We start from the raw sequence: 72,089 nt of genomic DNA on the forward strand, positions 1-72,089 counted from the left end.
ATTTCTAACGCCATTTTTTTATAAACAGAGGATGTACTTTGTATGATTGAAGTCTTATAATTTACTGTTCCATATAATCTTCTGGTGCTGTTCTGTCCCTAAGCACGTGGGGCCCAGGGGCGTGGCAGGCTCTGTTTTGGCTGCACAGTGCAGTGTATGGGGATCTTCTGTCATCTGGGCCCTGGGTTATATCTTCAGTCTGGGTTCACATCTGAGGGGTTAACTCCGAAAGTGAGTGAAGTTGTTCAGTCGTGTCCAACTCTTTGCAACCCCATGGACTGTAGCCTACCAGGCTCCTCTGTCCATAGGATTCTCCAGGCAAGAATACTGGAGAGGGTTGCCATTTCCTTCACTAATGAGGTTAATTCTAGTTGGGTTTATTTCGATCATCTTGCTCTTTATCTTCAGTTTGTCCCATGTTCTTTCTTTCTATGTCTCTTTTTATCCCTGACTTCTTTGTGACTGAGTAGTTTTTATGATTCCCTTTTATATCCTTTGTCACTTTATTAAGTGTAACTGTTTTTAAATAGTTTTAAGATCCATAGTATTCATCTTTAATTTGCCAGTATACCATTATTATGATAATTATTAAATCATTATTTATTTATCATTTCTTTGTCTGTACTGGGTCCTAGTGTGGCATGCAGAATCTACCTTGTGGTAAGGACTCTCTATTTGAGGAGGGAAAGCTCAGTACTTGCAGCATGTAAACTCTATTTGAGACATGCAGGCTTAGTTGTTCAGTGGCATGTGGGATCTTAGTTCTCTGGCAAAGGAACAAACCTTTGCCATTTGAAAATGCTTTGCATTGCAGAGCAGATTCTTAACCACTGATCCACCAAGGAAGTCCATGTATTTACCTTTTAATACATATTACATGTTTATCATTTTGAGTACTGTTCATTCCCCCTGTAGATCCAGATTTTCACTTTGTTTTAAATTCCTTCTGACTTGAACCTTTTATAAAAAGTCTGTTGGTGGTGATGCAGTCTTGTAGTTGTTGTATGTCTGAGAAAGTATTTTATCTTGTTTTTGATATGTACTTTTCTTGGGTATAGAATTCTGAGTCAATTATATTTCTCTCAGCATTTAAGATGAGGTGCCAGTGTCTTTTTCAGAAGATTCTTTTATTAAAACTGGGTGACATCGATAAGGGGGCAGTACAAAAAAAAATTTTGGTCCATGAAAAAAACATAATAATTCAGTTAATAAAAACAGTTATCTTCAACAGGGACACTGTAGGAGTGCTGAGCTTCCTTCTCATGGTTCCAGCCTCAGGGACAGAGGTTGTCCAGTGTCACTGTGGGGAGGTGCCAGTGTCCTTTGGCTAACATTGTTTCATTTGCCTAATCTGCTCTCATCCCCATTTTTTGTTTTACTGTGTCTGTTTCTCCTTCTTGTTACATTTCTCCTGCCATTCACTTCCTGTGGGATTCCATTTACACATATTTTAACACTCTTAAAATTACTTCAAATCTCTCCGATACACAATTAACTTTTCCCACAGTCTTTGCATGTCTATCTTACATGTCTCTATTTAACATACTCAATATTCTTCAGCTTCATGAATATAAGGATTATTGATGTAGTAAGCATTTTAATGTCCTTCCCTGCTAATTATGTCATATATATTTTACTTGTATTTTTACTAATTAATTTTTCCCTCATTATGGATATTTTCTTTCTTCTTTACACATCTGGAATTTTTTTTTCTTTTTAAATTTAATTGTTTGTCTTAATCAGAATATAATTACCTTACAACATTGAGATGAAACTAGGACAAATACTTTCACAATTTATATGGAAATTTTAAACTGGATTGTGGATGTGGTCACTTTACCTTTGGATGCTGGATTTTTTTTTTTTTTTTAATTTTTAAAGTATTCCTTTCACTGTTTGCAAACACTGTTAATTTCTTGGAAACAACTGCATTATTTGAAGGCTTGCTGTAAAGTTCTTTAAGCTGAGATGAAACCAGCCTTTAGACCATGTTTACTATTCCCCACTAGGAAGGCAATATTGTCTTCAGGGCCCTATTGATCTCATGGGAAATAGGAGTAATTTTGAGGGCACTCCTAAGATGGCAGAGGAATAAGACAGGGAGACCAGTTTTTCCCCAAAAAAATTCATCAAAAGAACATTTGAACGCTGAGTAAATGCCACAGAAGAACTTCTGAATGCAGGCAGAGGACATCAGGCACCCAGAAAAGCAGCCCATTATATTCAAGAGAAGGTAGGAAAAATTGTAAAAGATAAAAAGAGAGACAAAAGAGATAGGGATAAAGATCCTTACTGGTAAGGGAGTCTTAAAAAAGACAGAAGATTTCACACGCCAGGAAACACTCTCACTGGCGAGTCTGTGGTGAGCCTTGGAACCTCAGAGGGCAACATAACTGGGAGGAAAAATAAATAAATAATTTAAACCCACAGATTACATGCCCCATGGTAACTCCCAGTGGAGAAGCAGTGCAGACACCTGCATCCGCCACTAGCAAGCGGGGACTTGGCAGGGAGGTGCAGGCTGCATTGCTTAAAATAAGGACCGGGCCTGAATGCCCCGAGGGAAATCTGAGGGAATTAACTTGAAATAGCAGACCAGACCCTGGGATAGTTACCCCAGCGAAAAGCCATAAACTAAGACACCGCCAGGCCTTCTCACAGAGCAAAGGACTGAGCAGAGCTAGCCAACTGCAGACAGGCCCATCCCCTGCCAGAAACAGGGAGGTGAGGGCAGCCAGAGCATAAGGGGGAGATTGCAGCCCCAGAGAGGCATCATCTACCAAACTGCAAGCAGAGTTTGTTGCTAACCAAGACTTCTTGGGATTCTGGACAGTCAACATCCACCTGAGAAGGTGCGCCAGTTGTACACCCAGAAAAATGAGTGGCAGGGATGGGAGAGGCAATAAGTCTCAGTGACTGCGCTCTCCAAACACCTAGTCAACTGAGCGACTCGGACCTGGGAAGAGCATAAAACGCAGGCCCAACCAAGTCTGTGCCTTTGAGGAGTACCCGAGTACCTGAACCTGAGCAGCTTAGACCTGGGAAGTGCATGCAACCCAGGGCTCGCCTCAGACAGTTCCTGACAGAGCAACCTAGAATCTGAGCAGTGTAGACTGTGAAAGCACACACACCGTGAGTGAGGGCAAACCTAGTTTGCCCGTGACACTGGGAGCACTCCCCACACACACCAGGGATATTTGTTTGCAGCATTCCTCCCTCCCCACAGCATGACTGAACAAATGAGCCTAAAATTTCTCCACCACCACCCCCCTGGATTAGGGCGGAAATTAGACACTGAAAGGACCAGTAAACAGAAGAAGCTAAAACTGAGGGAACCGCCCTGGAAGTGACAGGTGCAATAGATTAAAACCCTGCAGTTAGCACTGACTACATAGGGAGGAGACTATAGATCTTGAGAAGTATAAGCTGGATGAAGGAACTATCTGAAAGCGAACTGACCCCACACTGTTCACAACAACACCAGAGAAAGTCCTAGGTGTGTGTGTATATATATATATATATATATATATATATATTTTTTTTTTTTTTTTACTATTTTCATTATTTAAATTTTTTTAAAATTTTTACATCCTCTACAACTCCTTTGATTTTCATTTTTATAACCTACTATTACTTTGGGGAAAAAAAGACCCTATTTCTTAAAGCAAACTTCAGACATCCTGGAATGTGAAGTCAAGTGGGCCTTAGAAAGCATCACTACTAACAAAGCTAGTGGAGGGGATGGAATTCCAGTTGAGCTATTCCAATCCTGAAAGATGATGCTGTGAAAGTGCTGCACTCAATATGCCAGCAAATTTGGAAAACTCAGCAGTGGCCACAGGACTGGAAAAGGTCAGTTTTCATTCCAATCCCAAAGAAAGGAAATGCCAAAGAATGTTCAAACTACCGCACAATTGCACTCATCTCACATGCTAGTAAAGTAATGCTCAAAATTATCCAAGCCAGGCATCAGCAATATGTGAACCATGAACTTCCTGATGTTCAAGCTGGTTTTAGAAAAGGCAGAGGAACAAGAGATCAAATTGCCAACATCCACTGGATCATAGAAAAAGCAAGACAGTACCAGAAAAACATCTATTTCTGCTTTATTGACTATGCCAAAACCTTTGACTCTGTGGATCACAATAAACTGTGGAAAATTCTGAAAGAGATGGGAATACCAGACCACCTGATCTGCCTCTTGAGAAATTTGTATGCAGGTCAGGAAGTAACAGTTAGAACTGGACATGAAACAACAGACTGGTTCCAAATAGGAAAAGGAGTTTGTTAAGGTTGTATATTGTCACCCTGCTTATTTAACTTATATGCAGAGTACATCATGAGAAACTCTGGACTGGAAGAAACACAAGCTGTAATTAAGATTGCGGGGAGAAATATCAATTACCTCATATATGTAGATGACACCACCCTTATGGCAGAAAGTGAAGAGTAACTCAAAAGCCTCTTGATGAAAGTGAAAGCAGAGAGTGAAAGAGTTGGCTTAAAGCTCAATATTCAGAAAACGAAGATCATGGCATCTGGTCCCATCACTTCATGGGAAATAGATGGGGAAACAGTGGAAACCGTGTCAGACTTTATTTTTCTGGGCTCCAAAATTTCTACAGATGGTGACAGCAGCCATGAAATTAAAAACACTTACTCCTTGGAAGGAAAGTTATGACCAACCTAGATAGCATATTCAAAAGCAGAGACATTACTTTGCCAACAAAGGTTCATCTAGTCAAGGCTATGGTTTTTCTTGTGGTCATGTATGGATGTGAGAGTTGGACTGTGAAAAAGGCTGAGAGCCGAAGAATTGATGCTTTTAAACTGTGGTGTTGGAGAAGACTCTTGAGAGTCCCTTGGACAGCAAGGAGATCCAACCAGTCCATTCTGAAGGATATCAGCCCTGGGATTTCTTTGGAAGGAATGATGCTGAAGCTGAAACTCTAGTACTTTGGCCACCTCATGCGAAGAGTTGACTCATTGGAAAAGACTCTGATGCTGGGAGGGATTGGGGGCAGGAGGAGAAGGGGACGACAGAGGATGAGATGGCTGGATGGCATCATTGACTCGATGGACGTGAGTCTCAGTGAACTCTGGGAGTTGGTGATGGACAGGGAGGCCTGGTGTGCTGTGATTCATGGGGTCGCAAAGAGTCGGACACGACTGAGCGACTGATCTGATATATAATTTTTGTGACTTTGTTTTTTCCCTTAAATATTGTATTTTTGAGAATCCAAATTCTACTTTAGATTTTCAAATTTTGCTTTTTAGTATTTGGTATCAATTTTGTTCCTTTAAGAATCCAATCATCAGTAACCATTTTTACTTGGGAGAGAGATCACTGGCCTGATTGCTCTCTTCCAATTTGGATCTCCTTTTTCTCCACCAGGTGGCCTCTATCTCCTCCCTGCCCCTTTCTCTTCTCTACCCAACTCTGCAAATCTCTTTGTGTGTTCCAGACTGTGGAGAACACTTAGGGAACTGATTACTGGCTGGATCTGTCTCTCTCTTTTGATTCCAACCTTTATCCCCCTGGCCACCTCTGTCTCCTTTCTTCCTCTTCTCTTCTCTGTGTAACTCTGTGAACATCTCTGAGGGATCCAGACTATGAACAGCACATTAGTTCAGTTCATTCAGTCACTTAGCTGTGTCCAACTCTTTGCGACCCAATGAATTGCAGCACACCAGGCTTCCCTGTCAATCACCAACTCCCGGAAATCGCTCAAACCCATGTCCATCGAGTCAGTAATGCTATCCAGCCACCTCATCCTCTGTCTTCCCCTTCTCCTCCTGCCCCAAATCTCTCCCAGCATGAGAGTCTTTTCCAGTGAGTCAACTCTTCGCATGAGGTGGCCAAAGTACTGGAGTTTCAGCTTTAGCATCATTCCTTCCAAAGAACACCCAGGACTGATCTACTTTAAAATGGACTGGTTATATTTCCTTGCAGTCCAAGGGACTCTCGTCTTCTCCAACATTACTGTTCAAAAGCATCAATTCTTCAGCACTCAGCTTTCCTCACAGTCCAACTCTCACATCCATACATGACCACTGGAAAAACCATAGCCTTGATAGATGGATCTTTGTTGGCCAAGTAATATCTCTGCTTTTCAATATGTTATCTATTTTGGTCATAACTTTCCTTCCAAGGAGTAAACATCTTTTAATGTCATGACTGCAATAACCATCTACAGGGATTTTGGAGCCTGAATAAATAAACTCTGACACTGTTTCTACTGTTTCCCCATCTATTTCCCATGAAGTTATGGGACCAGATACCATGATTTTAGTTTTCTGAATGTTGAACTTTAAGCCAACTTTTTCACTCTCCTCTATCACTTTCATCAAGAGGCTTTTTAGTTCCTCTTCACTTTCTGCCATAAGGGTGGTGTCATCTGCATATCTGAGGTTATTGATATTTCTCCCAGCAATGTTATTTCCAGATTATGCTTCTTACAGCCCAGTGTTTCTCATGATGTACTCTGCATGTAAGTTAAATAAGCAGGGTGACAATGTACAGCCTTGGCATTGGCATGGTCCTTTTTTAGGGAAGTGATTACTGGCTAGCTTCTCTCTCCCCTTTTGATTCCCCATCTTCTCCTCCTGCTCACCTCTATCTCCATCTTCCCTCTTCTCTTCTCTGTATAACTCTGTGAACATCTCTGAGGGATCCAGACTGTGGAGAGCTCATAAGGAATGATTACTGGCTAGCTTGCTCTCTCCTCTTTTGATTTTTCCTCTTCTGCTCCTGGTCACCTCTGTCTCTCTACTCCCTCTTCTCTTCTCCATGTAACTCTGTGAACCTCTCTGGGTGTCCCTCACTGTGGAGAAATTTTCCATCTTTAACCTAGATGTTTTATCATCGGTGCTCTATAGATGGAAAAGTCTTGAGACTACTGTAAGAATAATACTGAAAACCAGAGGCAGGAGGCTTAAGTCCAAATCCTGAGAACAACAGAGAACTCCTGACTTCAGGGAACATTAATCAATAGGAGCTCATCAAATGCCTCCATACCTACACTTAAACCAAGTACCACCCAAGGGCCAACAAGTTCCAGAGCAAGACATACCACACAAATTCTCCAACAACACAGAAGCATAGCCCTGAGCTTCAATATACAGGCTGTCCAAAGTCACTCCAAACCCATTGACATCTCATAACTCATTACTGGACACTTCATTGCACTTCAGAGAGAAGAAATACAGCTCCGCCCCCCAGAACACCGACACAAGTTTCCCTAACCAGGAAACCTTGACAAGCCACCCGTCCAACACCACCCACAGAGAGGAAACACCACAATAAAGAGAACTCTACAAACTGCCAGAATACGGAAAGACAACCCCAAACACAGCAATATAAACAAGAAGAGGCAGAAAAATACACAGAAGGCAAAGGAACAGGACAAATGTCCACCAAACAAAACAAAAGAAGAGATAGGGAATCTACCTAATAAAGACTTCCAAATAATGATAGTGAAAATGATCCAAAAATTTGAAAACAAAAAGGAATTACAGATAAATAGCCTGGAGACAAGGATTGAGAAGATGCAAGAAAGGTTTAACAAGGACCTAGAAGAAATAAAAAGAATCAATATATAACAAATAAGGCAATAAATAAGATAAAAAAAAAAAAAACATGCTGGAGGGAACCAAGAGTAGGATAAAAGAGGCAGAAGATAGGATAAGTGAGGTAAATGATAGAATGGTAGAAATCAATGAAACAGAGAGTGAAAACAAACAAACAAAAAATTAAAAGATATGAGGACAATCTCAGAAGACATCTGGGACAATATTAAATTCCCAAACATTCGAATCATAGGAGTCTCAAAAGAAGAAGACAAAAAGAAAGACCATGAGAAAATACTTGAGATAATAGTTGAAAACGTCCTTAAATTGGGGAAGGAAATAATCACACAAGTCCAAGAAACCCAGAGAGTCTCAAACAGGATAAACCCAAGGTGAAACACCCAAAACACATAGTAATCAAATTAACAAAGATCAAATACAAAGAAGAAATATTAAAAGCAGCAAGGGGAAAACAGCAAATAGCACACAAGCGGATTCCCATAAGGATAACAGCTGATCTTTCAATAGAAACTCTTCAGGCCAGGAGGGAATGTCAGGGCATACTTAAAGTGATGTAATTAAAAAAAAAAAAAAATACAGCCCAGATTACTGTACCCAGCAAGGATCTCATTCAAATATGTAGGAGAAATCAAAAGGTTTACAGAAAAGCAAAAGCTGAGAGAATTCAGCACCACCAAACCAGATCTCCAACAAATACTAAAGGATATTCTCTAGAGAGGAAACAGAGAAAGGTTGTATAATCTCAAACCCAAGACAATAAAGTAAATGGCAATGAAATCATACTTATCAATAATGACCTTAAATGTAGATGGGTTGAACTCCCCAAACAGGAGACAAAGACTGGTGGAATGGATACAAAAACAAGACTCCTATATATGTTGTCTACAAGAGACTGACCTCAAAAAAAAAGGGAAACATTCAGACTGAAAGTAAAGAGCTGGAAAAAGATATCTCATGCAAATAGAAACCAAAAGAAAGCAGGAGTAGCAATACTCATATCAAATAAAATAGACTTTAAAACAAAGTCTGTGAATGGAGACAAAGAAGGATACTACATAATGATCAAAATATCAATCCAAGAGGAAGATATGACAATTATAAATATAAATGCACCCAACATAGGAGCACCACAATATGTAAGACAAATACTAACAGGTATGAAAGGGGAAATTAACAATAACACAATAATAGTGGGAGACTTTAATACCCCACTCACACCTATGGGTAGATCAACTAAACAGAAAATTAACTAGGAAACACAAACTTTAAATGATATAATAGACCAGTTAGACCTAGTTGATATCTATAGGACATTTCATCCTAAAACAATGAATTTCACCTTTTTATCCAGTGCACATGGAAACTTCTCCAGGATAGAACACATCCTGGGCCATAAATCTAGCCTTTGTAAATGCAAAAATATTGAAATCATTCCAAGCATCTTTTCTTTTTTTCTTTTCTTTTTTAATTTTATTTTATTTCTGACCACAATGCAGTAAGATTAGATCTCAATTACAAGAGAAAAACTATTAAAAATTCCAACATATGGAGGCTGAACAACACGATGCTGAATAACCACAAATCACAGAAGAAATCAAAAAAGAAATCAAAATATGCACAGAAACAAATGAAATGAAAACACAAGAACCCAAAACCTGTGGGACACTATAAAAGCAGTGCTAAGGGGAAAGTTCATCGCAATACAGGCACACCTCAAGAAACAAGAAAAAGGTCAAATAAATAACCTAACTCTACACCTAAAGCAACTAGAAAAGGAAGAAATGAAGAACCCTAGGGTTAGTAGAAGGATAGAAATCTTCAAAATTCTGGTAGAAATAAATGCAAAAGAAACAAAAGAGACCACATAGCAAAAATGAACTAAGCCAAAAGCTGTTTCTTTGAAAGGATAAATAAAATTGATAAACCATTAGCCAGACTGATCAAGAAACAAAGGGAGAAAAATCAAATCAATAAAATTAGAAATGAAAATGGAGAGATCACAACAGACAACACAGAAATACAAAGGATCATAAGAGACTGCCATCAGCAATTATATGCCAAGAAAATGGACAACATGGAAGAAATGGACAAATTCTTAGAAAAGTACAACTTTCCAAAGCTGAACCAGGAAGAAATAGAAAATCTTAACAGACCCATCACAAGCAAAGAAATTGAAACTGTAATCAGAAATCTTCCAGCAAAAAAAAAAAAAAGCCCAAGTCCAGACGGCTTCACAGCTGAATTCTATCAAAAATTTAGAGAAGAGCTAACACCTATCCTACTTAAACTCTTCCAGAAAATTGCAGAGGCAGGTAAACCTCCAAACAAACTTTGTGAGGCCACCATCACCCTAATACCAAAACCTGACAATGATCCCACAAAAAAAGAAAACTACAGGCCAATATCACTGATGAACATAGATGCAAAAATCTTTAACAAAAATATACCAATAAGAATCCAACAACACATTAAAAAGTTCATACACCATGACCAAGTGGGCTTTATCCTAGTTATGCAATGATTCTTCAATATCCAAAAATCAATCAATGTAATACACCACATTAACAATTTGAAAAATAAAAGCCATATGATTATCTCAATAGATGCAGAGAAAGCCTTTGACAAAATTCAACATCCATTTATGATAAAACTCTCCAGAAAGCAGGAATAGAAGGAACATACCTCAATATAATAAAAGCTATATATGACAAACCCACAGCAAACATTATCCTCAATGGTGAAAAACTGAAAGCATTTCCCCTAAGGTCAGGAACAAGACAAAGGTGCCCACTCTCACCACTACTATTCAACATAGTTTTGGAAGTTTTGGCCACAGCAATCAGAGCAGAAAAATAAATAAAAGGAATCCATATTGGAAAAGAAGACGTAAAACTCTCACTGTTTGCAGATGACATGATCCTCTACATAGAAAACCCTAAAGACTCCACCAGAAAATTACTAGAGCTAATCAATGAATATAGTAAAGTGGCAGGATATAAAATCAACACACAGAAATCCCTTGCATTCCTATACACTAATAATGAGAAAACCGAAAGGGAAATTAAGGAAACAATTCCATTCACCATTGCAATGAAAAGAATAAAATACTTAGGAATATATCTGCCTAAAGAAACTAAAGAGCTATATATAGAAAACTATAAAACACTGGTGAAAGAAATCAAAGAGGACACTAATAGATGGGGAAATATACCATGTTCATGGATTGGAATAATCCATATAGTGAAAATGAATATACTAAACAGAGCAATCTACAGATTTAATGCAATCCCTATGAAGCTACCAACAGTATTTTCCAAAGAGCTACAACAAATAGTTTCAGAATGTGTATGGAAATACAAAAAACCTCAAAACCAAAGCAATCTTGAGAAAGAAGAATGGAACTGGAGGAATCAACCTGCCTGACTTCAGGATCTACTACAAAGCCACAGTCATCAAGACAGTATGGTACTGGCACAAAGGCAGAAATATAGATCAATGAAAAAATAGAAAGCCCAGATATAAATCCACACACCTTTGGGCACCTTATCTTTGACAAAGGAGGCAAGAATATACAATGGAGAAAAGACAATCTCTTTAACAAATGGTGCTGGGAAAAATGGTCACCACTTGTAAAAGAATGAAAATAGAACACTTTCTAATGCCATACACAAAAATAAACTCAAAATGCATTAAAGACCTAAATGTAAGACCAGAAACCATAAAACTCCTAGAGGAGAACATAGGGAAAACACTCTCCGACATAAATCACAACAGGATCATCTATGACCCACCTCTGAGAATACTGGAAATAAAAGCAAAAATAAACAAATGCAATCTAATTAAAATTAACGCTTCTGCACAACAAAGGAAACTATAAGCAAGGTGAAAAGACAGCCTTTGGAATGGGAGATAATAATAGCAAATGAAGCAGCTGACAAACAACTAATCTCAAAAATATACAAGCAACTCATGCAGCTCAATTCCAGAAAAATAAACAACCCAATCAAAAAATGGGCCGAAGAACTAAACAGACATTTCTCCAAACATACAGATGGCTAACAAACACATGAAAAGATGCTCAACATTACTCATTATCAGAGAAATGCAAATCAAAACCACAATGAGGTACCATTTCACACCAGGCAGAATGGCTGTGATCCAAAAGTCTACAAGCAATAAATGCTGGACAGGATGTGGAGAAAAGTGTACCCTCTTTACTGTTTGTAGGAAAGCAGACAAATACAGTCACTCTGGAGAACAGTGTGGAGATTCCTTAAAAAACTGGAAATAGAACTGCCTTACGACCCAGCAATCCCACTGCTGGGCATACACACCAAGGAAACCAGATTTGAAAGAGACACGTGTACCCCAATGTTCATCACAGGACTGTTTATTATAGCCAGGAGATGGAAGCAACCTAGATGTCCATCAGCAGATGAATGGATAAGAAAGGTGTGGTACATATACACAATGGAGTATTACTCAGCCATTAAAAAGAATACATTTGAATCAGTTCTAATGAGGTGGATGGAACTGGAGCCTATTATACAGAGTGAAGTAAGCCAGAAAGAAAAACACCAATGCAGTATACTAACGCATATATATGGAATTTAGAAAGATGGTAACGATAACCCTGTATGTGAGACAGCAAAAGAGACACAGATATATAGAATGGTCTTTTGGACTCTGAGGGAGAGGGCAAGGGTGGGATGATTTGGGAGAATGGCATTGAAACATGTATAATATCATATAAGAAACTAATCACCAGTCCAGGTTTGATGCAGGATACAGAATGCTTGGAGCTGGTGCACTGGGATGACCCAGAGGGATGGTACAGGGAGGGAGGTGGGAGGGGGATTCAGGATGGGGAACACATGTACACCGATGGCAGGTTCTTGTTGATGTATGGCAAAACCAATACAATATTGTAAAGTAGTTAGCCTCCAATTAAAATAAATAAATTTAAATTTAAAAAAAGAAAAAAAGGAAAGAAATCTGAAACTATATTCAACAATTTCAGTTCAGTTCAGTTGCTCAGTCATGTCCGACTATTTGTGAGCCCTTGAACGGCAGCACACAAGGCCTCCTTGTCCATCACCAATTCCCAAAGTCCACACATTCTCAGGTCCATTGAGTTGGTGATGCCATCCAACCATCTCATCCTCTGTCATCCCCTTCTCCTCTTGTCCTCCATCTTTCCCAACATCAGGGTCTTTTCAAATGAGTCAGCTCTTTGCAACAGGTGGCCAAAGCATTGGAGTTTCAGCTTCAGCATCAGTCTTTCCAGTGAACATTCAGGACTGATTTCCTTTAGGATGGACAGGTTGGATCTCCTTGTAGTCCAAGGGACAATCAAGAGTCTTCTCCAACACCACAGTTCAAAAGCATCAATTCTTTGGGGTTCAGCTTTCTTTATAGTCCAATTCTCACATCCATCCATGACCACTGGAAAAACCATAGCCTTGACTACATGGACCTTTGTTGACATAGTAAAGTCTCTGCTTTTCAATATGCTGTCTAGATTGGTGTCAACTTTCCTTTCAAGATGTAAGCGTCTTTTAATTCCATGGCTGCAATCACCATCTGTGGTGATTTTGATACCCAGAAAGATGAAATCAACCACTGTCATCACTATTTACCCATCTACTGGGCATGAAGTGATGGGACCAGATGCCATGATCTTAGTTTTCTGAATTTTGAGCTTTAAGCCAACTTTTTCACTCTCCTCTTTAACCTTTATCAAGAGGTTCGTTATTCTTCTTAATTTTCTGCAATAGAGTGGTGTCATCTGCATATCTGAGGCTATGGATATTTCTCCTGGCAATCTTGATTCCAGCCTGTGCTTCCTCCAGCCCAGAGTCTTCATGATGTACTCTACATATAAGTTAAATAAGCAGGGTGACAATATACACCCTTGACGTTCTCCTTTCCTATTTGGAACCAGTCTGCTGTTTCATGTCCGGTTCTAACAGTTGCTTGCTGATCCGCGTACACGTTTCTCAAGAGGCAAGTTAGGTGGTCTGGTACTCCCATCTCTTTAAGAAATTTCCACATTTTATTGTGATCCACACAATCAAAGGCTTTGGCACAGTCAGTAAAGGAGAAGGAGGTGTTTTTCTGGAATTTCTTGCTTTTTTGATAATGCTCTAGATGTTGGCAATACGATCTATGGTTCCTCTGTCTTTTCTAAAACCAGCTTAATCATATAGAAGTTCATGGTTCACTTATTGCTGAAGCCTGGCTTGAGGAATTTTAAGCATTACTTTACTAGTGTGTGAGATGAGTGCAATTGTGCTGTAGTTTGAGCATTTTTTGGCACTGCCTTTCTTTGGAATTGGAATGAAAACTGACCTTTTCCAGTCCTGTGGGCACTGCTGAGTTTTTGAAATTTTCTGCCATATTGAGTATAGCACTTTCACAGCAGCATCTTTCAGGATTTGAAATAACTCAACTGGAATTCCATCACCTCCAGTAGCTTTGTTCGTAGTGATGCTTCCTAAGGCCCATTTGACTTCATACTCCAGGATGTCTAGTTCTAGGTCAGTGATCACACCATCGTGATTATCTGGGTCGTGAAGATCCTTTTTGTACAGTTCCTCTGTGTATTCTTGCCACCTCTTCTTAATATCTTCTGCTTCTGTTAGGTCCATACCATTTTTGTCCTTTATTGAGCTCATCTTTGCATGGAATATTCCCTTCGTATCTCTATTTTTCCGGAAGAGATCTGTAGTCTTTCCCGTTCTGTTGTTTCCCTCTATTTCTTTGCATTGATTGCTGAGAAAGGCTTTCTTATCTCTCCTTGCTATTCGTGGGAACTCTGCATTCAAATCGGTATATCTTTGCTTTTCTCCTTTGCTTTTTGCTTCCCTTCTTTTCACAGCTCTTTGTAAGGCCTCCTCAGACAGCCATTTTCCTTTTTGGAATTTCTTTTTCTTGGGAATGTTCTTGATTCCTGTCTCCTGTACAATGTCATGAACCTCTGTCCATAGTTCATCAGGCACTCTGTCTATTAGATCTAGTCTCTTAAATCTATGTCTCACTTCCACTGTGTAGTCCTAAGAGATTTGATTTAGGTCATACCTGAATGGTCTAGTGCTTTCCTCTACTTTCTTCAATTTCAGTCTGAATTAGGCAATAAGGATTTCATGATCCGATCCATTGTCAGCTCCCAGTCTTGTTTTTGCTGACTGTATAGAACTTCTCCATCTTTGGCTGAAAAGAATATAATCAATCTGATTTTGGTGTAGATCATCTGGTGATGTCCATGTGTAGAGTCTTCTCTTGTGTTGTTGGAAGAGGGTGTTTGCTATGACCAGTGCGTTCTCTTGGCAGAACTATTAGCCATTACCCTGCTTCATTCTGTACCCCAAGTCCAAATTTGTGTGTACTCCTGGTGTTTCTTGACTCCTACTTTTGCATTCCAGTCCCCTATAATGAAAATGACACGTTTTTGGGGTGTTGTCTAGAAGGTCTTGTAGGTCTTCATAGAACTGTTCAACTTCAGCTTCTTCAGTATTACTGATCATGGAATAGACTTGGATTACCGTGATATTGAATGGTTTGCCTTGGAAACGAATAGAGATCATACTCTCATTTTTGAGATTGCATCCAAGTACTGCATTTCAGACTCTTTTGTTGACTATGATGTCTACTCCATTTCTTCTAAGGGATTCCTGCACACAGAAGTAAATATTATGGTCATCTGAGTTAAATTCACCCATTCCAGTCCATTTTAGTTCGCTGATTCCTAGAATGTCTATGTTCACTCTTGTCATCTCCTGTTTGACCACTTCCAATTTGCCTTGATTCATGGACCTAACAATCCAGGTTCCTATGCAATACTGCTCTCTACAGCATCTTATCTTGCTTCTATCACCAGTCCCATACACAACTGGGTGTTGTCTTTGCTTTGGCTCCATCCTTTCATTCTTTCTGGAGTTATTTCTCCACTGATCTCCAGTAGCATATTGGGTGCCTACCTACCTGGGCAGTTCATCTTTCATTGTCATATCTTTTTGCCTTATCATACGGTTCATGGGGTTCTCAAGGCAAGAATACTGAAGCAGTTTGCCATTCCCTTCTCCAGTGGATCAAATTCTGTAAGATCTCTCCAACATGACCTGTCCTTCTTGGGTGGGCCTACATGATATGGCTTAGTTCCATTGAGTTAGACAAGGCTGTGGTCCATGTGATAGATTGGCTGGTTGTCTGTGATTGTGGTTTCAGTCTGTCTGCCCTCTGATGCCCTCTCTCAGTGCCTACAGTCTTACTTGGGTTTCTCTTACGTTGGACGTAGGGTATCTCTTCACGGCTGCTCCAGCAAAGTACAGCTGCTGCTCCTTACCTTGGAAGTAGGGTAGCTCCTCTCGGCTGCTGCCCCTGATGTGGACGTGGGGTAGTTCCTCTCTGCCATGTGTCTGTGCTCCTGTTGCAGCTGCCATGCATCTGCACCACCATTGCAGCTGTGGCAAGCAATAATTCAACAACTTATTGTTCCTTATATTGTTTCTATTATTGTGACAGAATCGTATGTATGTTAACAGGTAAAAGCAAGACAACAATTAAAATTAATGTTCTGAAGTAAGCCTTTCAGTGGCTATAAAAAGAGGTTCATACATAACATATATAAGTTTAATTCAAACCCTCCTGTCTTACATATTGAACTGAAAGTGTAATTTTGTACCAAGTAATTATATTCCTTTTTATTTTAATTTTTAAGGAAAATGTGTACTTCCTCCTCTGACCACTGTAAAGCCTAAAAGGAATGACAACTTGATAACAGGGACTATTCTGAGGTCTAACATCTAGCTTCTAAATACATTTCTCATCAGACGATCTTAAAGAGATGGCTGATTTCAGGACTGGGTATAGAAATGCACAAAGTAATCTTGGGAATCGTGAAGGAACAGAAAGCTAAGGGACTTCAAAGACCAATGCGGAATGGACAGAAAGTTTAGGTCCCCAAATGAAAAGCCAAACATCTACCAGTTTGTTGGGCAGAATGATGTTTCTGCTTCTCAACACACTGTTTATGTTTCTCATAACTTTCCTGCCAGGAAGCAAATGCCTTCTGATTTCATGGCTGCAGTCACCATCCACAGTGGTTTTAGAGGCTAAGATGAAGAAAGCTGTCACTGCTTCCACCCTTTCTCCTTCTAATGCCATGAAGGATGGGGCTGAATCCCATGATCTTAGTTTTTTTAATATTCAATTTTAATCTGGCCAAATGTGTCAAATATTAACAGGCAACATCCAATTTGTCACTGTGATAGATTGCTAGGGCACCAACTCACCATTCTGAGCACTGAGAAAGGAAAATAATCATAAATATTTAAGCTATTTTTGTTTATTAAGCATAGGTTATGTAACTACAAACAGTTCCAGGAAAACAAGCTAGACTGTCTCTTCTGGGGGTGATGAGAGAGTGATGGGGAGCAGCTATAATATAGATGAAGCCTCACTCACTGCCCTGCAGCTCACCTCCTGCTGTGCAGGTCTGGTTCCTAATAGACCAAGGACTGGTACTGGTCCTGACCCACTGTGCTGGTATTGTGAACTCCTGCTCTAAACCCAATAGTGGGACATTCTATAAGATAAACCACCCTGCTTCCTCCCAGTTTCTGAACAAATGAATGGCATTAAAATTGTGAGAGGAACAGTTGTTTCATCTTAAACGAGAACAACCAAGTGCAACATATGAGTACATTCTTTCAATAAACTGTGAAAAGACATCTGCTTTTTGAGAATCAGGAAAATTTGCAAATGGACTGCATATTAAATGTTAATTTTTTGGGAACAAACAGCATTTTTTAAATATCCTATTAGTTTACCCCAAATACTCATTATGTACATTTTGTGAATTATTCATCTTGTCCCTAAAATACTTCAGGAAAAATGAATAAGAAGTAAAAGAGAGAATGAAATGAGTGTCTGTCTTGGTTTAAAAACAGATCTGCATAGCTGCTGTGGATTGAATTGTGTCCACCCTTGACTCCCAATGTGATGGTATTAGGAAGTAGGGCCTTTGGGAGGTATCCAGGTTGACATGGGGTTTTGATGGTGGTCCCTCATGATGGGGTTAGCCTCTCCCTATTTTTCTCTCTTATTCTCCTTCTTCTTGTTCTCTTCAACCACCACATGTGAGAAGATAGCAAGAAGAGAAAGACTGATTCAAGTCAAGGATGTCTTCACTGGGATATCAATTGGCCATCACCTTGATGTTGCACAGTCTCATCTAAGAGGTTAGTTTTGTAGTTACTGATGCCAAATGATAAAATATAAGGTTTATGATACTCTTCTTTATTATATTTGTTATGTTTGAAACCGTTTTGTAGTAAGAAGTTTAGAGAAAGTCTTTTTTTAAATTTCTGTCTTAGAGATACCCTAAGGAGCCCAAGATAGCAGATTCAGGCAGGTCCCCAATGAATGAGTGTTTGGAGGACAACATGTTCCTTACTCCAACTCATCTCTTGTCATCTGAACACTGTCCCACACACCTGACAACTTTACCATCCCCCACCATCTGCATTACATTACCCTGCTAAGCTGAGTCATCTAGATGGAGATGTTAATGATTCAGGACAGGGTCTGGAAGCAGAAGGAATGCAGACATTTTTAGAAAGAATGAACTGGGCAGACCCATTTTGGTTTTCCCTTCTTTAGTGCCATCTGCATGTGAGGGATTGGGTCTGGGTAGAGAGGAAGCCACAAGTGGGACTGCATGGATATTTGCAAGAGAAGGGAGGAGGAATTCAGAACCCAATAACCAGGAGGTGGGCAGCTTTCACAGGACCCAGGAGGGAAGGAAGAAGCACTGGGAAAAGAATAGCACCTACCTGAGGGCCATACCTACCTAAGTCTTCTTGTTAAACTTAGAGGTCATGTCCTTCCTGCTGAAATTCCTGCACCAGATATGGAGGGGAGAGAGCTGCACTCACTCCTACTGAGTCACAGGGAGAGGGACCACATCCCCCAGAGCCCGTTGATTCCACTCTAACTGTGGGTATCATCCCAAGCCAGAGAGCAAATGGCAGGTCATCCAAAAGATGACCTACTTTAATGGTATTTAAAATACTACAAAATTTGTCTAAGAGTCCTGGCATATATAGTTCTCTGAGTTTTTTAGCAGAGATGATTCATCAGCCTAATTTGGGTTTCTGCTGAGGAATCTACAAACTTCCCCATGGGTAACATCTGACTTTTAAGTACCTGAACTCATCCCACAGAATCCAAATGATGGTAATTTTGTGGGGGCAAGGTCTCTAAGGTCCTCAGTGTCACAGCAGCTGTGTGCCAAGTGGTCTACCACTCTCAGTTCTGATCCCAGGACCCATGAACATCACCAGATAGTTACAGCCCCCTGCCCACCATAGGCAACCTCAGCATCCTCAGCAACACGCACCTCTGAGCCTCTTGTCCACTGATTGACACTGGGCTTCAGTCTGAAACAAGTATTCTGGAGCAAGTCCAGTCTTTGTCATCCAAGAGATGGGAAACTGAACCCTGGGTGGTATGACTGACTCTAAAGCTGCAGGTAAGTTAGTGAATACTTGCAACCCAGTAACTCTGGTTCTCAGGCCAGGAGACTTCCAGAAAGGGAAAAATGAGAGAAAACTCCATTGCATCCACTGATGGGCACCTCTCAGATATCTGCAGGCACCAAAGTGGAAGTTCCTTTCCCATTGCCCCTCAACTCTGGTTCCCATTTTATCAGCAGACCTGCCTCCATGTAGCAGCAGGAAAGCAATATTCAGGGCAGTTTCTTTTGGATTCCAGGCACAGTGGGGGAGCCCCAGCTGTAGTGACCCCAGGAGGCAGTCCTGATGTGGTGACTGACTCACTCGCAACTCAGAATCCCCAGAGCTCCCACTCCTCATTCAGACAACACAGACCTTTGGGTGACTGGATAACATAAATCTGCATTAAGAGTGAGAAGGATTCTCTTCTCAGCCTTTGGGCATCTTAGATAAATGTCTTATGTTTCCTCAGGGAACCCCTGGCTGAGGGAGGCTAAGGTCTGAGACTAGCCTGGATGCAGGGGAATGTGTTCCCTCTTTGATGCTCCAAATAGACCTTGGAGATTCAAAAGCCTCGAAAGAATTACAATCACCCTTATATTTTGTAGGGACTTTGGTTTATGAATCTGGTTGGAGAAAAAGGACACAAACTCAGGACAAGGCTGGACATCTCTGGGTCCCAGATGATTGTGAGTTGAGTTCCATCCACCAGGCTTCACAGTCAGGGGCTGATGTAATTCACAAGCCACTTTTGAGGAAACAAAAGAGGAAAGAGTTTTTCGGCAGAGAGTAGTGTGGTCAAAGGGCCTTGCGCTGTGATTCACACAGGGCAAGATGAAACAAGAGTCATTACTTGTTTCTTTGCTCTATCATTTCCTTGGCATTTCTACTCCTAAGAACAAATACATGGAGATAGTCAGAGGCATTGGTGGTGCCCCTGGCACCTGATGCTCCTGGTGATAACCAGTTTGTGGACACGTCACTGAGGCCAAAGCATATTCAGCCTCGTGATAGAACCAGATTCTCCCTTCTTGGGAAGGCTGAAATGCCTCATTTCTGCTAACTCACAACTGAAGCATGGGATGAGTTCATGGTGGTTGACCTGTAGGCCAAGTTCCAAGCATGGAATAAAGGTTGACAGTGGAAGGGTAGCCATTCATTAAGCTTGGTTACCTTGGTCCTTAGCAGGGGCTACTTCCCACATCTAGAATGTTTTTCTCCCAGGATTTTGCATGGCCAGGTCCTTCACAACTTTTAGCATTATCTCAAATGAATCTCTCTCAGGCTTGCTTTACCTGGCCACTGCACTCTCACAAAAACAGACCCTGATCCAACAAGTGCCTAGACACCCCGTCCATCAAAACAGTAATTATAGTTACCATTGTGGAAAGGTGGAAGAGGGATAAATTGAGAGTTTGAGATTAATATATGTATACTACTTTATTTAACAGATAATCAACAAAGACATACTGTACAGCACAAGAATTCTGCTCAATAGTCTGTAATATCCTGCATGGGAAAAGAATCTAGGAAAAAATGGATACATGTCTATGTATAAGGGAATTAATTTATCATACAATTAACATTAATATAATTCTGTAAATAAACTATACTCCTATATAGATTAAAAGTTGATTTTTTTTTTTTTTTTTTTTTAATGCTTACATGTAGAGACCAGTGGAGTTCCTTAGACTCTCAGGATTTCAGATATGATGCTGGATATGGCAGAACGGGTGCAGAAATCTAGACATTTTCTGAGGTTACATTTTCCTGAGCTTTGCTGTCTTTTACTTCTAGTGTCACCTTTGATTTGTCTTTGGAGGATCTAATACGAGGGCTTGGAGACACCAGCTGGGTGTTAGTTGAAGGATGAGAGGGAGGCGCTAGTGGGAGAGTGAAATCCCAGCTCCCTAGCCTGCATTGCAGAGAAGGCAATGGCACCCCACTCCAGTACTCTTGCCTATAAAATCCTGTGGATGGAGGAGCCTGGTAGGCTGCAGTCCATGGGGTCGCTAAAAGTCAGACATGACTGAGCAACTTCACTTTGACTTTTCACTTTCATGCATTAGAGAAGGAAATGGCAACCCGCTGCAGTGTTCTTGCCTGGAGAATCCCAGGGACGGGGGAGCCTGATGGGCTGCCGTCTATGGGGTCGCACAGAGTCGGACACGACTGAAGTGACTCAGCAGCAGCAGCAGCAGCCTGCGTTGGGGCACGTTTGAGGCAAAACTTACATCCCAATTTCCCTATGAAAACAGGCTGTAGCTTCCCTCTCGATGACTTGCATGATATCAGACCCAGACTGGTTCCATCCTTTTTCATGTCCTGCTTCCCCTGAGACCTCACTGGTTTCTCTGGGAGAATATTTTAATATATATTTATTTATTTTAATCGGAGGAATTTTTTTAAAAACATTTTCGCTTCACTAAGTTTTCATTGCTGCTCAGGACTTCTCTATTATCAGCGAGCAGGGGCTACTCTGTAATTGCAGTGCACTGTCTTTTCAATCCTGTGCTTCTCTTGATGTAAATCACAGGCTCTAGGCACTCAGGCTCAGTAGTTGTGGCCCACCGGCTTAGTTGCCCTGGGGCATTTACAATCTTCCCAAACCAGGACTCAAACACATATCTTAAGCACTGGATCAAAAGGGAAAATACTCTGGAAGGAATTTGAAATAAATCACTTTTACATGAAACTTGGTACCATGGCCTATTTATGAGGAGAAACATAGAGGATTGTCCCTGCTTCAAGCAACCTCCTGAGATCAGGACTGATTGAGGTTCCCCTCCCAAGGGTTCCTACAAGATCTTGAAGCTGTCCTGCCATGTGGCTTTGTTCTTGCTTCAGTTTCTGAATCCCACACTAGACTGCAGCTTCCAGAGGGCAGGGCTGTCACTTGACTCACTTCTAAGTATACGTTAGTAGATATTGTCTCATTCAGACCCTAATGTCAAGAAAATGCTAACACAAAGATCAGTTATTCTGAGTGTTAGGTTACAGGTTCAACAATGACTGCAATCAAACCCTAAATAACATTGTCTTAAATACAATACAATTTCAATTATCTTTCATATAATCTTAGTGCAGGTCTCTCCATAGAGATGGGGGCCCACTTCTTTCTTGTCACGTCTTCTACCTGTGCTACTTACCTCTGGTCTAACATGGCTGTTCCAGGCTCCTCTTATTACATGTGCACTCCAGCTAGTGGGACAGAAAATAATACTTCCATTTGGAACTAACATATCACCTCTACTAAAATTCCACTGGCTAAAGAATCTTCCATGGTCATGGCAAACCTGGGGGTGGTGGGCACACAGAAGGGTAGGGGGACGTGATCCTACTGAAGAACATTCATGATGAGTAGCAAGGGCCACCAATCTTCATTCATGTCCCTGTAATTCATTCTTCTTTGGTTCTCCCCACACAGCTCTTGGTATGTTTTGGCCTGCAGATATGGATATAGATGAGGTTATGAGAAGAGATGGCCCAGGCTGTACAAATATGGAGAAAACAAGAAAGGAAAGAAGATAAGAAAGTATAAAAATGAGATCTAATCTTACTGCATTATGGTCAGAAAAGATGCTTGGAATGATTTAAATTTTTTTGAATTTACCAAGGCTAGATTTATGGCCCAGGATGTGATCTATCCTGGAGAAGGTTCCGTGTGCCCTTGAGAAAAAGGTGAAATTCATTGTCTTGGGGTGAAACGTCCTGTAGATATCAATTAGGTCTAACTGGTCTATTGTATCATTTAAAGTTTATGTTTCTTTGTTAATTTTCTGTTTAATTGATCTATCCATAGGTGTGAGTGGGGTATTAAAGTCTCCCACTATTATTGTGGGACAGCAAAAGAGACACAGATGTATAGAACAGTCTTTTGGACTCTGTTGGAGAAGGAGAGGGTGGGATGATTTGAGAGAATGGCATTGAAACATGTATAATATCATATAAGAAATGAATTGCCAGTCTAGATTCGATGCAGGATTCAGGATGCTTGGGGCTGGTGCACTGGGATGACCCAGAGAGATGGTATGGGGAGGGAGGTGGGAGGGGGGTTTCAGGATTGGGAACACATGTACACCCGTGGCAGATTCATGTTGTTGTATGGCAAAACCAATACAGTATTGTAAAGTAAAATAAAGTAAGATTTAAAAAAAAATAATAAAATAAATAAAAAATAAAAAAAGAAATTATAAAAATGCAAAATCTAAAAGAAAGCATGGTTAAAATAATAATTTTGCATTTATACAATTTAGGTATAATGGTTGATGAATCAATTTATAAAATAAAAATTAGAGAAATGTAAAATATAAATATATTCACTAAACCCAACAAAATAATAAGGCTGTATCGTATTAAACACAGAATAGTATCAGGATTAAGTTTGGATGCACATTGCAAAAAACTAAAACAACTATAACTTTAGAAAGATAAACTTGATTTTTCTCTCCCACTGGAACAAAGCTGGAGGTGGGCCAGCCAGAGCTTGGGTGCTATCCATTTCCAAGGTTACACGATTGTCTAATACAACTGCAGGAGTTCCAGCCATCAAAACTAAAATCCAGACAACAGTTAGGAAGTAGGTGGGGAAGGGAAGAGTCCCATCTCTCAGCTAAATCAGCTCCTTGAAAGCAGGCTTCCAAGAAATCCCTCATACTGATCTGCTTGCATCTCTAAGTTACCTGTCATGACTAAGAGCATGGATGGGCAGAAAATGCAGTCCTGTAGCTACTGGGCTCATGGCTATATGCAAACTATTTTCAGTTTTGAAAGAGAAGCAGATAATAGATCATTTTGTAGGTAGCCTTCAGGGTCTGCCTTAAAGAACAAACCTTTTCTGAATGGATTAGGTTGAATGGTTGGGCACAGTGTGGGAGCCAGGAGGAAGGAACAGTAATAAGAAACAGCTAGATGGACCTGAACTGTGCTCAAGATAAAAGAGGCAGACTGGTCGGTCAGTAGAGATCTTCTAAGGACTGAAGTGAGGATTACAAATGCCACATGACCCAATTTTTTTTGAAAACTGCTTTTCCAACCCAGGTCCCGAATTTCTCTCAATTCTTCAGCTTCTAAATACATTGTCTTTATTACCTCACACTCTGACCTACCTGTCTCACCTTCCTTATTTCTGTTCACATCACTTCTCCATCTAGTCCACCAGCATTGCAAGATCCAGTACTGAGGAGTTAGCAACACTTTCTAGAAGTGGGTAGAAACATAATGACTATTTCTACTTTAGTATTTGTTTGTCTTTATCAAGGTCTTCTGAAGGACTAAGATGGCTAGAATTATGGAGATCTCACATTTGAGGCCTTTTAAAAAACATTTCTTGTTACAGTGGTCTGTTGGTGGTGATGCAGTCTCATAGTTGTTCTAAGTCTGAGAAAGTATTTCATCTTGTTTTTAATATGTATTTTTCTTGGGTATAGAATTCTGAGTCAATTATATTTCTCTCAGCATTTTAAGATGTGGTGCCAATGTACTCTGGCTAACATTGTTTCATATGCCTAATCTGCTATCTTTCCTATTTTTTTGTTCTACTGTGTCTCTTTTTCCTTCTGGTTACATTTCCTTGGTTGATGGTTTTAAACAATGAATTACCATGCACCTTTGAATAGCTGTCATATTTCTTGTCCTTGAATTAATTGAGCTTCTGTGTTAATGGGTTTAAAGCTTTCCTCATATCTGGTAATTTTTCAGCCAATAATTATGAAGTTCTGTTCTCTAGTCTCCTTCTTTCACTTCCTGTGGGATTCCATTTACATATATTTTAGTATTCTTAAAGTTTCAAATTTCTGTGATGCACAATTAATTTTTTCCCACAGTCTTTCCATTCCTATTTTCCATGTCTGTATTTAACATACTCAGTTTTCTTCAGCTTCATGAATACAAGGATTATTGATGTAGTAAGCATTTTAATGTCCTTCCCTGCTAATGATGTAATGTATATTTTAACTGTGTTTTTACTAATTGATTTTTCCCTCATTATGGATATTTTCTTGCTTCTTTATACATCAGAAATGTTTTTTGTTTTAAATTTATGTATGTATCTTAATTAGAGGATAATTTCTTTACAATATTATGATTGAACTAGGATAAATATTTTCACAATTCATATGGAAATTTTAAATTGGATATGGTAAATTTTACCTTTTGGATGCTGGATATTTTTTAATTTTTATAAATTATTCCTGGCACTGTTTGCAAACACTGTTAATATCTTGGAAACAGTTTATTTTTTGAAGGCTTGTTGTTCAGTTTTTTGTTTAACTGATAAAAGACCAGCAATTAGCCCAAGTATACTATCCCCCACTAGTAAGGCAATATTGTCTTCAGGCCCATACTGATGTCATGGGAATTATGAGTAATTTCCATGCTGGTGGGTGGGGACACCATTAGACTTGGCTCAATTTGAGACTCAAGGATTGTTCTCTGTAATACTGACCAGTATTATCAACTCTCTGCTGAAAACTGAAGGGGTATCACCTGCACACTCCCAGAGTTCTCTGTGTGTAGCTCTCTCCTGTGAACCCTAACTATCTAGAGTCTCAAATCTCTCTTCTTGAGGAGACCGTTTGTCTCTGCCTAGATACCCCTTCCATGTATGTGTTGGAAACTGTTTCTAGAGTTGGGGCAATTGTACAGCTCACCTTGCTTGTTCCCTGCTTCAGGAATCCATACTCTGCTGCCTGACTTTTGATGTAAAAAAAAAGATCTTTCTTTTATCTCTTCTACTTTCAAGTTTTTTGGGACAGGAGGATAAATGTGTCCTTTGCTTCTCTATGTCTACAAAAATGGAGGTCCCCCTGCAATCAGAACTCACTGAATGCCTTGTGGATTCTAGGCACTGTGCATGGGTGCAGACTTGACTAGGGATATGTGTTGGGGCCTTGGGGAGCCCTGGTTTGAGGGAGAAACATGACAATTACAACTAGCATTTGCTATGGGGTATGTTCAGTTCAGTTCAGTCGTTCAGTCATGTCTGACTGTTTTCAACCCCATGGACTACAGCACGCCAGGCTTCCCTGTCCTTCACCAACTCCTGGAGCTTGCTCAAATTCATGTTTATCAAGTCAGTGATGCCATCCAGTCTTCTGATCCTCTATCATCCTCTTCTCCTCCTGCCTTCAATCTTTCCCAGTAATAAGGTCTTTTCTAATGAGTAAGTTCTTCACATCAGTTGGCCAAAGTATTGGAGCTTCAGTTTTAGCATCGGTCTGTCCAATGAATAGTCAAGATTGATTTCCTTTAGCATTGACTTGTTGGATCTCCTTGTAGTCCAAGGGACTCTCAAGAGTCTTGTCCAACACCACAGTTCAAAACCATCAGTTCTTCATCGCTCACCATTCTTGATGGTCCAACTCTCACATCCATGCATGACAATTGGAAACATCATAGCTTTGATTATACTGAACTTTTTCTGCAAAGTAATACCTCTGCTTTTAAAAATGCTGCTAGGTTTGTCATAGCTTTTCTTCAAATAAGCAAGCAAGTTTTAATTTCATGGCTGCAGTCATCATCTGCAGTGATTTTGGAGCCTCCCAAAGTAAAGTCTCTCACTGTTTCTATTGTTCCCCCATCTATTTGCCATGAAGTGATGGGACGAAATGCCATGATCTTCATTTTCTGAATGTGGAGTTTAAGCCAAATGTTTCACTCTCCTCTTTCACTTTCATCAAGAGGCTCTTTAGTTTCTCTTCACGTTCTGACACGTGTCTTCTGCATATCTGTGATTATTGATATTTCTCCCAGCAACTGTGATTCCAGCTTGTGCTTCAGCCAGTTGGGCATTTTGCATAACTTAATCAGCATATAATTTAAATAAGCAGGGTGACAATACACAGCCTTTACGTACTCCTTTCCTGATTTGGAGCCAATATGCTGCTCCAAGTTCAGTTCTAACTGTTGCTTCTTGACCTGCATACAGATTTCTCAGAAGGCAGGTAAGATGGTCTGGTATTCCCATCTCTGTAAGTTTTCCACAGTTTGTTGTGATCCACACAGTCAAAGGCTTTTGCATGGTCAATAAAGCAGAAGTAGGTATATTTTTGGAATTCTCTTGCTTTTTCAAAGATCCAACAGGTGATGGCAATTTGATCTGTGGTCCCTCTGCCTTTTCTAAATGCAGCTGGAACATACGGAATTTCACAGTTCATGTACTTTTGAAGACTTGCTTGGAGAAATTACTTTGGTACCATGTGAGATGAGTGCAACTTTGTGGTAGTTGAATATTCTTTGAAATTGACTCTCTTTGGGATTGCAATGAAAATGACCTTTCCTTTTTTTTTTTTTTTTTAAGAAAATGACCTTTCCATTTCTGTGGCCACTGCTGAGTTATCCAAATTTGCTAGCATATTTAGTGCATCACTTTAACAGCTTCATCTTTTAGGATTTGAAATAGCTCAACGGCAATTCCATCACCCCCACTAGTTTTGCATGTAGTTATGCTTCTTAAGGCTGTCTGGACTTCACATTTCAGGATGTCTAGCTCTAAGTGTGGAGAAGCCAATGGCACCCCACTCCAGTACTCTTACCTAGAAAATTCCATTGATGGAGGAGCCTGGAAGATTGCAGTCCATGGGCTCGCTGAGGGTTGGACATGAGTGAGTGACTTCACTTTAAATTTTCACTTTCATGCATTGGAGAAGGAAATGGCAACCCACTGCAGTGTTCTTGCCTGGAGAATCCCAGGGATAGGGGAGCCTACTGGGCTGCCATCTATGGGGTCGCACAGAGTCAGACATGACTGAAGTGACTTAGCAGCAGCAGCAGCTCTAAGTGAAACACCATCATGGTTATCTGGGTCATTAATATCTTTTTTGTATAGTTCTTCTATATATTCTTTCAACCTCTTCTTAATATATTCTGCTTCTTTTAGGTCCACACCATTTCTGTCTTTTATTTGGCCCATTTTTGCATGAAATGATCTTTCCCTACCTCTAATTTTCTTGAGTAGATCTCTGGTCTTTCCCAATCTATTGTTTTCTTCTATTTCTTTGCACTGATCAGGTAGGAAGGCTTTTTAAAAATCTCTTCTTGCTATTCTTTGGAACTCTGCATTCAGATGGGTATGTCTTTCTTTTACCATTTGCCTTTGCTTCTGTTCTTTTCTAAGTTAGTTCTAAGGCATCCTCAGACAACCATTTTGCATTTTTGCATTTCATTTTCTTGGGGATGGTCTTGATGAGGTATGTACAGATCAAAAAACGAAGATCACTGCATCCAGTCTCATTATTTCATGGCAAATACATGGAGAAACAATGAAAACAGTGACAGACTTTGTTTTCCTGGGCTCCAAAGTCACTGCAGATAGTGACGGCAACTGGGGAAAAAATGACGCTTGCTACTTGGAAGAAAAGCTATGAAAAATCTTGACAGCATACTAAAAAGTAGAGACATTGCTTTACCATCAAAAGTCTGTATAGTCAAAGCCATGGTTTTTCCAGAAGTCGTGAGAGGATATGAGAGTTGGACCATAAAGAAAGCTGAGCACCAAAGAATTGATGCTTTTGAACTGTGGTGTTGGACAAGATTCTTGAGAGTCGCTTGGACTGCAATGGAGATCCAACCAGTCCATCCTAAAGGAAATCAGTCCTGAATATTCATGGGAAGGACCGATGCTGAGGCTGAACCTCCAGTACTTTGGCCAATTGATGGGTAGAACTGACTCACTATAAAAGACCCCGATGCTGGTAAAGATTAAAGGCAGGAGGCAAAGGGGAAGAAAGAAGACCAAATTGTTTGATGGCATCACCAACTTGATGAACATGGGTTTGAGCAAGCTCTGGGAGCTAGTGATGGACAGGGAAGCCTGGTGTGCTGCACCCCATGATATAGCAAAGAGTTGGATATGACTGAGAGAGTGAACTGAACTGATGTACACAGGACAATCAGGGAGCAGGCAGAAGTCATTAAGGAAGGAGGAAGGAACTATCCCTGGACAGCTGACAATGATCGGTCGGCAAGCAGTTTCAAGCTGGAGAAACTGTAGGGAACCAATTCTATGCCAGGTGGAGAGAATGGTAAGAGAAAGGCAGGGTGGCAGTGCTGGGATTTCCCAGAGGACGAGATCCCTGTTCTACTAAACTTTATCAATGCTCAATATTATTAGGTGTTTGGAAACATGAGTTTTGTTTTGGAAGTGGTAGAGCAATATTCAATGGAAGGACTGATGCTGAAGATGAAGCTCCAACACTTAGGCCATCTGATGTGAAAACCCAGCTCATTGGAAGAGACCCTCATGCTGGGAAAGATTGTGAGCAGAAGGAGAGGGAATAAAAGAATGAGATTGTGAGATGGCATCACAAACTCAAAGGACATGACTTTGAAGAAACTCCACAAATTAGTGAAAGACAGGGAAGCCTGCTTTGTTGCCGAACATGTAATCACAAAGAGTCAGACATGACTTAGCAGCTGAACAATACCAATAAGGACACAGAGTCCCCTGAGGGCTCTGGTCCTGGTTGAAGTGGAGAAAGACTTGGGTGGGAGGGGAGGCTTCCCCTCCTCTGGTGCAGATCCTTGAATCCAAGGCAAGGAGCAAAATATTTTGAATATGTTACCAAACATTGTTTTCTAAAAAAAACAAAACTGTTTTCTGCAGGAGAGAGCTTTGACTGAGTTTGTTCTCTAGATTTTACTGAGGTATTTGAAAGGGATTGGGGGTGGGCTGAGTCTGCAAAAACCAGGTGAACAGCTGCTGGAGGGCAAGGCTTGTGGTAGACATTCTGCACTAGGTGGAAAACGAATCCAGAAAAAGTGCCCCCTTCTGGCGTGTACATGCCAATGTATCACATTATTTCAGCAGATCACTTCAATGTCATTTTGGATCAAGCTAGAAATGGACGATGGATGGTGTGCCTTTGTCAATTCCTGTGAGTAGTTAGATGACTAAATGTATGGTTACTTCATTGCATGGTTCAAATCATGCTTGGGAAAGAAAACTAGATCAAGTCCACACATGTTTGGTTGTTAAACAGCAAGCACAGTAAGGTTTCTAAGGCAACTGCAGGTAATTTAAACATGAAGGGCCAAATGGGGAAAGTTTCATTTAGCAGGCTGAGTTTGGACTGTACAGGTTGCATAGTTGTTGTTATACAAGAAGTCATCTCAGCTACTTGTTGTCATGCTGGAGATGTCGGAAACAGAAAAGAGACCAAAAGCCTTACAACTTTCCTTGCAGTGTGATTTCAGGCTAAAAGTAGTTGACAAGGAAAGGCTGACTGGTAAGGATGAGGAAGGGAGTAAGCTGAGCCAGTAATCTTTAGCTCTTTTGGGAGCCCAGGAAACAGAAGCATTGTCTCATTCAGAGTTCTGTGTCATGTTTCAGAGATAGATGTCATTTGGCTTGAATCAGTATTTAACCTTGGAAATGGCAGCCATAACCTCCAAACGGAAGATTTCCTTCTCCCCAGGTGGCAGAATAATTCATATTTGTTCCAGACTCAGGAACCCAGAAAGCCCTCTCAGGGCCACTTGTTCTCAGCAGGCACACATGCAATCTATAAGGTGGAACTATCATCATGGTGCCCAATTTCCAGATGAGAAAACTGAGATTAAGGGACTTGATCAAAGTCACACAGCTAAGCACGTGAAAAGCCAAGCACAAAACCAGGGTAACAGTCTTCAAATTGTGTGTTTTTGCTCCACACCCACTGGGAGTGCTGGGTGGTGATCTGGCACCAAACTTAGGCAGAAACAAGCAGTATTCAGACTTAAATTGAAGTAATTGAGGAAAACCACTAGTCCAATAAGCTATGACCTAAATCAAATCCCTTATGAATTTATAGTGGAGTAGAAAAATAGATTCAAGGGATTAGGTCTGGTAGCCTGAAGAACTATGGATGGAGGTTTGTAACACTGTATGGGAGGTGGTCACCAAAACCATTCCCAAGAAAAATAAATGTGAGAAAAAAGGGGGTTGCCTGAGGAGGCCTTAAAACAGCTGAGAAAATAAGAGAAGTGAAAGGCAAAGGAGAAAAGGAAAGATATGCACAATGGAATGCAGAGTTCTGGAGAATAGCAAGGAAAGATAAGAAAGTTTTAATAAGTGAACACTGCAAGAGTTAGAGGAAAATAATAGAATTGTAAAGAGTATAGATTGCTTCAGGAATACTGGAGCTACCAGAGGAACACTTCATAAAAAGGTGGGCACAATAAAGGACAGAAAAGTCACAGAAGCAGATGAGATTAAGAAGAGGTAGCAAGAATGCACAGAAGAACTGTATGAAAACCGTCATAATGACTGGGATAGTGATGATGCTTGGGTAAAGCACTCATCACTCATGTAAATCCATATATACTGGAATATGAAGTCAAGTGGGCCTTAGGAAGCATCACTACAAACAATGTTAGGAGAGGTGATGGAATTCCAGCTGAGCTGTTTAAAACAACCTAAAGATGAGACTGTAAAAGTGCTGCATTCAATATGTCAGCAAATTTGGAATATTCAGCAGTGGCCACAGTGCTGGAAAAGGTCAGTTTTCATTCCAATCCAAAAGAAATGCAATTCCAAAGAATGTTCAAACTATCATGCAATTGCTCTTATCTCACTTGCTAGCAAGGTAGTGTTCAAAATCCTTCAATCTAAGCTTCAACAATACATGAACTGAAAAATTCCAGATGTACATACTGGTTTGAGGAACAAGAGATCAAATTGCCAACATCCAGTGGATCATAGAGAAAGGGAATCCCAGAAAATATTTCCATATGCTTCACTGATTATGCTAAAGCCTTTCACTGTGTAGACCACAACAAACTGTGGAAATTCTTAAGGAAATGGGAGTACCAGATCACCTTACCTGTCTCCTGAAAAGCCTGTATGTAGCTCAAAAAGCAGCAGTTGGAATAAGACACAGAACAACTGAAAGATTTAAAAGTGGGAAAGCACTGTGACAATGTGTATATTCTCACTCTGGTTATTTAACTTCTATATAGAATACATCATTTGATATGCTGGGCTGCATAATTCCCAAGATGGAATAAAGATTGCTGGGAGAAATATCAACATCCACAGATATGAAGACAACACTGCCCTAATAGCAGAAAGCAAGAAAGAACTAAAGAGCTTCTTGATGAGGAGAGGAGATGCAAAAACTGGCTTAAAACACAAGATTAAAAAACTATTCACAAAAATATACTCAACATTCATGGCATCCTGTCACACCACTTCATGGCTTACGATGAGGGAAAAGTGAAAACAGTGGCAGATCTTATTTTCTTGGGCCCCAAAACCACTAGGGACCTTGACTGCAGCCACAAAATTAAAAGACACTTGCTGCTTGGAAGGAAGAAAGGCTATGAAAAACCTGCACAGTGTATTAAAAAGAAGAGACTCACTTTGCTACAGAGGTCTGTAGTGTCAAAACTATGGTTTTTCCAGTAACCAGGTACAGATATGCAATCTGGACAATAAGAAAGGGGGAATGGCAAAAAATTGAGCTTTTGAACTGTGGTGCTTGAGAAGATTCTTGAGAGTCCCTTATACAACAAAGAGATCAAACCAGTCAATCTGAAAGGAAGTCAACCTCTAACCCCTGCTGTCTTAGCTGAGCCATCTACTGAGGGCCTCAAGGTGGAAAGAATGGATGCTTCCACTGCAAAAGTGCCTAACCATGGCAGCTCCAAGCAAATATTTTGTAGCTCCACACCTGGAGGAAGCTCAGAGAGGCTGAAGTCAATGTGTACCCTGGGTCCCCCGATACATGTGTTGCATTCTCCCCAGCATTGGAGGCCAAGCAAGGGGCATTCTGGGCCCTGGAGGAAGGGGATGGCTCAGGGATCCACTGGGACCACCACTTACCAAGTAGGACTGGAAAGGACAGAGCAGGTATTTGTGGCAGAGAGCTGGTGACAGGGGTGTGGCAACAAGAGGGAACCAGCTCTGCATGAATTACCTCACCCAAAATCCCCTGGAGGAGAAGCCCAATGATAAGATCATCTGAGATGGGATGAAGAGAGTCTGTTTCATTACCTCTTATAATTCCTCTGAATGAGGAGGTGGTGGAGTAGGTGGGTCATCACAAACTCTTCCATGGCCTAGACCATCTGCCAGTCGCTATCCTTTGGGCTGCTTGTCCCCAGCTTCAGTCATGTAGTTCGGGAGTAAATTGACAATAATGTGTGCTGCTGGGTCAGGGCCAAAAACCATGTAAAGCCAGTGAAAAGTCCCCATGTCCCTGCCAGAATGCCTAATCTGGGGCTGTACATGTGATCTGAGGTGGGTCATTCAGAGAACACCCTTGAACTCTGATGTCTGCAATCTTCTTTCCTTACTAGGTGATGCCTTCGGGATTTAAAACCCTAGGGCAGGTAGCTTGGACTCCCTCACTAGGTGTAGAAGCCTTAAGGAAGAAAGTTGCCAGGCTAAAACCATCAAAGAAGTGTGAAGCGAAAGAGCAAGAGTGAGAGAGAATTGATGACTTCTGATTTCTTGGGTCCAGTCACTGAAATCTTTGTATTTGCTCTGATTCTTGTGTCCTGGATTCCCAGAATCATTTCAATGAGTCTCCCATTTCCTTGAATCCAGTTGGAGTAGGGCTCCTCTCAATTTTGATTCAGACTTGGTTCTAGAACCTTCCTGATCATTGTATACCTGCCAGACACAAACAGACACACCAATTTGTTTCAGCACCATTACGAGTGAAACCCTTTATTCTTTACTGAGAATAGGGTGTGCAGACCACCAAATACAGTTCACCCACATCCTGGGAAGGAGTGCTCAAAGGGTGAGTGAGTGTATGTTAGGAGAGGCCTTACTGATTCCTGAACCACTCCTAGCATTTACACTGCCCGTGCCAGGCCAATCCTGTCATTTCTTCGATCAAAGACTGAGAAATACAGCCTCAGGAAGACGTCACCCAGGATCCAGATCTCTCTAGATGTCCTCACTGTGTTCTCTTTAAAGGTTGTATAGCAGTGGCTTCTAGAATCCTGGAGGAGTCAGAGACACACTCCAGTCTGCATGAGCCCTTACCGGCACCTCCCCCCAATACCCAGAACCAGCACAATTTGTTTTATTTCCCTCTTTTGGTAAGTATCAAGGGGTTTTCTCAGCATCAGGGGATATGAGAGTTCAACCAAAACCAAAGAGGACCAAGACATGAGGTTGCAATGAGGAAGGGTGTGGTGAGTGGAAGATTTGGAATTGGGGAAACAGAGGAATAAAAAACAACAAAGTCCTACTGTAGAGTGTAAGGAATTATATTCAATATTCAGTGATAAACCACATGAAAAAGAATAAGAAAAGAAATTTTATGTGTATAGCACACTTTTTATCTGTATCACATTGCAATGCAGCAGAATTTAATGCAAAACTGAAGATCAGCCACACTTCAATATAATTTTTTAGAAAAGAACAAGTGTGTCCATAGTTCTCCTCACTCCCTGTTTCCTCCTTATGACTCCTGCTCCTTGTTTTCTCTGTAGAGAATGCTGGTTCTCCTCCTGCATGCCCACAATCCATACTTTATTAAAAAAAAAAAAAAAAAACTTTTTTTTTTTTATATTGGAGTATAGCTGATTAAAAATGTTCTGAGTTTCAAGTGGACAGTAAAGGGACTCAGCCATATGTATCCGTGCATCCTGGTGCCAAAGATACCCCTCCCATCCAGGCTGTCATATAACTGAGGGGAGTTCCCTGTGCTACACAGTAACTTGTTGTTGGTTATCCATCTTAAATAGATCAGTGCCCACAACACATTCCTGAAGACTTAACTCAGGAACTCTACAAAACCTCCTTTGGTCCGCACTCACCCTCCTTGGCCACTCCAGGCTTGGTTGGGCAACGTACTCTGGTTCCCCTTCCCCACTGGTCAACCTGTAGCCTTTATCACCCTTAGTAAGTCCCCAGTGCCCAGTGCAGACTACCTTGAGATGCCATTTACATGGAATGCAGTGCAGTTTTGCCTGGAACCAAGCAAACCTGCATATGGCTCAATGAGTTTGTGGATTAGAATTCCTGAAATTCCCTCTCTTCCTCAAAGCCTTCTTTGAGCCCATCAGCCTGCTCTGAACTCCCACAGGGAGCTGACATGAAGCCTCCACCCTATCCAGGGCTGAGCAGTCACTGTGCACCCTTTATTCACCTTAGTATCCAACCTCCCCACAGAGGGTCGGGTATCCCAAATCACAAAGGAGGCACCTGGCCAGAGCAAGGGGAAGATGCAGCCGAGTACTAAGCTGACCATGTAATTTATCATCCAAACCAGAAAAAACTTGAGAAGGGAAGGCAGACTGTTAACTTATGCTGGGACATCACACTGGAAATGCCCCCAGCCATTCTCCTTGTAACATGGCCCCAGCCATTCTCCTTGTAACAGGGACTGCTAGAGCTGACTTCCATGTTCATACAGCTAAGGGTTCAGATTCAACTGAAGCTCTTTGAGGACTGAGGACCTTAGTGTCCCCCTCTCCTTGTGACTCCCACCATGCCAGCATGGTGTGGCCTCTCCATATTTATTTCAGGAAGATCAGTGTCCCAGACGGCCCTTTAATCTCAAATGTTTGGTTTTCTGGCAGTCACTGACCCAGCCACAGGGCTCATCAGCATCTGCAATGGTGTGAGATGGCCAGTAGAGGGCGCGCTCCTCCCAACCGCAGCCCGTGGGTTGCTGCAAGTCCCAATTTGAGAACACCCCTCAGTATTGTCCCCTCACCTTGAGGATGTAGGCTCATGCTGGCACCGGGTAGCTGATGCCGTTGATGGTGAAGATAATAAAGGGCAGGGTATTAACCGCAGAACATGAAACGTAGTGCTTTTAGAGAGAGAGGGAGAGAGGTTGGCCCTGGAGATCCTTGTTGTGTGTGGAGACTGGGAGTGAACCTGAGGCATGACCCTTCACCTTGGAACCCCGTGGCGTGGCGCCCATGAGCTTCTGTATATTATTGACCAGTCTTCTTGGGCCTTTGATCAGTGCTGTTCCGGTGTCCACAAGGGCCTCACAGCCTCCAGAACAAGCAATAATCTTTCTTTTCATGGAGATGCTGAGAAATAGTGGAAGAAAGAGGGCATCAAGGTCACTCTGAGTCTCACCAGAGCTGCCCCCTTCCTGACTGTCTCCTAAACAGCACTTCGTCTATTGGCCTCTTTTCCTTTGCTCTTGACACAGCACCTTTCTTGACATCCTCGAATGCAGTACTTGAATACACCAGGATATTTTGCACCTTGACACAGGCTGGTCTTCCTTCCTAGAAGACTCCACTCCACTTTGACTAGCAAATTTCTTCTCATCTTCCAGATTCCACCTTAATTGTATTGTTTTCGGGAAGTCTTTCCCCCATGTTTATAAGTCTCCTGTCTTGGTCACTCTCTGTAGACCCTTCCTCATGTCTGCTGCTGCTGATGCTGCTAACTCACTTCAGTCGTGTCTGACTCTGTGTGACCCCATAGACAGCAGCCCACCAGGCTCCACCATCCCTGGAATTTTCCAGGCAAGAGTACCGGAGTGGGTTGCCATTGCCTCCTCCTCCTCATGTCTAGCATGTACCAAAGGCACAATTCACTATGTGGGTGAGTCCCTTCATGTACATCTGCCTTCTTAGATGTGAGGGCAAGTTTTATTCTCCTTGCCTCCCTAAAGTGCCTAGCACACAGTGCCCAGTGCTTGTCTGTTCAATGACTGAATGAAGACTGAGAAAACAATAAGAAACATCCAGAGAGCTGTACCTGGTGGGGAACAAATAACGGGTAGCACACAGAGTGAAGATGAAGATTCACCAGGGTAGCAGATTCTCATAGTAGAGGGAGAAAGGGGCTCCTCTGGGAGAGGGTTTCTCCCAGCACTGCTCTTACAACCAGCTCAGACCCTGAGACCCTGACCAGGAAATATATAACTAGCCCACAGAAACTCCAAAGAACAGGTCAGCATTTGTCCTAGGGTTTCACACAGAACCCAATCAATTATGCCTCTTGTCCTCAGGTCACTCCTGGATCCCACCTTCCTGATTCTCTTATAGACCCCCCCACTGTGTGCCCAGGTACGTGGGGTGTCTTTTTTATTAGTTGCTTTCATGTCTTAAGACTGCAGCCAACCTCTCTCCAGTGCTGGGTAGCTGCTCCCTAAGGAGACCAGTTTTCCCCATTTGCTCAGAACTTTCCCTGTTCTTAAACAGACGTTTATCTGTACTGAGAACTTCCTATGTCCAAGGTAGCCCTGGACTGTTGGTCATCTTATCATAACTCTGTTCAGGCTGCTAAAATTCTCCCTGATCGTCTGTTCACCACAATGTAGAGTCCTCTAACCCTGCTCCCCACCTCAAAGGGCAGTGGATGCAGCTCTCTCCCAGCTGCACAGACCTCTCTGTACCCTTTTAGGACCCTGATCAGAGCCATGCTCAGAAGGCCTGGGGATTATGAACCCATGGATTGTTTGTGTATCTGTGTGCTTGTGTGTTTATTTGTATGTGTGTTTGTATGTGTCTCTGTGTGTGCTTGTGTGTCTCTGACTATCTATGCATGTTTATATGTGCCTCTGTGTATGTTTATATGTGTCTGCTTATGTGTTTCCATGTGTCTGTGTGTCTGTCTGAGTCATTGTGGGTAGTGTATAGTCTGTGTGACTGTGTGTCTGAGAATGCATTTGTGTGTGTCTGCCTGTGTCCATGTACAGTAGTGGGAGCATCACTTGGGCTGACCCTTAGAGGAAGAGGCTTACCGGTCCATGTGTATACTCCAGCCGCCCGCTTGGATCAATGGCACCCAGTTGAGCTCTCCCTTGTAGTAGCGGTGGTCCACCCCACCAAACATCACCACACTGCCCTCCTGCTTGTCTCTGTAGAGAGAAGTGAGGGGGGATCCTTGGAGGACAGTAAAAACAGCACTGTCTGAGAGCTGTGCTTGTCACCCATCAAAGCTCTAATAAGGTCCCCACGTAGAGATGCAGAAATAGTGTCTGGGAAGTATTGAGATCCAGACTGAGGTCTGTAAGTGGTTAGTGAGTGGCACAGAGGAAGTTAGAAGCTGAATCACTTGGCTGGGCTCCACCCACTATGTCTTCTGAAGACGCCCTGGGCCTCCAGGGACCTGAGTGATCAGACACCCTCAGAGGACACGGTGCTGAAGCTTTTGGCTTTGCCCTTATCCACCTTGTCATTTTTCAGGAAAATCAAGGCCTGGGAGTTCTAAGGATGTGGGTTCAGGTCACCAAGAGTTGGCTCCACTGGCCCGTGACCTCTACTGTCCAAAGGGCCCCACACTCAGAAGGGACCCCACCTCTGATCTCCCTGTCTTGAAATGCCTAATATTTCTTGAACAAGGGTTCCAGAGTTTTGTGTCCCACACTTTCATTTTTCACTGGAACCTACAAATTGGGTAGCTGGTCCTGGGCTCCCAGTGAAATGCTAATGAGGAAAGAAAGATATCCACTATCCTTCTCCTTACTTCCTTATCAAATACATAAGCAAATCCTAATGCTTTTTATTCAACGTGCTTCCTGTTGCCTTCCATTAGCCTTCCTCCTTACTCACCCCAGGAGACCAATTTACTGATCTTGAGCCCAGGATCAGGGTGTGTTGGAATAAAATGTTATTTATAAAAGCCACTGGTGAAGCCAGATAGGGCCCTTGGGCCATAGTTATCCTGGGTTAGATTATCTCTCAGGATACTTCTTTATCAAGTGTTCTATAATTTTCATGCAACTGAAAGCATCTTACAGCTAATTTGGATAAAGTGATTGTCCATCTCAGACTTACTTGCTCAAATAGAAGGCAAAAACAGGCTCAGAAATGGCACCTTCATTCTTCAGGTTGTCAAAGATGGGGATGGCTCCAGAGAAGGACATGTTTGGATAGTTCAAGCCCGAGATACCATCAAAAGGTATACCATCAAACCCGACTTCTGCCAGGCTTATACAGAATGGCTGGTCAGTACTTACAAGGTCCCCAATCTGTGGGAGAGAAGAGTGTTCCCACTTACAGATACATGAAGTGGGCTAGGACTGGGCTAGGGTACATTGCCATTAGATCCTCAGAGAGGAATTAAGGCTGGGCTCTGTCTTCAGTGGCACTCAAATGATTAGACCAAGCTGGGAGGGGAATTTGGGTTCCACTTGAGAGAGGCTGTGAATTTTAAAACATCTGACCCTCTGAAAAACACCTCCTGAGTGAGTCAAATTGGCCTTGTGGCTTCTGCACAGGTGTGGCAACCAAGTCAGGCCAGGACCCATTGGTGCCACCTTATGGCAAACTGAGTGGAGAAAAAGATAGCCTTCTCTTTGGCATCACTGTGACCTAATGACAAGAATGGACTGCATTCTCTGTAAGGTACTGTGGATTCTGCATCTGTCCAGGAAGACAGAAGCCGAAAACACAATCTTACTTGCAGGGTTCTATGAAATTACTGCCTGGGGAATTCACCTTTGGGGATATGTGTGTATTTGTGTGAGTGTGTATGAGAGAGAAAGTGAGAGAGCAGAACTACTCAAATAATTTGGGGGAGGCAGGCCATAGGTTAATTAGACTCTCAAGGATCCTCTAGAGTGACAACTCATTTATCAGGCCCCTTGACTTCTCAGGCCTCCAGTTTCCCACTCTGGATATCTGAAGCCCTTGACTGTCCCCAGGGTCCCCAGATCAGTTTTATCCTGTCCCCAAACACCCCACAGCAACTTCAGTCCTGAAAAGCCAGGCTAACTCCACCTTTTACCACATGTGTGCCCTCAGCAAGGCCCTTTCTGTCTGCACCTCAGTTTCTTCATATGTCTCATGAGCTAATCAGAGTAACTGCTGTGTGGGGTTGTTGCAGGATTAAGCCAATTATCAGCTGAAATTGCCTGGAACAGTCTGTGAATATAAAATTGGGTGCTTTTTTCCCATTTTCTCACTCCCAGCAAAATGACTTGAACTGCTCATGGGCCGAGGAGCTGCAAGTCCACACTTCAAGTCACTCTCTGGATTAGCTCATCTGCTCATGTGTCACCACATGCACTATCTCCCCAGATGCAGGATCCTGTGGGTAAGATGGCCAATATCTATAGGAGTTAGGCTAGGAAGGGTCCTGCATCTGTTTTGCAAGCAGGGGTCATTCCATAGCCAGTCCTGACTCAGCATTTGTTACCCAAACTGTGTCATAAACAAGAAGTCCTTTCATCCTTCCAGTATTGTACTTGATGTTGAAGACCTTTTGGGTATGCCGGAAGGTGGAAGACTGAAGGTGTATGAACATAGACTTTGTAGCTGCAGACACAAGAGATGAGTGTCATCAGGTGCCAAGGGTGGAAACAGGGCAACAGGGCAAGTGAAGGATGGTCCGGGTAGGGGGTGTCTGTACTCACCACAGGCTAGACTTTGGCAAAAGACAGAGGGCACCCACAAGTCAGATGAGCCTGTGTCAAAAACAACCTGGAATTCCTGAGGGGGTGTTCCAATGGTGATATTACCCACGTAGAGCATCTACAGTGAAAAGGAGGGAGTAGGTTAGTGCAGAACTGGCTACCCTCTATTCCCACACTACTGCCTCCGTCGGGGTGTCACATATCTCTTGAGATCACTTTCTCACCACCGTGCAGCTCACAGACTTTGGTCACAGAGATGTCTGCATTTGATATATTTTTCCTGTGCTGCATTGTATGCAGTATATTGATTCTATGACCAGGCATTGAAGTGGTACCTCCTGCATTGGAAGCACAGAGGCATAATCACTGGGCCTCCAGGACCACTGGACACCCAGGGAAGTCCTGGTGCCTTCATTTGAGAAGGTCTGTAGTCTCTTCAATCCGAGCCTCAGTGCCCCCTTCTCCAGGAGGTCGTTCTGGATCAACCCCAGCCACTCCCTCTATCAGACCACATCCAATCAACTCCACACAGATGACTCTTTCATTCGACATGTATATATCCTTTGCCTATCTCTCAGGCTGGCATGGGCATTCTTGAAGACAAAATAAGCCCTTTGTCTAATCTAAAAACAGTAACCACACTGTTAAATCCTTATGGCCTTACACGGAATACGAGTTCAGTAACATTTTACTGCTGTAGTTCTTGCATCTGTGGAAACTGAATTCCTCTGCCGGGGGAGTCACAGTTGCTTTGCAGTTGGTTCTACCTTTTGATCAGTGGTGGCTCACTCTTCATCTGTAACTGAGTGGCTCACACAGTTCCTAAGGAACAATCGCCCTCAAAGTAATGACACATCTTTGACACAGAAAGGGATGTTTACCTGCCACCTGGTAATTGCCAGGCCCAGTCACCAAGACCAACAGTTGAGGATGAGAGTACTTTCTCCTCTGGGTGGGGTCCCTGTTTTCCAGTGTGTCTGCCTCCTGCAGGAACCCCAACCCCAACATCCCACCAGGCACCTCCAGATGAGCCTCAGTGCTAGGCTAAAGCACCAGGGGGCTCTATGGAGCACCATCCCCCCAAAATACTCACATCCATGATGTTTCTCAGTGGGTGAATAGTTAGATTTGAATCACAAGAAGAAATCTGGGACAGACTGTAAGCATGTTCCTTCAGGAAATTGTTCAGCGTGTTTTTTCCACTGAGGGTTTTTCTCATGGTCTTCACTCACCTTAGAGGTATTCTTTCACAGAACATTTGACAAAAAAAAAAAAAAAAAAACAAAGAGGATGCTACAATTAGCTGTCAGTGTTAAGGTATAATTGCCATTGTAATGGCCCTGTGTATTTTCTAATCATTTTTATGAGGCACATTATTATCAGAATTTTATGCATATACCATGGCAAAGACATCACTTTGAATACAGGCTCTGTTCTGTAATCTTGAGTAAGCCATATGACTGTGTGGTGTCTCAGTTTCCCCTTCAGTAAAATGGCGGAATGTAACAATACAAACCCTCAAAATAGAATATCTTGGGGATAAGTGAAGTGATGGATATAAGGTACCTGATAAATAGGAAGTCTCAACATGACAGTTATTAGCATTGCTGTTGCCATCCCACACTATCCTTCTCATAGAACCTCAGGGAAGGAAGTAGAAGGGGGATTCTTATCCTCTTTTACAAGGGAGCAATTTGAAATGCAAGAGGTTTCTGAGTTGACTGTGGTCACACTGCTTGTCAGATATAAAACAGTGTATATAAAACAATGTATCTTTCTCCACTTTGAAAGAGAAGTGAGAGTTGAAAAAAGAATCCAAGATGTAGGGAACAAGTAAGGGAAATTCAGAGGCTTGAGAAGGAAGTATGTGTCAAATGAAAACTTAAAAGAAAACAACACAGAGAGAAATACATTCCCAGTGCCTTCCAAAGAGATGGAGAGATAAATGACAGTGATATAGAGATGCAGACATAGACATATACACACTTAAGTAGACAGGGAAAAAAGAGGACATGTTGAATAAAATGCAGAAAAGTGCTATTCCACAGGACCACATCGACATCTGCATAGACTGTGCACTGAACAGTTGCAAGGAGTTGCATTTTCAATAGGTCATGACATGACTGGACCCCAAGAATTGTGCAACCATGCAAATCTACATAAGACCTTGGCATCTACAGTTCCTAGAGCAAGTTACTTATCAATAATAAAGATTTGAACTTTAAGACTCTTAGGGAAATATTCCATTCCCTTCTAAACCTGATGGGTGGAATAAACAGATGAAAAGAAAAATCCGAGAAAGGAACATGATGTGGCTTACAGTCCCCATACTTACTTGACTATGCACTCTGAGAAGGCCACCAGCCAGAGGAGCACAAGCCACTTCATGCTTCTTTCCTGGCTCCAGGTACTCAGGGAAGTTTTGGTTCTTAGCATGTAGTGGTGACCAGGAGCCCCTAGTTATATATGCTCTGACCTACCCTAGTTTTCCCCTGTAGGCCACTAAAAGATCTAAAAAAACCACAAAGGTCTCAATAAAATCTTTACCTTCATCAGTGTCCTTTGCAAGTGGCCTTTGAAGCTTCTCAGAATACAGAGAATTGAACTGTAATCTCTTTCTTGAAGCTTGGATGGAAAATCAGACTGATCTGCATGGACATCTAAGAAGATGGAGAACCTTGCCTACTTGGAGGAAAAAAAGGGTAAGAACATCATGAAAATGGATACTAGGGGCCATGCTTGACATTCGTGGTTTCAGGTCATCTTCCTAGCCACTTCATGAGATATGCATTCCTATCTTCGTTGGAGATGAGATTGCTAGGAGGATAAGTTGTCAAATGGCAAAGTCAAGACTTCAGGGGCAGCCCAGGGACATACAACTGGCTTTAGGTAGTGGGTCTATTGGCAGACAACAGGGTCACCTATGATGCCAGTCTGCATCAAAGAATTAGGACAGAGCAGTACTTCAATTGCTTAGTTTCAGTATTGGAAGAAATGTCATATACATCCACAAGATGTTTTACATCATCCAGCAAACATACAAGGAAGAACTGTGTGCTAGGTTCTGGGTTAAAGGCTTTGAAGTCAAAGTTGATCAAGACAAAAGCATTGTTTATCTTAAGAGAGCTAGCAGTCTAGTTCTCACAAACTCATGGCCCCTGGAGGCAGTAGATATGGTAATAGGACTAAGTGGCCATGTTGGAATCTGGGCAGCACAGGCCTTACCACTGGAAGCAGCCTTTCCTCCACTTCAGCCATGCTGGAAAGCATGCCAGTTGCCTATGTTTTCAGGAGAATCAGAAGTTTGGATATTTATGTACAATCTATTGATTTTAATGTTAGCAACTAATATTTTTTCCCCCAAAAAAACAGTGGGAACTAAATCTCCACAGTGATGTGCTGAAATTAGCCTTCAGTCTCTGTAGGTCTTTGTTTCTGGCCTAGAGTTGGGAGTGCAGTAGGGACAGAGAGGAATTTAATTCATGTTGGTTGATTTAAAAAGAGACTGAATGCATACTAAACATTCTGACTCATTGGAAAAAAAAACCCTGATATTCAGAAAGATTGAAGGCAGGAGGAGAAGTGGAAGACAGAGAATGAGATGGTTGGATGGCATCACCAAGTCAATGGACATGAGCTTCAGCAAGCTACTGGGAGTTGGTGATGGGTAGGGAAGCCTGGCATGCTGCAGTCTATGGCATTGCAAAGAGATAGACACAACTGAAGGACTGAACTGAACTGAACAAATTGAGAACAAGACTAATAAATCTATTTTCATCAACTTGTTGTTGACTAGCTACCTATAACAACACATTACTTAATTGGCTTTATAATTCAGACTCATGACTACATTCAGAGTAGAATATCTTCTAAGGAAAAACAAAAAATACATCACATCAAAAACAAAAACAAAGAAAACCAAAAGAAAAAAAGGAAAGAAATGTGACACTATATTCAACAACTTCAGTTCAGTTCCGTTGCTCAGTCATGTCCAACTCTTTGTGAGCCCATAAACGGCAGCACACAAGGCCTCCCTGTCCATCACGAACTACCGGAGTCCACACATACTCATGTCCATTGAGTTGGTGATGCCATCAAACCATCTCATCCTCTGTCATCCCCTTCTCCTCCTGCCCTCAATCTTTCCCAACATCAGGGTCTTTTCAAATGAGTCAGCTCTTCACATCAGGTGGCCAAAATATTGGAGTTTCAGCTTAAGCATCAGTCCTTCCAGTGAACATTTGGACTGATTTCCTTAAGGATGGACTGGTTGGATCTCCTTGCAGTACAACGGATGCTCAAGAGTCTTCTCCAACACCACAGTTCAAAAGCATCAGTTCTTTGGGGCTCAGCTTTCTTTATAGCCTAACTCTCACATCCGTACATGACCACTGGAAAAACCATAGCCTTGACTACATGGACGTTTGTTGACATAGTAACGTTTCTGCTTTTCAATATGCTTTCTAGGTTGGTTACAACTTTCCTTCCAAGGTGTAAATGTGCTTTAATTTCATGGCTGCAATCAACATCTGCAGTGATTTTTGAGCCCAGAAAAATTAAGTCAACCACTGTCTCCACTATTCCCCATCTATTGGCCATAAAGTAATGGGATTGGATGCCATGATCTTAGTTTTCTAAATGTTGAGCTTTAAGCCAACTTTTTCATTCTCCTCTTTCACCTTTATCAAGAGGTTCTTTAGTTCTTCTTCACTTTCTGCCATAAAGGCGGTGTCATCTGCATATCTGAGGTTATTGAAATTTCTCCTGGCAATCTTGATTCCAACCTGTGCTTCCTCCAGGACAGTGTTTTCATGATGTACTCTGCATACAACTTAAATAAACAGGGTGACACTATACAACCATGACATACTCCTTTCCTATTTGGAACCAGTCTGTTGTTAAATGTCCAGTTCTAACTGTTGATACCTGGTCTGCATATAGGTTTCTCAAGAGGGAGGTCCATTGGTCTGGTATTCCCATCCCTTTCAGAATTTTCCACATTTTATTGTGATCCATACAGTCAAAGGCTTTGGCATAGTCAGTAAAGCAGAAGAAGGTGATTTTCTGGAATTCTCTTGCTGTTTTGATAATCCATCAGATGTTGTCAATATGATGTCTGGTTCCTCTGACTTTTCTAAAACCAGCTTGATCATTTGGAAGTTCATGGTTCATGTACTGCTGAAGCCTGGCTTGGATAATTTTGAGCATTACTTTACTAGCGTGTGAGATGAGTGCAATTGTGCTGTAGTTTGAGCATTCTTTGGTACTGCCTTTCTTTGGGATCAGAATGAAAACTGACCTTTTCCAATCCTGTGGCCACTGCTGAGTTTCCAAATTTGCTGGCATAGTGAGTACAGCACTTTCACAGCATCATCTTTCAGGATTTGAAAGAGCTCAACTGGAATTCCATCACCTCCACTAGCTTTGTTCATAATGATGCTATCTATGGCCCATTTGACTTCACATTCCAGGATGTCTGGCTATAGGTGAGTAATCACACCATCGTGATTATCTGGGTCATGAAGATCTGTTTTGTACAGTTCTTCTGTGTATTCTTTCCAGCTCTTCTTAATATCTTCTGCTTCTGTTAGGTCCATACCATTTCTGTCCTTTATTGAGCCCATCTTTGCATGGACTATTCCCTTGGTATCTCTAATTTTCTAGAAGAGATCTCTAGTCTTTCCCCTTCTATTGTTTTCCTCTATTTCTTTGCATTGATTGCTGAGGAAGGCTTTCTTATCTCTCCTTGCTATTCGTGGGAACTCTGCATTCAAATGGGTATATCTTTGCTTTTCTCCTTTGATTTTTGCTTCCCTTCTTTTCACAGCTATCTGTAAGGCCTCCTCAGACAGCCATTTTGTTATTTTGCATTTCTTTTTCTGGGGATGGTCTTGATTCCTGTCTCCTGTACAATGTCATGAACCTCTGTCCATAGTTCATCAGGCATTCTGTCTATTAGATCTAGTCCCTTAAATCTATTTCTCACTTCCTCTGTATAGTCATAAGGGATTTGATTTAGGTCATATGTGAATGTTTTAGTGCTTTTCTCCACTTTCTTCACTTTCAGTCTGAATTTGGAAATAAGTGTGTTCATGTTCTGAGCCACCGTCAGCTCCCAGTCTTGTTTCTGCTGACTGTATAGAGCTTCTCCATTTTTGGCTGCAAAGCATATAATAAATCTGATTTTCGTGTCGACCATCTGGTGATGTCCATGTGTAGAGTCTTCTCTTGTGTTGTTGGAAGAGGGTGTTGGTTATGACCAGTGCATTCTCTTTGTAGAACTCTATTAGCCTTTGCCCTGCTTCATTCTGTACTCCAAGGCCAAATTTTTGTGTTACTCCTGGTGTTTCTTGACTCCTACTTTTGCATTCCAGTCCCCTATGATGAAAATGACATCTTTTAGGAGTTTTAGTTCTAGAAGGTCTTTTAGGTCTTCATAGAACTGTTCAACTTCAGCTTCTTCAGCATTACTGATCAGGGCATAGACTTGGATTACCATCACATTGAATGGTTTGCCTTGGAAATGAACAGAGATCATACTGTCATTTTTGAGATTGCATCCAAGTACTGTATTTGAGACTCTTTTGTTAACTATGTTATCTACTCCATTTCTTCTAAGGGATTCCTGCCCACAGTAGTAGATATAATGGTCATCTGAGTTAAATTCACCGATTCCAGTCCATCTTAGTTCTTGGATTCCTCGAATGTCTATGTTCACTCTTGTCATCTCCTGTTTGACTACTTCTAATTTCCCTTGTAGAGAGCAATATTGCATAGGAACCTGGATTGTAAGGTCCATGAATCAAGGCAAATTGGGAGCCACTAGGGAATCCCAATTTGCTTTGATTCATGGACCGTACAATCCAGGTTCCTGTGCAATATTGCTCTCTACAGCATCTTATCTTGCTTCTATCACCAGTCCCACCCTCAACTGGGTGTTGTCTTTGTTTTGGCTCCATCCCTTCATTCTTTCTGAAGTTATTTCTCCACTGATCTCCAGTAGCATATTGGGCACCTACTGACCTGGGGAGTTCATCTTTCAGTGTTCTATCTTTTTGCCTTATCATACTGTTCATGGGGTTCTCAAGGCAAGAATATTGAAGTGGTTTGCCATTCCCTTCTCCAGTGGACCACATACACTCCACCATGACCCATCCGTCTTGGGTGGCCCCACAGGGCATGGCTTAGTTTCATTGAGTTAGACAAGGCTATGATCCGTGTGACAGATTGGCTTGTTGTCTGTGATTGTGGTTTCAGTCTGTCTGCCCTCTGATTCCCTCTCTCAGGGCCTACCCTCTTATTTGGTTTTCTCTTACCTTGGACGTGGGGTATCTCTTCATGGCTGCTCCTGCAAAGTGTAGCCACTGCACCATACCTTGGATGTAGGGTAGCTCCTCTCGGCTGCTGGCCCTGATTTGGATGTGGGGTAGTTCCTCTTCACCAGGCTTCTGCATTGCCATTGCAGCTGCCATGCATCTGCACCACCATCAGAGCTGAGGAGAGCAATATTTCAACCACTTATTGTTCCCAATATTGTTTCTGTTATTGTGACTTAGTCATATATAAGTTAACAAGTAAAAGCAAGACAATAATTAAAACTAATGTTCAGAAGTAAGACTTTTAGTGGCTAGAAAAAGAGGTTCACACATAACATAAAGAAGTTTAATTCAAACCGTGCTGTCTTAAATCTTGAACTGAAAGCATAAGTTTGTACCAACTAATTATATTCCTTTTTATTTAATTTTTAAGGAAAATGTGTGCTTCCTACTCTGACCACTATAAAGCCTAGAAGCAATGACAACTTGATAACAGTGACTATTCTGAGGTCTAACGTGTAGCTTCTAAATGCATTTCCCATCAGACAATGCATGGTTTCTTAGAGATGGCTGATTTTAGGACTGGGTAAAGAAATGCACAGATTAATCTTGGGAATCTTGAAGGACCAGAAAGCTGAGGGACTTCAAAGACCAATGGGACCTGGACAGAAAGTTGAGGAATCTAAATGAAAAGGCCAAACATCTACCAGTTTGTTGGGCAGAATGATGTTTCTGCTTCTCAACACACTGTTTGTCATAGCTTTCCTGCCAAGAAGCAATCACCCTCTGATTTCATGGCTGCAGGCACCATCCACAGTGGTTTTAGAGGCTAAGATGAAGAAATCTGTCACTGCTTCCACCCTTTCTTCTTCTATTTCCCATGAAGGATGGGGCTGGATCTCATGATTTTAGCTTATTTAATATTTCATTTTAAGCTGGCTGAATGTGTCCAAATGTTAACAGGCAACATCTTATTTGTCACTGTGATACATGGCTAGGGCACCAACTCACCATTCTGAGCACCAAGAAAGGAAAACAGTCAACAATATTTATGCTATTTTTGTTTCTATTAAGCATAGATTATATAACTACAAACAGTTCCAGGAAAACAAGCTAGACTGTCCCTTCTGGGGGTGATGAAAGAGTGATGGAGAGTAGCTATAATACAGATGAAGCCTCATTCACTGGCTTGCAGCTCAGCTCCTGCTGTGGAGGTCTGGTTTCTAATAGACCAAGGACTGGTACTGGTCCTGACCCACTGTGCTGGTATTGTGGACTCCTGCTCTAAACCCCATAGTGGGACATTCTGTAAGACAAACCACCCTGCTTCCTCCCTGTTTCTGAACAGATAAATGACATTATAATTGGGAGAGGAACAGTTCAGTTCAGATCAGTTCAGTTCAGTCACAGTCGTGTCCGACTCTTTGCAACCCCATGAATCGCAGCACGCCAGGCCTCCCTGTTCATCACCAACTCCCGGAGTTCACTCAGACTCATGTCCATGGAGTCAGTGATGCCATCCAGCCATCTCATCCTCTGTCGTCCCCTTCTCCTCCTGCCCCCAATCCCTCCCAGCATCAGAGTCTTTTCCAATGAGTTAACTCTTTGCATGAGGTGGCCAAAGTACTGGAGTTTCAGCTTCAGCATCATTCCCTCCAAAGAAATCCCAGGGCTGATCTCCTTCAGAATGGACTGGTTGGATCTCCTTGCAGTCAAAGGAACTCTCAAGAGTCTTCTGCAACACCACAGTTCAAAACCATCAATTCATCGGCTCTCAACCTTCTTCACAGTCCAACTCTCACATCCATACATGACCACTGGAAAAACCATAGCCTTGACTAGAAGGACCTTTGTTGGCAAAGTAATGTCTCTGCTTTTGAATATGCTATACAACTTGGTCATAACTTTCCTTCCAAAGAGTAAGCATCTTTTAATTTCATGGCTGCACTCACTATCTACAGTGATTTTGGAGCCCCAAAAAATAAAATCTGACATTGTTTCCACTGTTTCCCCATCTATTTCCCATGAAGTGATGGGATCGGATGCCATGATCTTCGTTTTCTGAATGTTGAGTTTTAAGCCAACTTTTTCACTCTCCTCTTTCACTTTCATCAAGAGGCTTTTTAGTTCCTCTTCACTTTCTGCCATAAGGGTGGTGTCATCTGCATATATGAGGTTATTGTTATTTCTCCTGGCAATCTTGATTCCAGCTTGTGTTTCTTCCAGCCCAGTGTTTCTCATGATGTACTCTGCATATAAGTTAAATAAGCAGGGTGATAATACTGCTTATTTGACGTACCCCTTTTCCTATTTGGAACCAGTCTGTTATTCCATGTCCAGTTCTAACCATTCCTTCCTGACCTGCATACAGGTTTCTCAGGAGGCAGGTCAGGTGGTCTGGTATTCCCATCTCTTTCAGAATTTTCCACAGTTTATTGTGATCCACACAGTCAAAGGCTTTGGCATAGTCAATAAAGCAGAAATAGATGTTTTTCTGGAACTCTCTTGCTTTTTTGATGACCCAGAGGATGATGGCAATTTGATCTCTGGTTCCTCTGCCTTTTCTAAAACCAACTTGAACATCAGGAAGTTCGCGGTTCACGTATTGCTGAAGACTAGCTTGGAGAATTTTGAGCAATACTTTACTAGCATGTGAGATGAGAATTATGCAGTAGTTTGAGCATTCTTTGGCATTGCCTTTCTTTGGGATCAGAATGAAAACTGAACTTTTCCAGTCCTGTGGCCACTGCTGAGTCTTCCAAATTTACTGGCACAGTGAGTACAGCACTTCCACAGCATCATCTTTTAGGATTTGAAATAGCTCAAGTGGATTTCCATCACCTCCACTAGCTTTGTTCGTAGTGATGCTTTCTAAGACCCACTTGACTTCACATTCCAGGATGTCTGGCTCTAGGTCAGTGATCACACCATCGTGATTATCTGGGTCATGAAGATCTGTTTTGTACAGTTCTTCTGTGTATTCTTGCCACCTCTTCTTAATATCTTCTGCTTCTGTTAGGTCCATGCCATTTCTGTCCTTTATCGAGTCTATCTTTGCATGAAATGTTCCCTTGGTATCTCTAATTTTCTTTAAGATATCTCTAGTCTTTCCCATTCTGTTGTTTTCCTCTATTTCTTTGCATTGATTGCTGAGGAAGGCTTTCTTATCTCTTCTTGCTATTCTTTGGAACTCTGCATTCAGATGCTTATATCTTTCCTTTTCTCCTTTGCTTTTCACTTCTCTTCTTTTTACAGCTATTTGTAAGGCCTCCCTGGACAGCCATTGCTTTTTTACCTTTCTTTTCCATGGGGATGGTCTTGATTCCTGTCTCCTGTACAATGTCACGAACCTCATTCCATAGTTCATCAGGCACTCTATCTATCAGATTTAGGCCCTTAAATCTATTTCTCACTTCCACTGTATAATCATAAGTGATTTGATTTAGGTCATACCTTAATGGTCTAGTGGTTTTCCCTACTTTCTTCAATTTAAGTCTGAACTTGGCAATAAGGAGTTCATGATCTGAGTCACAGTCAGCTCCTGGTCTTGTTTTTGTTGACTGTATAGAGCTTCTCCATCTTTGGCTGCAAAGAATATAATCAATCTCATTTTGGTGTTGACCATCTGGTGATGTCCATGTGTAGAGTCTTCTCTTGTGTTATTGGAAGAGGGTGTTTGCTATGACCAGTGCATTTTCTTGGCAAAACTCTATTAGTCTTTGCCCTGCTTATTTCATATTAAGAGAGAACAACCAAGTGCAACATATGACTACATTCTTCAATAAACTGTGAAAAGACATCTGCTTTTTGAGAATAGGGAAATTTGCACATGGACTGGATATAAAATGTTCATTTTATTGGGAACAAAAGAGCATTTTTTTTCATATCCTATCATTCTACCAAAAATACTCATTATATATATTTTGTGAAATGTTCATCTTTTCCCAAAATACTTCAGGAAAAATGAATAAGGGGTAAAAGAGAGAATGAAATGATGGTCTCTCTTGAATTAAAAAGAGATACCTTCTACACGATGCATAGCTGCTATGGATGAATTGTGTCCATCCTTGACTCCCAGTGTGATGGTATTAGGAATTAGGGCCTCTGGGAGGTACCCAGGTTGACATCGTATTTTGATGGTAGTCCCTAATGATGGGATTAGCCTCTCCTTATTTTTCTCTCTTATTCTCCCTCTTCTTCCTTCCCTTCAGCCACCACATGTGAGAACATAGCAAGAAAAGAAAGACGGATGCAAGTCAAGAATGTCTTCCCTGGGAACTCAATTGGCCACCACCTTGATGTTGCATAGTCTCCAGTCTATGACAACCTGTGAGACTAGGAGGTTAGTTTTGTAGTTATTGATGCCAAATGATGAAATATAGGGTTCATGACACCCGTCTTTCTTATATTTGTTATGTTTTAAATTGTTTTGCAGTAAGAAGTTTATAAAGAGTCCATTTTGAAGTTTCTGTCTTAGTGATACCCTTAGGAGCCCAAGATAGCAGATTCAGGCAGGTCCCCAATGAATGAGTGGTTGGAGGACAACATGCTCCTTACCCCAACTCATCTCTTGTCATCTGAAAACTGTCCCCACACCTGACATCCTTAATGCTCCCCGCCCCCGCCCCCCCCCACCCCCACCACCACCATCTGCATCGCCATTCCTCTGCTAAGCTGAGTCATCTAGCTGGAGATGTTGATGACTCAGGACAGGGTCTGGAAACAGAAAGAATACAGATATTTTTAGAAAGAAAAACTGGGCAGACCCATCTTGGTTTTCCCTTCTTTAGTGCTATCTGCAGGTGAGGGATTGGGGCTGGGTAGGGAGGGAGCCACAAGTGGGACTACATAGATATCTACAAGTGAAGGGAGTAGGAATTCAGAACCCAGTAACCAGGAGGTGGGCAGCTTGCACAGGACCCAGGAGGGAAAGAAGAAGCACTGGGGAAAGAATAGTGCCTACTTGAGGGCCAGACCTTCTTGAGTCTTTCAGTTAAACTTGGAGGTCATGTCCTTCCTGCTGGAATTCCTGCTCCAGAGGTGGAGGGGAGAGAGCTGTACTCACTCCTAATGACTCACAGGGAGAGGGGCTCCCCCAGAGACCCTTTGATTCAACTCTAACTGTGGATATCATCCCAAGGCAGAGAGCAAATGGCAGATCATCCAAAAAACGACCTACTTTAAATAGTATTTAAAATATTACAAATTTTGTTTAAGAGTCCTGACATATCTAGTTCCCAGAGTTTTTTAGGAGAGATGATTCGTTAGCCTAATTTGGGTTTCTGCTGAGGAATACACAAGCTTCCCCATTGGCAACTCTGACTTATAAATACCTGATCTCATCCCACAGAACCCAAATGATGGTAAGTTCCAGTGGTCAAGGCCTCTAAGATCCTTGGTGTCACAGCAGTTGTGTGCCAAGTGGTCTGTCACTCCCAGTCCTGAGCCCAGAACCCATGAACATCAATAGACAGTTACAGCCCCCTGCCCACCAGAGGCAGCCTCAGCATTCTCAGAAACATGCACCTCTGATCCACTTGTCCACTGATTGGCATTGAGCCTCAGACTGGAACAAGTGTTCTGCAGCAAGTCCAGTCTCCCTCATCCAAGAGATGGGAAACTGAACCCTGGGGTGTATGACTCACCTTAAAGCTGCAGGTAAGTTAGTGAAGACTTGGACCCAGGAACTCTGGTTCCCAGGCTAGGAAACTTCCAAGAAGGGAAAGATGAGAGAAAGATCAATTGCATCCACTGCTGGGTAGCTCTTAGATGTCTGCAAGCACCAGAGTGGAAGTTTCTTTCCCATTGCCCCTCAAGTCTGGTTCTGATTTTATTAGCAGACCTGCCTCCATGTAACAGCAGGAAAGCAATATTCAGGGCTGTTTCTTCTTGGTTCCAGGGACAGTGGGAAGGCCAGCTGTAGTGACCCTAGGAGGTAGTCGAGAAGGTGCTGAGTGACTCACTATCAATTCAGATCCCCAGAGCTCCCACTCGACCGTCACACAAGACAGACCCTTGGCTGACTGGATAACATGAACCTGCATTCAGAGCAGGAAGCGTTCTCTTCTTAGCATTCTGGAAACTTAGATAAGTGCCTTATGTTTCCTCAGGGAACACCTGCCTGAGCGAGGTTGGGGTCTGAGTCTAGCCTGAATGCAGATAATCTGCCATTATCCCTCTTTGATGCTTCAAATAGACCTTGGAGATTCAATAGCCTTGAGAGAATTACAGTCACCCTTATATTTTATTGGGACTTTGCTTTATGAATCTAGTTGGAGAAAAAGGACAGAAACACAGGACAAGGCCGGACATCTCTTGGTCCCAGCTGACTGTGAGTTGAGTTTCAGCCACCAGGCTTCACTGTTAGGTGCTGATGTAATTCACAAGCCACCTTTGAAGACAGAATAAAGGAAAGAGTTTTTGGGCAGAGAGCAGTCTGGTCAAAGAGCCATGGGAATCACATGGGGCAAGATGAAACAAGAGTGATTACTTATTTCTTCTCTCTATCTGTTCCTTGGCATTTCTACTCCTGAAAACAAGTACATGGAGATAGTCAGAGGCATTGGTGCTGCCCCTGGCACCTGTTGCTCCTGGTGATAACCAGTTTGTGTAAATGTCCCTGAACCAGAGCATATTCAGCCTCGTGATAGCCCCAGGTTCTCCCTTCTTGGGAAGGCTGACATGCCTCATTGTTTCTAACTCACAACTGAAGCATGGGATGAGGTATGGTGGTTGTCCTGTAGCTAAGTTCCAAACATGGAAGGAAGGTTGGCAGTGGAAGGGTAGCCATTTATTAAGCTTGGTTACCTTGGTCCTTAGCAGGGGTAATTCCCACATCTAGAATGTTTTTCTCCCAGCTTTTTGCATGGCCGTGTCCTTCTAAACATTTACCATAATTTCAAATGAGTCTCTCAGGCTTGTTTTCCCTGGCCACTGCACTCTCACGAGCACAAACCCTGTTCCAAAAAATGCTTGGACACATCCCTCCATCAAAACAATAATTATAGTTACTAAAGTGGAAAGGTGGGAGAGGGATAAATTGAGAGCTTGAGATTAATATATGTATACTACTTTATTTAATAGATAACCAATAATGACCTACTGTACAGCACAGGAATTCTGATCAGTAGTCTATAATATCCTGTATGGGAAAAGAATCTAAGAAACAATGGGCACATGTGTATGTATAAGGGAATTAATTTCACATACAACTAATATTAATACAATGCTGTAAATCAACTACACTCATATATAATTTAAAACCTGATTTTTTAAAAAAATACTTACATGTAGAGAACCATGGAGTTTTTTTAGACTCACAGGATTTCAGATATGATGCTGGAGATGGCAGACTGGGTGAAGAAATCTAGACATTATCTGGGGTTGCATTTTCCTAAGCTTTGGTGTCTTTTCCTTCTAGTGTCACCTTTCATTTGTCTTTGAAGGATCTAATACAAGGGCTTGGAGACACCAGCTGGGTGTTAGTTGAAGGATGAGAAGGAGGCGCTAGTGGGAGAGTGAAATCCCAGCTCCCTAGCCTTGGTTTGAGGCACAACTTATATCCCACATTCCCTGTGAAAACAGGCTGTATCTTCCCTTTGCATGCCTTGCATGATATCATACCCAGACAGGTTTCATCCTTTTTCGTGTTCTGCTTCCACTTAGCCCTCACTGTTTTCTCTGGGAGAATTTTTCTTTTTTTAATTTTTGCAGCAAGTGGGGGCTGCTCTGTTATGGCAGTGCACTGACTTTTCAATCCTGTGCTTCTCTTAATGTAGATCACAGGTTCTAGGGCACTCAGGCTCAGTAGTTGTGGCCCACCAGCTTAGTTCCCCTGGGGCATTTGCAGTCTTCCCAATCCAGGTCTCTAGCACATATCTTAAGCACTAGATCAAAAGGGAAAGCACTTTGGAAGGAATTTGAAATAAGTCACTTTTATATGAAACTTGGCACCATGGCTTATTTATAAGGAGAAAGATAGAGGATTGTCCCTACTTCAAGCAACCTCCTGAGATCAGGACTGATTGAGGTTCCCCTCCCAAAGGTTCCTACAGAATCTTGAAGCTGTCCTGCCATGTGGCTTTGTTCTTGATTCAGTTTCTGAATCCCACACTAGAGCACAGCTTCCAGAGGGCAGGGCTGTCACTTGACTCACTTCTAAGTACATGTCAGTAGATATTGTCTCATTCAGACCCTGATGTTAAGACAAAGCTAACACAAAGGTCAGTTATTCTGAGTGTTAGATTACAGGTTCAACGACTGTATCAAACCCTAAATTACATTATCTTAAATACAATACAATTCCAATTGTCTTTCATATGTTAGTGCAGGTCTCTCCACAGAGATGAGGGCCCACTTCTTTATTGTCACATCTTCCACCTGTGCTACTTACCTCTGGTCTAACATGGCTGCTCCAGCTCCTGTCATTACATCTGCATTCCAGCTAGTGTGACAGAAATAATAGTTCCATTTGGAAGTGACATATCACCTCTATTCAAATTCCACTGGCGGAAGTATCTTCCATGTTCATGGCAAAACTGCGGGTGGTGGGCACACAGAAGGGCAGAGGAATGTGATCCCATTTCAGAACATTCATGATAAGTAACAAGGGTCACCACCCTTCATTCATATCCCCTGTATTCATTCTTCTTTGGTTCTCCGCACACAGCTCTCGGTCTGTTTTGGCCTGCAAATATGGATATGGATGAGGTTATAAGAGAGGACATGGTCCAGGCTGTAAAGTATGGAGAAAACAAGAAAGGAAAGAAGATAAGAAAGTATAAAAATACAAAATCTAAAGGAAAGCATGCTTATAATCATAATTTTGCATTTACACAATTTAGGTATAATGGTTGATGAATCAATTTATAAAATAAAAAAAATAAAGAAATGTAAAACATAAATATATTCACCAAACCCAACAAAATAATAAGACTATATTATATTAAACACATAGCAGTATCAGGATTAAGTTTGGATGCATATTGCAAACATCTAATACAACTATAACTTTAGCAAGATAAACTTGATTTTTCTCTCCCACTGGAACAAAGCTGGAGGTGGGTCAGCCAGAGCTTGGGTGGTATCCATTTCCAAAGTTACATGATTGTCAAATACAACTGCAAGAGTTCCACCATCACAACTGAAATCCAGACAACAGTTAGGATGAAAGTAGGTAAGGGAAGCGTCCCATCTCTCTGCTAAATCAGCTCCTTGAAAGCAGTCTTCCAAGAAATCCCTCTTACAGATCTGCTTACATCTCAGTCACCAGTCATGACAAAGACCACAGGTGTGCAGGAAATGCAGTCCTGAGGCAATGGCACCCTATTCCAGCACTCCTGCCTGGAAAATCCCATGGATGGAGGAGCCTGAAGGGCTGTAGTCCATGGGGTTGCTAAGAGTTGGACACAACTGAGTGACTTCACTTTCACCCGTTGGAGAAGGAAATGGCAACCCACTCCAGTGTTCTTGCCTGGAGAATCCCAAGGATGGGGGAGCCTGGCGGGCTGCCTTCTATGGAGTTGCAAAGAGTCGGACACGACTGAAGTGACTTAGCAGCAGCAGCAACAGCTATTGGGCTCATGGCTATATAACAAACTATTTTCAGTTTTGAAAGAGAAGCAGAGACTAGATCATTTTGTAGGTAGCCTGCAGCACCTGCCTTAAAGAACAAACCTTTTCTGAATGGATTATGCTGAATTTTCTGAATGGATTAGGCTGGGCACAGTGTGGAAGGAACAGCAATGAGAAACAACTATATGGACCTGAACTGTGCTCCAGAAAAAAGAGGCAGACTGGTCAGTAGAGATCTTCTAAGGACTGAAGTGAGGATTATAAATACCACATGATGCAATTTGCTTTGAAAACTGCTTTTCCAACTCAGGTCCCAAATCTCTCTCAATTCTTCAGCTTCTAAATATCTTGTCTTTGTTATCTCACATTCTGACCTACCTGTCTCACCTTCCTTATTTCTGTTCACATCACTTCTCCATCTAGTCCACCAGCATTGCAAGATCCAGTACTGAAGGAGTTAGCAATAGTTTCTAGAAGTGTTTACAAACACAATGACTATTTCTACTTTAATATTAGTTTCTCCTGATCAAGATCTTTTGAAAGACTGATATGGCTAGAATTATGGAGATCTCACATTTGAGACTTTTAAAAACCATTTCTTTTTACATTGGCCTGTTGGTGGTGATGCAGTCTCATAGTTGTTCAAGTCTGAGAAAGTATTTTATCTTGTTTTTAATATGTATTTTTCTTGGGTATAGAATTCTGAGTCAATTATATTTCTCTCAGCATTTTAAGATGTGGTGCCAGTGTCCTCTGGCTAACATTGTTTCATATGCCTAATCTGCTCTCTTTCCCATTTTTTGTTCTACTGTGTCTGCTTTTCATTCTGGTTACATTTCTTTGGTTGATTGTTTTAAACAATGACTTATCATGCACCTTTGAATAGTTGTCCTATTTCTTGTCTTTGAATTAATTGAACTTCTGTGTTAATGGGTTTAAAGCTTTCATCATATCTGGAACATTGTCAGCCAGTAATTATGAAGTTTTTTTCTCTATTCTCACTTCCTGTGGGATTCCATTTACATATATTTCAGTATTCTTAAAGTTGTTTCAAATTTCTGTGATGCACAATTAATTTTTCCCAGTCTTTTCATTCCTATTTTCCATGTCTCTATTTAACATACTCAATATTCTTCAGCTTCATGAATGTAAAGATTATTATTCTAGGAAGCATTTTAATGTCCTTCCTGCTATTTGTGTGATGTATATTTTAACTGTGTTTTTACTAATTGATTTTTCCCTCATTATGGACATTTTCTTGCTTCTTTACACATTGGAAATTTTTTTTCTTTTGAAATTTATGTATTTACCTTAATTAGAGGATAATTACTTTACAATATTTTTATTTACCTAGGACAAATATTTTCACAATTCATATGGAAATTTTAAATGGATATTAGATAAGGAAATTTTTTCCCTTTGGATGCTGGATATTCTTAATTTTTATAAACTATTCCTGGCACTGTTTGCAAACACTGTTAATTTCTTGGGAACAATGGTATTTTTTGAAGGCTTGCTGTTCAGGTCTTTTAGCTGATATAATACCAGCCTTTAGACCATGTTTAGTGTTCCCCACTAGTAAAGCAATATTTTCTTCAGGACTATACTGACATCATGTGAATTATGAGTAATTTCCATGCTGGTGACTGGGGACACCATTAGACTTGGCACAATTTGAGACTCAAGTATTGTTCCCTATAATCCTGACAAGTACTATCAACTCTCTGCTGAAAACTGGAAGGGTATCACTGTACACTCGCACAGTTCTCTGTGTGTAACTCTCTCCTATGAACTCTAACTATCTAGAGTCTCAAATCTCTCTTCTTGTGGAGACCGTTTGTCTCTGCTCAGATAGCCCATCCATGTATGTGTTGGAAACTATTTCTAGAGTTGGGGCAATTGTAGAACTCACCTTGCTTGCTCCCTGCTTCAGGAATCCACTTTCTGCTGTCTGACATTTGATGTAAAAAACTGCTCTTTCATTTATGTCTTCTACTTTCAAGTTGTTTATGACAGGAGAATAAATGTGTCCTTTGCTCCTCTATGTCTACAAAAATGGAGGTCCCCCTGAAATCAAAACTCACTGAATGCCTTGTGAATGCTAGGCAGTGACTTTTGTGCATGGGTGCAGACTAACTAGGGATATGTGTTGGGGCTTTGGGGAGCCCTGTCTTGCTGGAGAAACTTGACAATTACAACTAGCATTTGCTATGGGGTATGTTCAGCTCAGTTCAGTCACGCAGTCATGTCTGACTCTTTGCAACCCCATGGACTGCAGCACGCCAGGCTTCTCTGTCCTTCACCAACTCCTTGATCTTGCTCAAACTCATGTCATCGAGTCAGTGATGCCATCCAACCATCTCACTCTCTGTCATCCTCTTTTACTGCTGCCTTCAGTCTTTCCCAGTAATAGGGTCTTTTCTAATGAGTAAGTTCTTCACATCAGTTGGCTAAAGTATTGGAGTTTCAGCTTCAGCATCGGTCCTTCCAATTAATATTTAGGATTCATTTCCTTTAGCATGACTGGGTGGATCTCCTTGTAGTCCAAGGGACACTCAAGATTCTTGTCCAACACCACAGTTCAAAACCTTCAGTTCTTCATTTCTCACCATTCTTTATGCTACAACTGTCACATCCATATATGACAACTGGGAAAAAAATCATAGCTTTGTTTATACTGAACTTTTTTAACAAAGTAATGTCTCTGCTTTTAAAAATGCTGCTAGGCTTGTCATAGATTTTCTTCAAACAAGCAAGCATCTTTTAATTTCATGGCTGCAGTCATCATTTGCAGTGGTTTTGGAGCTCCCAAAAATAAAGTCTCTCACTGTTTCCGTTGTTTCCCTGTCTATTTGCCATGAAGTGACGGGACCAAATGCCATGATCTTCATTTTGTGAATGTGGAGTTTAAGCCAGATGTTTCACTCTCCTCTTTCACTTTCATCAAGAGGCTCTTTAGTATCTCTTCACGTTCTGCCACGAGGGTGGTGTCATCTGCATATCTGAGGTTATTGATATTTCTCCCAGCAACAATGATTCCAGTTTGTGCTTCATCCAGTTGGACATTTTGCAGGATGTGATCAGCATATAATTTAAATAAGCAGGGTGACAGTATACAGCCTTTAATTACTCCTTTCCTGATTTGGAACCAGTCTGCTGTTCCATGTTCAGCTCTAACTGTTGCTTCTTGACGTGCATACAGATTTCTCACAAGGCAGGTAAGATGGTCTGGTATTCCAATCTCAGTAAGTTTTTCACAGTTTGTTGTTATCCATACTGTCAAAGGTTTTTGAATGGTCAATAAAGCAGAAGTAGGTATATTTCTGGAATTCTCTTGCTTTTTCTATGATCCAAAGAATGATGGCAATTTGGTCTCTGGTTCCTCTGCCTTTTCTAATTCCAGCTTGAACATATGGAAATTCACAGTTCATGTACTGTTGAAGACTTGCTTGGAGAAATTACTTTGGTAGTATGTGATATGAGTGCAACTGTGTGGTAATTGAACATTCTTTGAAATAGCCTTTCTTTGGGATTGCCACTGCTGAGTTTTCCAAATTGGCTAGCATATTAAGTGCAGCACCTTAACAGCATCATCTTTTAGGGTTTGAAATAGCTCAATTACAGTTCCATCAGCTCCACTAGCTTTACTAGTAGTGATGCTTCTTAAGGCCCTCTTGACTTCACATTTCAGGATGTCTAGCTCTATGTGAGTGATCACGCCATCATGGTTATCTGGGTCATTAATATCCTTTTTTATAGTTCTTCTATATATTCTTTCAACTTCTTCTTAATATATTCTGCTTCTTTTATTTCCATGCCATTTCTGTCTTTTATTTGGCCCATCTTTGCATGAAATGATCCTTCCCTACCTCTAAATTTCTTGAGCAGATCTCTGGTCTTTCCCATTCTATTGTTTTCCTCTATATCTTTGCACTGATCACTTAAGAAGGCTTTTTTTTTTTTAATCTGTTGTTGCTATCTTTGGAACTCTGCATTCAGATTGGTATGTGTGTCTTTTCTCTTTTGCCTTTTGCTTCTCTTCTTTTCTAATTTATTTCTAAGGCATCCTCAGACAACCATTTTGCCTTTTTCCATTTCATTCTCTTGAGGATGGTCTTGATGTTGTACATACAGATCAAAAAACAAAGATCACTGCATCCAGATCCATTATTTCATGGAAAATACATGGATAAACAATGAAAGCAGTGACAGACTTTATTTCCCTGGACTCCAAAATCACTGCAGATGGTGACTGCAGCTGTGGAAAAAAAAAAAAAAAGACACTTGGTCCTTGGAAGAAAAGCTATGAAAAACCTTGACAGCATACTAAAAAGCAGAGACATTACTTTACCAACAAAGGTCTGTGTCGTCAAACCTATGTTTTTTCCGGAAGTCATGAGTGGATGTAAGAGTTGGACCATAAAGAACGTTGAGCACCAAAGAATTTATGCTTTTGAACTGTGGTGTTGGACAAGATTCTTGAGAGTCCCTTGGACTGCAATGGAGATCCAATCAGTCCATCCTAAAGGAAATCAGTCCTGAATATTCATTGGAAGGACTGATGCTGAAGCTTAACCTCCACTACTTTGGCCAACTGATGGGTAGAACTAACTCATTATAAAAGACCCCGATGCTGGGAAAAATTAAAGGCAGGAGGTAAAGGGGAAAACAGAAGACAAAATTGTTGGGTGGCATCATCAACTTGATGAACGTGAGTTTGAGCAACCTCCAGGAGTTGGTGATGGACAGGGAAACCTGGCATGCTGCACTCCATGATATAGCAAAGAGTTGGACATGACTGAGAGACTGAACTGAAATGATGTACAGAGGACAATCAGGGAGCAGGAAGAAGTCTTTAAGGAAGGAGGAAAGAACAATTTCTGGATAGCTGACAATTTTGGGTCAGCAGGTCATTTCAAGCTGGAGAATCTTTAGGGAAACAAGTCTATGCCAGGTGGAGAGAATGGTAAGAGAAAGGCAGGGCAGCAGTGCTGGGATTTCCCAGAGGACAAGATCTTTGTTCTACTAAACTTTATCAATGCTCAATATTGTTAAGTGTTTGGAAAAAAGAGTTTTGTTTTGGAAGTTGTAGAACAATATTCAATGGAAGGACTGATGCTGAAGATGAAGCTCCAACACTTAGGCCATCTGATGTGAAGATCCAGCTCATTGGAAGAGACCCTGATGCTGGGAAAGATTGTGGGCAGAAGGAGAGGGAATAAAAGAATGAGATTGTGAGATGGCATCACAAACTCAAAGGACATGACTTTGAAGAAACTCCACAAATTAGTGAAAGACAGGGAAGCCTGCTTTTTTGCCGAACATGTAATCACAAAGAGTCAGATATGACTTAGCAACTGAACAATACCAATGAAGACACAGAGACCACTGAAGGCTCTGGTCCTGGTTGGAGTGGAGAAAGATTTAGGTGGAAGGGGAGGCTTCCCATCCTCTGGTGCAGGTCCTTGAATCCAAGGCAAGGAGAACAAGATTTTGAATGTGTTACCAAACATTGTTTTCTAAAAAAAAAAAACAACAACAACAACAAAAAAACTGTTTTCTGCGGGAGAGAGAGCTTTGACTGAGTTTGTTCTCTAGATTTTACTGAGGGATTTAAAAGGGATTGGGGTCAGGCTGAGACTGCAAAAACCAGGTGACCAGCTGCTGGAGTGCGAGGCTTGTTGTAGGTATTTTGCACTAGGTGGAAAATGAATTCAGAAAAAGTGTCCCTTCTGGAGTGTGAATGCCAATGTATCACATTATTTTAGCAGATCACTTTAATGTTGTTTTGGGGCAAGTTAGAAATGTAGGATGGGTGGTTTGCTTTTCTCCATTCCCGTTGGTATTTAGATGACTAAATGTCAGGTTACTTTATTGCATAGTTGGAATCATGCTTGGGAAAGAAAACTAGATCAACTCCACACATATTTGTCCTTAAACAGCAATCATAGGAAGGTTTCTAAGGCAATGGTAGGTAATTTAAACATGAGGGGATAAATGGGTGAGAGGGTAACAGGCAGGAAGGCCAGGGGTCTCCAAAGGGAGGAGATAGCCTGCAAGTGTCAGACATTTTTATCTCTCTTAAGCAACAGAGGGAAACAAACTAATGGTATTTTTTCCTTCTCTATACAAATTTAAAAGGAGGTTTCTCTGGGTAACCCGGTGTACGAGACAACAAAAGAGACACTGATGTATAGAACAGTCTTATGGACTCTGTGGGAGAGGGAGAGGGTGGGAAGATTTGGGAGAATGACATTGAAACATGTAAAATATCATGTAAGAAACGAGTTGCCAGTCCAGGTTCGATGCATGATACTGGATGCTTGGGGCTAGTGCACTGGGATGACCCAGAGGGATGGTATGGGGAGGGAGGAGGGAGGAGGGTTCAGGATGGGGAACACATGTATACCTGTGGTGGATTCATTTTGATATTTGGCAAAACTAATACAATTATGTAAAGTTTAAAAATAAAATAAAATTAAAAATAAATAAATAAAAGGAGGTTTCTCTTAAAATACTGTGTTGCCATAATGACACCAGGTATCACCTGAAGTTAACTATTCTCAAACCTAGAGATAACCAATGCCTTTTTCTTATGGAAATGTTTGTCTTAAGATATGCTAATATACTATACATTTACCGCAAACTCTGTCTTTAAGTCGGTTCCACCTTTTGGCTCAGAACCTACTTGACAAACCAGTATGTTATACTCAGATATTGTTCCTCCAATCTGTGTAAATGAAACTATTTGTATGGTGATCTGCCCTTCTTCAAGTTCATCATTTTATGGCCCAAGATGAACCATTTGGTGCCAAGTTATCACAGAATGCATCTTATGGGTGAGGGGCCTGGTGCCATTCAGAGTTTTAAGACATTCTTTTCTGTCATTAACAGACTGCTAGTGACTATATAACATCCAGCTGAAGACTAGCAGGGGGACACTCTTTCTGTCCCCTTCTGATGCCTATGTCAGAAGCTTTCTCTATCTCCTTTATACTTTAATAAAACTTTATTACACAAAAGCTCTGAGTGATCAAGCCTCGTCTCTGGCCCGGATGGAATTCTTCTCCTTTGGGGCCAAGAATCCTGGCGTCATTATTCAACAACAACCTTTCATGCAGAGAGTTTCATTTAACAGGCTGAGACTGGACTGTACCGGTTGCCATAGTTGTTGCTATGACAAGAAGCCATCACAGCTACTTGTTGCTATGCTGGAGATGTGGGAAACTGAAAAGAGACCAAAAGCCTTACAACTCTCCTTGCAGAGTGATTTCAGACTAGAAGTAGTTAACAAAGAAAGGCTGACTGGTAAGGCTGAGGATGGGAGTAATCTGAGCCAGTAATCATTAGCTCTGTGGGAGCATCAGCTCAGTCAGAGTTCTGTGTCATGGTTCAGAGAGAGATGTCATTTGGCTTGAATCAATAGTTAGCCTTGGGGATGGCAGCCATAACCTCTAAACAGAAGATTTCCTTCTCCCCAGGTGGCAGAATAATTCATATTTGTTCCAGACTCAGGAACCCAGAAAGCCCTCTTGGGGCCACTTGCTCTCTGCAGGCACACACGCAATCTAGAAGGTGGAACTATCATCATGGTGCCCATTTTCCAGATGAGAAAACTGAGGTTAAGTGACTTGATCAAGCTCACACAGCTAAGTACATGAAAGGCCAAGCACAAACCCAGGGTAACAGTCCTCAAATTGTATGTTTTTGCTCCACACCCACTGGGAGTGGTGAGGGTCATCTGGCACCAATGTTTAGGCAGAAGCAAGCAGTATTCAGGTTTAATTGAAGTAACTAAGGAAAACCACTAGACCATTAAGCTATGACCTAAATCAAATCCCTTATGATTTTATAGTGGAGATTAAAAGTAGATTCAAGGGATTAGGTCTGGTAGCCTGAAGAACTAGGATGGAGGTTTGTTACATTGCACGGGAGGTGGTCACCAAAACCATCCCCAGGAAAACAATGTGAGAAGGAAAAGGGGTTGCCTGAGGAGGTTTAAAAACAGCTGAGAAAATAAGAGAAGTGAAAGGCAAAGGAGAAAGGGAAAGATATACTCAGTGGCGTGTAGACTTCCAGAGAATAGCAAGGAGAGAGAAGAAAGTCTTCGTAAGTGCACACTGCAAGAATTAGAGGAAAATAATAGAATTGTAAAGATTATAGATCACTTAAGGAAAATTGGAGCTACCAGAGGAACACTTCATGCAAAGATGGGCACAATAAAGGACAGAAAAGTCAAAGACCTAACAGAAGCAGATGAGATAAAGAAGAGGTAGGAAGAATGCACAGAATAACTTTGCAAAAATGGTCATAATGACTGGGATAGGGATGATGCTTGGGTCACTCATGTAAAGCCAGATATCCTGGAGTACGAAGTCAGTGAGCCTTAGGAAGCATCACTACAAACAATGTTAGGAGAGCTGATTGAATTCCAGATGAGCTATTTAAAAATCCTAAAGAATGAGGCTGTAAAAGTGCTGCATTCAAAATGTCAGCAAATTTGGAAAACTCTGCAGTGGCCACACTAACATGTATAATATCATATATGAAACGAGTCACCAGTCCAGGTTCGATGCATGATACGGGATGCTTGGGGCTGCTGCACTGGGACGACCCAGAGGGATGGTACAGGGAGGGAGGAGGGAGGAGGGTTCAGGATGGGGAACACATGTATACCTGTGGTGGATTCATGTTGATATACGGCAAAACCAATACAATATTGTAGTTAAAATATAAAATTAAATTAAATTAAAAAAAAAAAAGAAAGGCAATTCCAAAGAATGTTCAACTTATCATGCAATTGCACCCATCCCACTTGCTAACCAGGTAATGCTCAAAACCCTTCAAGTTAAGCTTCAGTGCTACATGAACTGAGAACTTCGAGATATACAAACTGGTTTGAGGAACCAGAGATAAAATTTCAACATCCATTGGATCATAGAGAAAGCAAGGGAATCCCAGAAAACATTTCCATCTGCTTCACTGACTATGCTAAAGCCTTTCACTGTGTGGACCACAACAAACTGTGAAAAATTCTTAAGGAAATGGGAGTACCAGATCACCTTACCTGTCTCCTGAAAAGTCTGTATGTAGGTCAAAATGTGGCAGTTAGAATCATATACAGAAAAACTGAAAGATTTAAAAGTGGGAAAGAAGTGTGACAACGTGTACATTGTCACTCTGGTTACTTAACTTCTATATAGGATACACCATTCGATATGCAGGACTGCATAAATCCCAAGCTGGAATGAAGATTGCTGGGAGAAATATCAACATTCACAGATCTGAAGATGACACTGCCCTAGTGGCAGAGAGCAAAAAACCAAAGAGCCTCTTCATGAGGAGAGGAGATGCAAAAACTGGTTAAAACTCAACATTCAAAAAAACTATTCACAAAAATATACTCAACATTCAGGGCATCTGATCCCACCACATCATGGCATATAGATGAGGGAAAAGTGGAAACAGTGGCAGATTTTATTTTCTTGGGCTCCAAAACAACTGTGGACCTTGACTGCAGCCACAAAATTAAAACACACTTGCTCCTTGGAAGGAAGAAAGGCTATGAAAAACCTGCACTGTGTATTAAAAAGCAGACTCACTTTGCTACAGAGGTCTGTAGTGTCAAAACCATGATTTTCCAGTAATCATGTACAGATGTGCGATCTGGACCATAAGAAATGGTGAATGCCAAAGAATTGAGCTTTTGAACTGTGGTGCTTGAGAAGATTCTTGAGAGTCCCCTATACAACAAGGAGATCGAACCAGTTAATCTGAAAGGAAATCAACCTGTGACCCCTGCTGTCTCAGCTGAGGCATCTACTAAGGGCCTCCAGGTGGAAAGAACAGATGCTTCCACTGAAAAAGTGCCTAACCATGGCAGTTCCAAGCAAATAGTTTATAGCTCCATCCCTGAAAGAAGCTCAGAAATGCTGAGGTCTCTGTGTACCCTGGGTCCCCCGATGCATGAATTGCATTCTCCACAGCAGCATTGGAGGCAAGGAAGGGGCATTCTGGGCCATGGAGGATGGGGATGGCTCTGGGATCCACTGGGGCTACCACTTACCAAGTAGGACTGGAAAGGACAGAGCAGGCATATGTGGCAGAGAACTGGTGACTGGATGTGGGGCAAAAGGGAACCAGCTCTCAATGAAGTACCTCACCCAAAATCCCCTGGAGGATATGCCCAGTGATAAGAATATCTGAGATGGGACAAAGAGGGTCTATTTAATTATCCCTTATAATTCCTCTGAATGAGGAGGTGGTTGAGTTGGTGGGTCATCACAGGTTCTTCCATGGCCTAGACCATCTGCTAGCTGCTATCCTTGGGTCTGCCTCTCCCCAGCTTCAGTCATGTAGTTTTGGAGGAAACTGACTATCATGTCCTGAGGGGTCAGGGTCAAAGACCATGTAAAGCCAGTCATAATACGCCATTTCCCTGCCAGGATGGCTGATCTAATGCTGTACAAGTGATCTGAGGTGGGTCATTCATAGAACATCCTTGAACTCTGATGTCTGCAATCTTCTTTCCTTACTAGGTGATGCCTTCGGGATTTAAAACCCTAGGGCAGGTAGCTTGAACTCCCTCACTAGGTGTAGAAGCCTTAAGGAAGAAAGTTGCCAGGCTAAGACTGTCAAAGAAGAGTGAAGGGAAAGAGTCAGGGTGAGAGAGAATTGATGACTTCTGATTTCTTGGGTCCAGTCACTGAGATATTTGTATTTGCTCTGATTCTTGTATCCTGGATTCTCAGAATCATTTCAATGAGTCTCCCTTTTCCTTGAAGCCAGTTGGAGTAGGGCTCCTCTCAATTTTGATTCAGATTTCACTCCCTGACACAAACAGAGGCAACATTTATTTCAGCACCATTAAGAGTGAAACCCTTTATTCTTTCCTGAGAATAGGGTGTACAGACCACCAAATACAGTTCACCAGCATCCTGGGCAGGAGTGCCCAAAGTGTGCGTGAGTGTGTGTTAGGAGCAGCCTTACGGATTCCTGAACCACTCCAAGCATTTACACTGCCTGTGCCAGGCCAATCCTGTCATTTCCTCGATCATAAACTGAGAAGTACTGCCTCAGGAAGACATCACCCAGGATCCAGGTCTCTGTAGATGGACTCAATTTGCTCTCTTTAAAGGCGGTATAGCAGTGGCCTCTAGAATCCTGGGGGAATCAGAGACACACACCAGTCAGCATGAGCCCTTACCGGTGACTCCCCCCACTATCCAGACCCAGCTCAATTCTTTGTTTTATTTCCCTCTTTTGGTAAGCATCAAGGGGTTTTCTCAGCAGCAGGGGGTATGAGAGTTTATCTAAAACCAAAGAGGGCCAAGACATGAGGTTGCCATGAGGAAGGGTGTGGGGGAGGGGAGGACTGGGAGTTTGGGAAACAGAGGAATGATAAACAACAAAGTCCTACTGTAGAGCGTAAGGAAATATATTCAATATTCAGTGATAAACCACATGAAAAAGAATAAGAAAAAAATATAATTTTATGTGTATAACTGAGTCACATTGCTCTGCAGCAGAACTTAATGCAACACTGAAGGCAGTGGCACCCCACTCCAGTACTCCTGCTGGAAAATCCCATGGAGGGAGGAGCCTGGTAGGCTGCTATCCATGGGGTCGCTGAGAGTTGGACACGACTGAACGACTTCACTTTCACTTTTCACTTTCACTTTTCACTTTCATGCATTGGAGAAGGAAATGGCAACCCACTCCAGTGTTCTTGCCTGCAGAATCCCGGGAAGGGGGAGCCTGGTGGGCTGCCGTCTATGGGGTCGCACAGAGTCGACCACTGTGCAACTTCGGACACGACTGAAGCAACTTAGCAGCAGCAGATTAGCCACACTTCAATATAATTATTTAGAAAAGAACAAGTGTGTCCATAGCTCTCCTCACTCCCTGTTTCTTTCCTTCTGGCTCCTGCTCTTTTTTTTCTCTGCAGAGACTGCTGGTTCTCCTCCTGCGTCCCCACAATCCGTACTTTATTATCAAACTCTATTTTGTATTGGAGTATAGCTGATTAACAATAGTCTGAGTTTCAGGTGGATAGTAAAGGGGCTCAACTGTATGTATCCAGGTATCTTGGTCCCAAAGACACCCCTTCCATCCAGGCTGTCATATAACTGAGGGGAGTTCCCTGTGCTACAAAGAAACTCGTTGTTGGTTATCCATCTTAAATAGAGCAGTGCCCACAGCACGTTCTTGAAGGCTTAACTCAGGAAATCTGAGAAGCTGCCTTCGGCCCACACTCACCCTCTTTGGCCACTCCAGGCTTGGGTGGGTAAGGTACTCTGGTTCCCCAGCCCCACGGGTCAGTCCGTAGCCCTCATCACCCCTAGTAAGTACCCAGTGTCCCAGTGCAGACCACCTTGAGATGCCATTTGCATAGCATCCAGTGCAGTTTTGCCTAGAACCAAGCAACTCTCCACATGGCTCAATGAGTTTGTGGTTTTAGAATTCCTGAAATTCCCTCTCTTCCTCAAAGCCTTATTTGAGCCCATCAACCTGCTCTGAACTCTCTCAGGGAGCTGACATGAAGCCTCCACCCTGTGCCAGGGCTGAGCAGCCACTGTGCACCCTTTATTTACATTAGCATCCAACCTCCCCACAGAGGGGTCGGGTACCCCAACTCACAAAGGAGGCACCTGGCCAGAGCAAGGGGAAGATGCAGCTGAGAACTAGGCTGACCATGTAATTTATCATTCAAACCAGGAAAACTTTGAGAAGGGAAAGGAGCCTGTTAACTTATGCTGGGACATCACACTGGGACTGTCCCCAGCCATTCTCCTTGTAACATGGCCTATTTCAGGGACTGCTAGTGCTGAGTTTCATGTTCATGCACCTCTGAGTTCAGATTGAATTGAAGCTCTTTGAGGACTGAGGACCTTAGTATTCCCCTCTGCCTGACTCCCACTATGCCATATGGTGTGGTATCTCCACATTTATTTCTGGAAGATCAGTGTCCCACAATGCCCTTTACTTTCAAGTGATTGGTTTTGTGGGAGGCACCAGCCCAGCCACAGGGCTCAGCAGCATCTGCAGTGGTGTGACATGGCCTGCAGAGGGGGCCCTCCTCCCAGCAGTAGCCCAAGGGTTCCTACAAGCTCCGGTTTGAGAACCAACCCTCAATATTGTTCCCTCACCTTGAGGATGAGGGCTCGAGCTGGCACTGGGTAGTTGATGCCGTTGATGGTGAAGATAATAGAGGGAAGGGTATTGACCACAGAACAATAAACGTAGTGCAATTAGAGAGAGAGGGTGAGAGGTTGGCCCTGGAGTTCCTTGTTGTGTTTGGAGACTGGAAGTAACCCTGGGGCATGACCCTTCACCTTAGAAGCCTGTAGCCTGGTGCCGATAAGCTTCTGTATATTATTGACCAGTCTTCCTGGGGCTTCAGTTGTGATGTCCCAGTATCCACAAGGGCCTCACAGCCATCAGAAAAAGCAATAAACTTTCTTTTCATGGAGATGCTGAGAGACAATGGAAGAAAGAGGGCATCAAGGTGACTCAGATTCTTCCCAGAATTGCCCCCTTCCTGACTGTCTCCTAAACAGCCCTTTGTCTCTTGCCCTCTTTTCCTTTGCTCTCGACACAGCACCTTTCTTGACATCCTTGAATGCAGTACTTGAATGCACCAGGATATATTGTACCATGACACAAGTTGGTCTTCCTTCCTAGAAGACTCCACTCCACTTTGACTAGCAAATTTCTTCTCATCTTCCAGATTCCACCTTAATTGTATTGTTTTCGGGAAGTCTTTCCCCTGGTGTTTATCAGTCTCCTGTCTTGGTCTCTCTGTAGACCCTTCCTTATGTCTGCTGCTGTTGCTGCTGCTGACTCACTTCAGTCGTGTCTGACTCTCGGAGAACTCATAAAGGGCAGCCCATGAAGCTCCGCCGTCCCTGGGATTTTCCAGGCAAGAGTACTGGACTGGGTTGACATTGCCTCCTCCTCCTCATGTCTAGCATGTACCAAAGTCACAATTCACTATGTAGGTGAGTCACTTCATGTACATCTGCCTTCTTAGATGTGATGGCGAGTTTTATTCTCCTTGCCTCCCTAAAGTGCCTGGCACACAGTGGATGCCCAATGCTGGTCTGTTCAATGAGTGAATGAAGACTTAGAAAACAATAAGAAACATCAAGAGAGCTGTATGTGATGGGGAACAAATAACGGGTCGCACACAGAGTGGAGATGGAGATTCGCAAGGACAGCAGATTCTCATAGTAGGAGAGAGGGGCTCCTCTGGGAGAGGGTGTCTGCCAGCACTGCTCCTACAACCAGCTCAGACGCTGAGACCCTGGCCAGGAAATACATGACTAGCCCACAGAAATTCCAAAGGACAGGTCAGCTTTTGTCTGAGGGTATCACACAGAATCCTATCAATTATGCCTCTTATCCTCAGGTCACTCCTGGATCCCACCTTCCTGATTCTCTGTAATAGCCCCTGTCCCACTGTGTGCCCAAGAACGTGGAATGTTTTTTTATTAGTTGCTTTCACGTCTTAAGCCTGTAGCCAACCTCTCTCCACTGCTGGGTAGTTGCTCCCTAAGAAGACCAGTTTTCCCCATTTTCTCACTGTCCCTGTTTTTAAAATGACATTTATCTGTACTGAGAACTTCCTATGTCCTAAGTAGCCCTGGACAGTTGGTCATCTTATCATAACTCTGTTCAGGCTGGAGAAATTCTCCCTGATCCTCTATTTACCACACTGTAGAGTCCTCTAACCATGCTCCATGTTTCACAGGGCAGTGGGTGCAGCCCTCTCCCAGCTGCACAGACCTCTCTGGACCCTTTTAGGACCGTGGTCAGAGCCTTTC

At 42.0% G+C, this 72,089-nt stretch overlaps 1 long non-coding RNA gene and 2 pseudogenes across 1 annotated transcript; 1 reads left to right on the top strand and 2 right to left on the bottom strand.

Moving 5' to 3' along the window:
* Nucleotides 1–17,751: 17,751 nt before the first annotated feature.
* On the top strand, nucleotides 17,752–52,045 carry LOC139180669 (uncharacterized). Its single transcript, XR_011564923.1, has 3 exons — nucleotides 17,752–17,831; nucleotides 43,001–43,077; nucleotides 51,903–52,045. It is a non-coding gene; the product is annotated as an uncharacterized lncRNA (long non-coding RNA).
* LOC109554680 (pregnancy-associated glycoprotein 1-like) lies at nucleotides 33,888–42,763 on the bottom strand (annotated as a pseudogene).
* Nucleotides 52,046–68,277: 16,232 nt separating the features above from the next.
* Nucleotides 68,278–72,089, bottom strand: part of LOC109554681 (pregnancy-associated glycoprotein 1-like) — a 9,162-nt pseudogene continuing 5,350 nt past the window's right edge.

This window comes from Bos indicus, chromosome 29, assembly GCF_029378745.1.
Source record: "Bos indicus isolate NIAB-ARS_2022 breed Sahiwal x Tharparkar chromosome 29, NIAB-ARS_B.indTharparkar_mat_pri_1.0, whole genome shotgun sequence".
NCBI classification, from domain to species: Eukaryota; Metazoa; Chordata; class Mammalia; order Artiodactyla; family Bovidae; genus Bos; species Bos indicus.